A 72,089-nucleotide genomic window follows, 5' to 3' on the forward strand; every position below is an offset into this window, starting at 1 on the left:
ACAAAATAAACATAAATAGACTACAAGAATATTTTGAGAGAATACGCAAAAACTCAGAAGAAAAGAATAAAAAGAAGAGAAGCATGAAGGACAGGAATATAAAATCTTATCAAAGTATAAATGTTGTTATCTCAGAGACAAAATAACAGAACAGAAGCCGTTTCTAAGACTTAAGACCCAAGTCCACAAAGTGAAACAGGCCACTGGAAAGCTAGAGAAAGAGGTACAATTTAGGGTTTTCTGGGTACTGAGTATCGTTTTTATTTCCTCCTAGATAATTAATTTGGTGTGATAATCAGCATGGTTTGATCTATACAGATTCCAGACAATACTCACTTTACCCTGGAGTCCTTAAGAATAAAAATCAATGAGCAATACACTAAAGACTCATATCAGAATAAGCCGCCATTATTTAAAGTCACAGGCCTCTACTCAATTCCCAGACTTTAGTCAGGTTATAGACCTATAATACCTTAGATGAAGGGAAGACCAAGTACTATTAAGAAAGGATCCCGTGCTTGAATATACTTGAATATACCAAGAACATTCTTCCTGGCATTTACCCAAAGGGTCTTGTGACTATTCACCTGAGTAAACAGGAAAAAAAAAAATACATAAGTCTTTCAGGAACAACACACTCTTTAGGTATAAAAAGCAAATGTAGCCAAAAGGACTCCTTTATTAAATGAATAGGGTATTAACCAAATAAGCCAAAGAAAGCCCAAAGGAATACGCATGGTCAGGTTACTCAAACTACCAGAAGCCTGCTCCTCCACACTGCTATCCCTCCCTCAAACAATATAAATGGCCTCATGGGGAGTTTCACAGAGGAAGGCGGTAAAAAAATCTGAGCCTGATTTGCACATGCTCTGGAAATCTGGAAGTTAGTGGCATTAACTTCCAGAAATAGACTGCTGAAGCACTGCATCCCAGGAAATATTCACAGTTGACAGGACTACCAATACATCTATTTTGCCTGAAAAAGACTGCTTCAGTTAAGAACTTATGCATATTAGTAGGCAATAGCTAATAGTTTCTGCAGGATGATTAGTAATTCTGAAGGAGCAAGACTGGAGAATTTGTTAACAAAACAAGTCTGAAGAAGAGGCATGTGTATTAGCCTCTCAGAATTGGCACATAAAGAAAATCTGTAGGTCTCACGTGATGCACACCAAAGGGCTCACTATGGAAAAGATTCTTAATCAGGTAGACAGAATAACCTATTCTGTGAATGTCAATCAACTTTCTTCACCTGCCTCTCCAATGCTTGCTCAAGAGAATCATGAAGAAGGTTCCCTGGGTCATGGATAAAGCTCCTACCCTTGTGTATCTGAAGATCAAACTATAACAACTCAGAGAAAATTAGGGAAAAAAAATAAACAGGAAATTTAAAACCAAACCAATTATTTTATACAAGGGACAATTATTTAATGATATAACTTAAATAAAGACGTTCTAGAGCCAAACTCTATTCAATATTATATTCCTTAGAATATTAACATATTCACAGAAAGTACTTACTCTGTGTACACAAGAGTAGGACATCAGGAAACTTGAGTTCTACTTGAGTAGAAGTAGTATTAATAGTATGAAATTTGGGGAACTGTTTTTTCTTAGAATCAGATTCTAAATCTGTAAAATGAGAGGGTTGAATTAAATTAGGGTTTTTCTAACCTTTTTTTTTTTTTGCAATAGGAGAAATCCTTCTTAATCTAACATAAGGTGCAAAAAGTTAACAGAAAACATAAAACATCTATAAATTAGATTCACAAGTGGTGTTCTAATAATTTCATAAATTTATACAATTTAACTACAAAGCCAGTAAATGAGAATAATAAAACCATTCTGATGAACACAGTCTGAAAGCAGCTCCATCATATAATCTGCCTTAATATTGTGTCTGGTAACAGTATTGGGAAAAAAATCAGGCTCAGACATACATAATAGTTCCACAATTATACATGATCAGATACAGATAAGTTCAAATAAAGACACAGTAGAGCCACAACTTAACAAATTAATCTGATGGCACTAATTAGTGCTCATCGCTGCTTTTAAGTTTAGTATATCATATTTAAATGTTTTATTTCTTCTTAAAAAAGCATACTATTTTAAAAAGTTAAATTCAAAATTCACAAACTCATGAATTAAATTTACATCAAAAATCCACAGCATCACAGTTCCCCTAAGGTTTGCAAAAATACAATCTATAAACACTATTAAAATTGATATGGAAAGCCCTTCCTATACTAAAATTCCCTGATTCTATAGAATACATATTATAGATGATGTCACTCTTACTGTTTTGGGATTTGTTTTCTATGAATTCACATCTAATAAGTCTAGACCAGTGGGGGGGGGGGGGGGGGGAGGTGTCCAAGAGAAATATAGTTGAGCCATATAAGTAATTTAAAATTTTTAATTTGTAAATTTTCTAAAAGGAATTTGGATTTCTTTCCTTATATTAAGAGCTCCTTATAATGCTTTACATTTTTTAAAAAGTTTCCAGTACATTAGTTTAGCTGATCTTTTCAATAAGATTTTCATTTTCAGATCAAAAAAGTGAAGATAAAGGAAATTTAGGAGTCTGAATTTATGTTTTCTGATTCAGTCCAGTTCTCCATGTACATTACTCCCACTGTTTCACACTGCTCTTTCAACTAACCCATGTAACCATGGACAAGAAATAAAAGGTAAAAGATACAAATCCAAAACCAAAAATACAAACAAAACAGGTAAAGCACCCTTACGGGATAGAATGAGCTTATTCTTCCTTTTTCAAAATTTAAGATAATTCCGGTCAAACTCTGACTAGTATTGTGGCAAGGTTACCATGTTCCAAAAGACTGGCTCAAGTTAAGCATCTGTGCCTTGGTTTTCCTCCTCCTATCTTCTCCATACATTCTAAATGGTTTCTAGATTCAGGTCTTTGATATTCTATCCTGAATATCAATATTCAGGATATTGATGCAGGAGAAATAAAACAGCATAGAGAACTTTTTAAATTATGTATTTCAAAATCAGGGCTTCAATTTTTTTTTTAACATTCTTTATTGAAGTAGTTACTTAACCAAGGACAATGTTGTCCCACAGGGAATATTTGGCAATGTCTGGAGATATATTTCCTTGTCATAACTGGACCTAGGTCAGAGCAGGCGTTCCCACTGGCATATAGTAGGTATATGCCAGAGATGCTGCTAAATATCCTACAATGCACAGAAGAACCTCCCACAAAAAACAATTATCCACACCAAAATGACAATAGTGCAGAGGTTGAGAAAATGCTTTACCAAAACCAAAAACAAATCCCAAGCAGATAAAGAACTAATTTTTTAAAACCATCTAAGAGAATTAGTAGAAAATAATCTAATCTTACATTAAAGCTTTCTTCAAAATCTAGAGGCTACAAAAAAAAATTAAAATTTTAAAAAATCACAGACAAAAAAAAATGAAGGTATAACAAAGTTGACATCAATTAAAAGTCAATATAACCTACCACATAAAAAAGATTTGCTCAGGCCAAATATCTTCAATCACCCTTGACTCCACTTCTTTGCATCCCACACACAATCCATCAGGAAATCCTATTAGGTTCATCTTCACAGCACAGAAAAATTCTGACACTTTCTTCCATCTCTGCTGTTACAACCCTGGCCCAAACTACCTTCCTGTCATCTGTAATACTGCGTTCCTAACTTGTCTTCCTGCTTCTATCCTTAACCCCACCCTACCCCCATTCATGACTATTCTCAACATTGTAACCAGAATGATCTTTTTTAAAATATAAGACCACAACATGCACTACTGGGCTCAAGAAATTCGGTAGCTCCTAAAAACTAAAACCATCACAATGGCTTATGAAGTCCTCTCCTTATGAGATCTAACTGCTATCACCACCACCAGGACCTCCCACGTTTTCTCTTACCTTATTCCTATTACACTCATCACACTGCAGCTACAGTATCTTGCCATTCCTTGAACTTCTTGCCCCTGGGTTCTGAGCCTCTTGTTCCCAAAGCACAGCTTGCTCCCTCACCTCCTTCAAGTTTTTGGTCAGAAATGTTTCCTTCCAGGTGAAGCACTCCCTGACCACTATTTAAAACAGCAAGCTTCCTCTAATTTAGTTGTCTCTAGCCACCCCCCAACCCCTCTTTCTCTAGCACCAAAAACAGTTCCATTAAACCAGTGGTTCTCAAATATTTGGCCTCAGGACCCTTTTATACACCTAAAGTTAACGAGGACCCTGTTATGGACTGAGGTTGTGTGTCCTCTCTCCCCAAATTCATATGTTGAAACTCTATCTCCCAATGTGAGGGGATAAGATGATGTCATGAGGATTGAGCCTTCGGGAATGTAATTAGTGTCCTTCACTAATTAGTGATTAGTGATAAGAGTCACAAGAGCTTGCTTCTCTCTGCTCTCTGCTGTGTGAGCATACAATGAAAACACAGGCATCTATAAACTAGGAAGCAGGCTCTCACCAGACATCAGATCTGCTAGCTCCTTGATGCTGGACTTCCCAGCCTGCAGAACTGTGAGAAACAGATTTCTCTTGTTCATAGGCCATTCAGTTTAAGGTATTTTGTTACAGCAGCCCCAGCTAGGACATAAATCAAAGAGCATTTATCTGGCTTCTGTCAACATTCACCACATTAGAAATAACAGAAAATTTTAAAATATTTAGGAACTCACTTTCAAATAACAATAAACCCATTAAATGTTAATATTTTCATGAAAGATTATTTTTCAGAACCAAAAAAAATTTAACGAGTAATATGGCTTTACAATTTTTGAAAATCTCAATGTCTGCTTAACAGAAAGTAGCTGTATTCTCACAGCTGCTTCTACATTCAGTATGTTGCAATAGGTTGTTCTGGGTAAAGTGTGTGAATAAAAGCTGGCCACACACAGATAATGTATTGGGTTGGCCAAAAAGTTTGTTCGGGTTTTCATCTTACAGAAAAACCCAAACAAAGTTTCTGGCCAACTCAAACAAGGGAGGAACGCTTTATTAGCTTTTTTATATAACTGAGGATAGTCTTTTTTTGATTTTCACAAAAACTCTATGAATGGTCATTTCTTAAAAATTATTTACAACATGGAATATTAAACCATATAAATAAACTTTTTGTACTGTTACCTTAAAATCCCTTAGTCTATCATGCATTTTGAATGGAATTTTTAAACATGAATGATTTTAAAAGATACTACATTGATTCATTTGAAAATACTGGTTCAGTTATACAGAACTTCCATATACTGACATAGCACATTACCCAACATCTCAAATCAAATTAATATCACCACCAACCTCATTAAAAAACTCAAATACTGGGAAGTCATCAAAGCTTGCAGTGACAGACACAAGTTTTCCACCTTTCCAATTTGGGCTTTAAAGCTTGAATTTTATCATTGACAAACACCATCAGTTGTTTTCCTTAAAGTGTCAAGCTCACTTTACTCATTTTCAAGAAAATGTCTGCAAAATACCCAAATCTGAATGACCAGTTTGTTCCTGAAGTAAAAATGGAACCATACGACTGTACGCCACACAATGGAAACTAATCAGCAATAAAAAGGAACAAAGTATTGATACACACCACAACACAGATGGATCTCAAAAATAATTATTCTGAGTGAAAGAAAGCTAAGGGAATATACACTGTATTCCATTTATGTAAAATTTCTAGAAAATGCAAACTAATCTATAGTGAGGGGGGCAGAAGAAACTCTTGGGGGTGATGGATATATTTATTATCCCGATTATAATAGTTTCATGGGCATATATACATTTGCAAATGTCAAATTGTACACTTCACGAGCAGTTTGTTGTACCTCACTTATACTTCAGTAAAGCTAAACACAACCTAAAGTTTATTAATGATGGAAGAGTAAAATAAATTTTACTCACACACACAACCTAAAGTTTATTAATGGTGGAAGAGTAAAATAAATTACGGAGCATCTCTTATTCTTTTGGTTACTACTGAAAAGCGGTAAATTACATCTATTTTTATTGGCTCTGATAAACAGGTCTTAGGAATCCTGTTAAGTTGGGGGGGGGCCTCAGAGTAAGGTATAGAAAATAAAAATGATATCCTACATATGTACAGGAATATGTGTCTCTCTGCAAACAGATGAAGGGATGAAGGATAAATCAGGAGCTGGAATTGGCAAAACGGGGGGGGGGGGGGGGGAGATGAACTTTACCTTCTGTTTAGCTGCTATACTGCAAAGGGCTGGCACGTTTTTCCCTAAATTCTAAATGGTAGAAAGGTTATTCTTGAATGTGTATTAAAGCATTACAACAATCAAGTGACTCAGCAAAACTCAGTTTCTTCAGAAGAGCACCTCCACACTCTGACTTGATGCCTTTTGACCTCCACAGTAAAAGCGCCCGGACAACACTATCAGCCATCACTGAGCCGACCCTGGGGGAATACACCCTCTCTGAAAATGGCATTTTTCAGGTCAACGATACCCGGCGCCCACGGGGAGCCGAGTAACGAACGCCGATATGAGGCAGGGATGTCGCGGAGCTGACGGGATCCCACAACAGACCGAGGGCTGACGGCCGGCCCCGCTCCTGAGACCAAAGCCACGACGGTTCAAGGAACAAAGGCGCAGAGGGGCTGCAGAGCGGACACCATCGAAAACAATACTGCCTACAGCAGGCTGACCATTAAAAAGTAGAGCGTGGACTTACAGAGAGACCCCAGCGCAGTTCAAGCGGCTCTGTCCGCAGCTCCAGGAAGACGGCCGCGGCCCAAGATGGCGGCACATTTGAAGCCTGTTCTCGGCCCGCGTTCGCCGCGGGGCGCATGCGCAGAGCGTGAAGGCCGCGGGCGCAGCGGGAGGCTCGCAGCTGCGCGTAGTTCCTCCAGCCCGAGGACAAGGGCTGCCTGGGTCCCGGGCAGCGCGGTGCCCAATCTGAGCTTCTAGCTCCAGGTGGGCACCCTCACAGCCTTGTCTCTCACGGCCCGTCTAAGGCCTGGGTTAGAGCCTTGTGGAACGTCTCTGGGCGGGGCTGGGGGGGTGTAAAGGCTGTAGATTGCCGCGTGGATGTGGCACGGGGCGGGGCGGTCACCCCACTTCTCTGTGCAGAGACTGCAGAGCGCGCAGACAGACCTCCGCAGTGGCTGCTCAAGAAAGAAGCCCAGGAGCTCCCAGTGAATTTACGGTCTGGTGAAAGTAACGGCCATTTATTGAGCACCTGTGAATCAGGTATTTATGTATGTTATTGCGTTTAGTTCTATTTCTCTATTTTGTAGAAACTGGAATTGGATCTATGAAATAGATAGTAGTCACTTATGATGTTAACTTCCTGATCCCAAAGGGTGTTTGGGGGTTATGTAGGAAAAAGCCCTTGCTTGTAGGAAATAGATACTGAAGTACTGGGAGTGATTGGGTATGATGTCAGCAGTTTACTTTCAAATTTGGGGGGTTTGGCGGGGAGGGGTATGTTCTTTCTACTCTTGTATCTTTCCTGTATGTTTGAAGTTATTTCAAAAGAAAAAGAAAAATTAATTTTAAAAATTACACTAACCTCCTAAGAAGAGCTGTGGTACAGTCACTGTTTCTCTGTATTCGGTAGCAATTTATATTACAAAGTAATTAACAGTTCCTTGAAAAAAAGAACAGCCACGAAGTCATCTAGGTGTGGGTGTTTTGGGGAAGACAAAACTCTGTGACTCCCATATAAATTCTTTCATGCCCACAGGTCTAGTGACGTTTTCTATTACTCAAATGAATTTTGTCATCTTATTTTCTCTCTAAGTGCATCCATTTCCCCTAGGTTTTCAACTTTATTAATGTATGGTTTTAATAATACAAGCATATTATTTTAAAATCTGTGCCTGACCATTTCCTCCTTTATTCTGTACTTTGTTCATTTATGGCTTCTCAATTTTTTCTTGACAAATCTTATTAATCTTTTCGATTGGTTTTTCTAGTTCTAATTGTTGTTCTCTTTTGTATTTCTTTTCTTATTTGTATTCTTTCCTTTTTAAAAAAATATTTTGAGTTTGTCCTACTAATTTTCAACTTCTTCTGTTGAGTGTTGACTGTCTTTATTTTTAACTTCTCCTTTCCTAAAAAGTGCAAGCTATTAATTTTCCTGTACTGCTTTAGATGTATCCTTTAGGTTTTTGTGGCATACTTTCATTATCATTCAGTTTTAAATTTTTCTAATTCCTATTGAGATTTCTTTTGTAGTCTATGGGTCAAAGACAATTTTTCTTAATTTCCAGATATGTGGAAGCTTTTTGATATTCATCTATAACTTACCTGCATTAACTGCATTATGGTCAGAGAACGTGGTCTGTATAATACCAATCACTTAAAATTTCTTCAGATTTCCTTCATACCCTAGTATCCGATCATTTTGTAAACATTAGATCAAGTAGTTAATTGTGTTCAAGTGTTCTATATCCTTACTGATGTTTTTGTCAGCTGTATCAGGTACAGAAAGTGATTTCTGTCAGCTTCTGTTAAGGCTGCCAATTTTCCATTTCTATATTTGGAATCCATTTTTATAAAGCATGTAAAGGTTTAAAATTTCTTCCTGATGATTTTCTCATTTTAACAATTTGTAATTGCCTTTTTCAAGTCCAGAAAATTTTTGCCTTGAAGTCTGTTTTTCCTGATATTGATTTAGCCATGCCAACTTTCATTTAGTTAGTATTTGCCTTGGCTTATCTTTTTCTATGTTTCACCTAGGAACCTCTGTGTCCTTATGTTTTAAGTGTGTCTCTTGTAAACAACATGTAGCTCAAGGTTTGCTCGCTTGCTTTTTGTGTGTTTATTTGATGTTTCTTTACTCAGCATTAGAAGCTTTTTTTGGTTCATTGACATTGATTGTGCTTTCTGGTATTTTGTGCTTCATTTCTACCACTTTAAGTGTTAAGCTTTTGTTGCGTTTTCTAGGTTTCTCCATTGATGCTTTCTCTGAGGTTGAATTTTTACTGAACCTATCCTTCCCTGCCTCACCCCCACTTCCATGTGCCATTTTCTTCTCTACTACATGGGAAGTTACTCACTCTGGTACTATCTTTTGGTGGTCACCCTACAATTTATAACACATATTTAATTGAACAAATTCTGAAGTTAATAAATACCTTTACCCTCCTCATGAACAATATAAGGACCTTGGGACATTTTAACTTCAATTATCACCTTACCCTTTCTAACTTATATGATTTTCCCCGAGATCTGCTGGAAGGAGTTTCTGTGAACATCTGATAGACCATCTGCTCCCTGTACTTAATTTACTCCTACTCATCCTTCATTTCTCAGCTTAAATGACACCTCCTCTGAGAAGACTTCCCTAGGCTCTGGGTGAGCAGTCATCAAACTGGATTACCATATACTTAGAAATGCCCAAAGACTTCCCAAGGGGGCACAGGCATAATAGCTTTAAAGGAGTTAATTTCCAGAGCCTCACCTTTTATGTGCACCCTTTCCTAATATTGAGAACCAAGCCACCCACAAGCCGAAGTGGGTGATTGGTTCTCCTTTTCTCCTTCCCTTTCACTATTGCCCTGTTCCCACTTTGTAAAATAAAAGTATGTCTCTAGCACCTCTATTTGTTACTATGCTTTCCCCTGGAGTGTAAATTCCTCTAGAAGACCAAACAAATAGGCAGCAGTTCAAAATATTAGCATCAGTGAAACTTCCCTGTGTGTCTTTCCCTATATTATTCATATTTCTCTGACAGGCAAAGCATTAATAATGGAGTATTTTGGTGCATGTTGGGTTGTTAATAGACATAATGTAAAGTCAAACCGGTAGGGTTGCCACATTTAGCAAGTAAAAATACAGAAACCCAGTTAAATTTGAATTTCAGATAACAAAAAAATGTTTTAATACAGGATGCCTCAGATATACTAGAACTCTGAAAAATTATTAGTTTCTGAAATTCAAACGTAGCTGGGCATTCTCTGTTTTATCTGGCAACCCTAGCAAAGTTAAGAACAGATTTCTTTTTTTTTTTTTTCCATCTCTTTGATGTTTTTAAAAAATACAATGTTCCGAAGAGAAAGTTCTATTAGATCAAACCCCAAAATGTAGGTAAGGCATTTTAAAGCAGAAGTACTTCATTTCATCCAGGCTACAAACTCACAGCAAGGGTCCTTTCCTTATTTACCAATCTATTTTCGAATTAGAATTCAGAAATAAGATGATCATCATAGAGATACTTAACTAAAATGTTGATTTGAAATGAAAGTCAGAATTGATCTGAAAGAAAACAAGTTAGATTTGGCTAAATGATTTGAAAATGAGAACTCACTTTGGCAATTAGGTTACATGCAGAAACTTTTAGAAATTAGGTTACATGCAGAAACTTTTTAGAAATTGAATTCACCAAATCTTCAACTCCAGGATTTATTGCTACCAGTGTCTTTATGTAAAAGTTGACTGATCTGTACGCTTAAGACAAGTATACTTTATGTTATACCTCAATGAAAAAAGAGAAAAACAAGCTTTGAAAAAAAATTGTGGAAATTAACAATATTTTTTCTGAGTATATCTGCTAAGTCAGTCGCATCTAAGTGAAAGAATAACACACGTAATTTGGTCATTTTTGATAAGGCCTTTTTATGAAACTTCCCAGAAACTAAGAAAGATGATTCAAGTCAAGTAGTCTCTAATTTTAGCACTAAAAAAAAAAAAAAATGAAGATTGAAGAATTTAGTCAAGTCCTCAATCAATCATTCAGTCATTAAAGACATGGGAGCATTAATGGTATGACAGCGAAAAAGTTGAAGAACCACTGAACTACTAAATTATATTTTCTCACAGCAACCTGGACTTTTTCCCTTACTGATTATAATCTGTAAATATATATTTATTGGTATGACTACTGATGTCTGTTTCTCCTACAACATCAAGTCTCATAGAAATAATACTGAATGTATTGTTTTTCCTCAGTGAATCTTTTTTTTTTTTTTTTTTTTTTTTTTAAATTTTTATTTTTAAACCCCATCTTCTCTGTGGCACTGGGGGTTAGAGGACACTAGAGGCTGCGACGGGGTGAGGGAGGGGATGAGAGACGGTGGAGTCCTGAATGCAGCTGCCAGGGTCGGGGTTGAGGACTCAGACAGCTGCCATGGAGGGTGGCGGGGCACTGGGTGCTCGGGAGTCCCTGGTGTTGGCAGGCCGGTTCTTCTCAATCACCTCTCGCAGCCCTTTGGCAAAGTGGAGGTCAGCCCCGATGGTGAGGAAACCCACGTGGTTTGTCACCACCTCGCGCACAAAGTCAATACCCTCAGGGAGTGGGATCTGCACCCCACGCCAGGTCCGCTCATTGAGCATGGGCATCACCCCGATCTGCAGCATGGTCTTCAGAGGGGCCTGCAGTGGGATCAGTGCCAGCGACTCTAATGCAGACTGGTTTGAGTAGATTCGGAACCTGCGCAGGTCCAGCTGTGTGCGCAGCACCTTCCCCCGGAGTGCCATCTTGGCGCTGAGACGGACATCCATGGTCATGCTGGACAGCTTGACCTCGGGCTGGTCGGGTGGGACCAGGGCGATGGTGACACTGGCAGTGACAGAGATGGTGGTGCCCGAGGGCTTGATGGTGCAGCGTGGTGGCGCTGTGACCCGCAGCTCCAGCTTCAGCGGAGAGTCGATCTCTGCCGGGCTCAGCAGGACGATGTTCCCAAAGTAGGTGGCCCTCAGCAGCATGTCCAGATCATGGGGCACCTTGGCCCCCACCAGCGACAGCTTCAGGGCCCCTGCCCGGAAGTAGCTCTCCATGGCAGAGTCGAAGAAGAACTCAGAGAAGGCCACGTATACCATCCGCTCTTCCTCGGGCAGCTGGGGCTCCACCGCCTGATTGCGCAGGCTCCAGTTGCCGTCGGCCAGGGGAAAGAAGGCCCCCCGGAATTCCATGTCCAGACTGCTGGCGGAGGCCACGGGATCCTTCAGGAGGGAGTAGTCAATGCCAACGAGCTCGTCCACAGCACTGCGCACAGGCACAGTGTCCAGCAGGGAGTTGAGAAGCACGGTCCCTGCATGGTAGAGCACGGGGCAGATCTGCTGGTTGAGGAGGAAGCGCATCCCCGAGGTGATGAACATGGAGAGGAATTCATACACCTTCTTGAAGGTTCCCCCAAAGGCTGCATGCATTCTGGAGACAGAGGCCTGGCAGGAGACGTTGGACACTTTGATCCGGCCAGTGGGATCCCGGGAGAGCTGCAGAGAGGTGTGGATGGACACACCCTCGGCGGAGGCGTTGATATATCCCCCATCGTAGAAGAACCAGTAGAGGAGCTGTCTCCGGAAGCGCAGCCCCAAGGAGCCATTGTTGATCTGTAGCATCAGCTCCTGCTCTGGCTGGAAATGGAGCTCAGAGGATGTCAGCTGCAGCTCCATGACCTTCACCTCAGAGATATTGTAGTAGAAGTGGCCCTCTCGGCCCCGCAGGTCCGGAATGGTGATGGTCTCCAGCTCTTGCTCCAGAAAGCGCAAACCCTCCTGCTTCACTGAAGCAGCAGTGAGACCCTTAGCTCCTGCACCCGCTGCCGGTGCCACTCCACCCACAGCCGCCCCGGCCCGCCCCCACGTCTTACCTCCTCAGTGAATCTTTAAGTGAAAGGTTGAATGAACAAATACGTTACTGTGCAGGTGGTATTTGCAGTCCTGGGAGTAGATGAGATTACCTGGAACACGTAAGCAGAGCAGAAAATGGAACTCTGGAAAACAGCAGTGGATTAACAGCTCCTATTAGGGCCACAACTGTGTCATTCGTTGTTGCACCTCTTTCCCTTTTCCTTTCCTCTTTTGTCCTTAATAGGGAACACAGTGTTTTGGACATAGGAAGCAAACAAAAGTAAGAATAACCCAGCTTCACCAAACCAGTCTAAGATCCAGAGTCCATAGCTACTATTAAGAGTGTTCTTTTCAGTGAAACAATTACTCTAGAAGACTGTGAACTGGGCAAGTCTCTTAAATTTGTGTGCCTCATTGCCTTCACCATCTTGTAGGAAAAGCAGATATAAAATCTATAAAATATAGTCGTTTCCATCACCCCCTTCATGGAAGCTCCACGTGATCCCTCCTCAGAACACGCCATTTGAACGTTAATTTTCTTTTATCATTAAGTTTAGTAAATCATCTCTGAGTGTATCATGCATGTCATGCCATGTGCTATACTGTAGGTAAGAATATTTTTCCCCTAGTTTTTCCAACATCCTAAAGTCAGGTCCATTTTTTCTGTGTTTCTGCCACCCACTTTCTAGAACTTCAGCGTTAAATAAATTAACTGACGACTTGTTCAGATAGTCTCCTTTCAGGTTAACTGGGTTTTCTGTCATGCTGGTTTGTTAGGTGCCACCAGGAGGCAGCACAGACTTGTTTGTGATCTCACTCTCTGTGCCTGTACAGCTGCAGTCATTCTGTCGCTTCCTAAGGTAAGATATCTTTTCTACTTAAGATGCAATTAAACCTGACCTCTTTTTTTTTTTTTTTCAAATACACAGTGTTAGTGAGGACGTCGGGGAGCAGGTACTGTCATAGACTTGTGGTAGAAGTGTTAACTGGAGCAATTCAAAAACTACATATCCAAAGCCTTAAAAGTGTTTATATCCTTTGCCCTGGCATTCCCCTTTCCCAGAACCACTCTCCCACCCCTAGTCATGTCCCTTAAAGAAATTATTGTGGCTGTGAGCAAAAATCTAGCTTAGTTCTAAGCGTCAGTGCCGGAGTTAGGAGTAGTGTCAGGGCCTTAGTTAGAGGCAGTGTCAGTGCCTCTGTTAAGAGTAGTGTCAAGGCCTTAGTTAGGGAGAGTGTCAGTGCTTGAATTAGGAGTAGTGTCACAGCCTTAGTTAGGGACATTGTAAGGCCCTGAGATAGGAGAAGTGTCACGGATTTTGTTAGACACAGTGTCAATGCCTGAGTTAGGAGTAGTGTTAGGGCCTGAGTTAGGAGTAGTGTGAAGGCCTTATTTAGGGGCAGTGTCAGTGCCTGTGTTAAGAGTAGTGTCAAGGCCTTAGTTAGGGAGAGTGTCAGGGACAGGGACATTCCATACAGCTTTGCTTATAATAATGTGAACTAGAAACAACGTAAAGGTTCAACAATAAGGAATTCAGATCATACAGCGGATTACTTTGTGGCTGTTAAACACGATATTGTTGAAATGTTTTCCCAAATACACTAGACAATTTTAAGTACTAAATAGAAGAGCACCATTTGCTTCCATTTCCTTATATCTGCTCTCAGGTCCCAGAAACACCATCCTGGTTCAGCGTGGCATCTTCCTGGATGACTAGAAGGCTAAGACTTCCCACATAAGCCCACACTCTTCTTTTCCCCAACCTCCCTCAGAGCTCCCTGTCCTGTTCCTTCTCCAAAACCCAGGCTTCATCCTGCCATCACAGCCCTAGCTTCCTTTCCTTTCCACCCAGCCCTTTGCCATTTGCCAACACAGCTCTCCTTCATTCTGGCATCCAGCTCCATCCTCATAGCCTTCAAGTCCCTTTTCATCATATTTCCTGAAAACTCCAATTCTTTTTCTCCTCCTAAACTCCAGGAGGTGACACTGAATTAAACCTTTAAGGATGAGGAGGAGTTGGCCAGGCAGAGACAGAGGACATGGTGGCATGTCAGGATAATACGGACCAAGGCAAAGAAGAGAAAAATAACATGAAATGCACAGAGAACTCAAATCAGTGATACGTGGTGGTAAATTGAGAAGCTTGTTCAGAGACACAGCCTAAGGGCAGCAGGGACCTGATTACAGAGGACAGAGCATGATGTTTTATAGAGAGTGAACTTCATCCTAGAATGGATGGATGAGCCAATTAAGTTTAAGGAGTGATGAAATCAAATCACAGAGTTTTATGGAAAAAATGGATTTGTGGGGAGAGAGGTTTTTGCAGTAACAGATGTGAGGCATGATAAGGGCTTGAGCCAGAGTGGAGGTAGGAAACAGAAGATGGATCAGATTCAAGATTATTTAGAACATAAGATTAACAGGACCTTGTGACTGTGGCCTATAGACCTAAGGTAAGTTAGATAAGGACCAGAATCACATCTATCTTACAGTGTATTGCACACAGGTACTCGATAGTTTTTAATGGAGGATTAATGTGTGAGTGAGCTAAGATGACATTACTGTATATGTAGCAAACTCACTTCTAAGACACCATCAATTTTAAGACACACTATTGAGTTCATTGATTTTCTGAGGGTGGGTAGGTACCAAAAGGGTTAAAATGCAAAATGACTGCAGATCTTACAACTGAATGGAAGAGTTTATTTCCCTTCCCTTTAAATTTGGGCTGGCCTTATGGTTTGATTTGCTTTAACCAACAGAATTTGTGATCAGAAGAATGAGAAGGAAACGAATCTCTTCTAATTAAGCAATTAGCATAAATTTAAATAATTGCTGATGCTATATCTGTGAAGTAATTGAAGATTCCTCAAAATAAAAGTGGAAACTAAACAAATTTAATGATTCTGTAGAATTAAAACTGTTGGCAGTGTAAACATAAAAGAAGAGGGGCATAAGTAAGAATGAAATTAAAATCTATTAAAATAATTATCTTTTTTTAATTTTAATCTTTTTCAATTTTTTATACATTTTTAAAGATTATTTTCCATTTACAGTTATTATATAATATTGGCTCAATTCCCCATGTTGTACAATACGTGGTTGAGCCTGTCTTACACCCAATATTTAGTACTTCCCACTCTCTCACCCCTATATTATCCCTCCCCCCACCCCCCCACACTGGTAACCACTAGTTTGTTCTCTATATCTGTGAGTCTCCTTCTCTTTTGTAATATTCACTAGTTTGTTGTATTTTTTAGAATCCACATGTGGTATCATTCAGTATTTGTCTTTCTATCTGACTTATTTCACTTAGCATAATGCCCTCCAAAGTCCATCCATGTGGCTACAAATGGCAAAATTTCATTCTTTTTTATGTCTGAGTAGTATTCCATTATATACATTACATCTTCTTTATCCATTACTCTGTTGATGGACACTTCAGTTGCTTCCATACCTTAGTAATTGCAAATAGTGCTGCTGTGAACATTGGGGTGCATGTATCTTTTCGAATTACTAGTGTTTTTGTTTTTTTCAGATATACACCTAAGAATGGAATTGCTGGGTCATATGGTAGTTCTAATTTTAGTTCTTGGAAAAATCTCCCTATTGTTTTTTACAGTGGCTGCACTAATTTACATCCCCACCAACAGTGTAAGGGAGTTCCGTTTTCTCCATTGCCTCACCAACGTTTGTTATTGGTGTTCTTTTTGATGATAGCTATTCTGACAGGTCTGAGGTGATAAAGATGCTCAACTAGTGATGTTGAGCATCTTTTCATGTGCTTGTTGGCCATCTGCACTTCCTCTTTGGAAAAATGTCTATTCAGTTCTTCTACCCATTTTTTGGTTGGGTGGTTTGGTTTGTTTGTTTGTTTGTTTTGATTTTGAGTTGTATGAGCTGTTTATATATGTTAGATATTAACCCCTTATCAGTCACATCATTTGCAAATATCTTCTCCCATTCAGTAGATTGTCTTTTTGTTTTGTTGATGGTTTCCTTAGCTGTGCAAAAACTTTTAAGTTTAATTAGGTCCCATTTGTTTATTTTTGCTTTTATTTCCTTTGCTTTATGAGACAGATGCAAAAAAGTATTGCTGTGATTTTTGTCAGAGTGTTCTATGTTTTCCTCTGGGAGTTTTATAGTATCCAGTCTTACATTTAGGTCTTTAATCCATTTTGAGTGTATTTTTGTATATGGTGTTAGAGAATGTTCTAATTTCACTCTTTTACAAGTAGCTATCCAGTTTTCCCAGCACCACTTATTCAAAAGACTGTCTTTTCTCCATTGTATATTCTTGCCTCCTTTGTTGTAGATTAATTGACCATAAGTGTGTGGGTTTATTTCTGGGATTTCTGTTCTGTTCCATTGATCTATGTGTCTGTGCCAGTACCACACTGTTTTGATTACTGTAGCTTCGTAGTATTGTCTGAAGTCTGTAGATTACCTTTGGTAGTATGGTCATTTTAATAATATTAATTCTTCCAGTCCAAGAGCATAGTACATCTTTGCATCTGTTTGTGTCACCTTCAGTTTCATCAGTGTCTTACAGTTTTCCAAGTATAGGTCTTTTACCTCCTTAGGTAGGTTTATTCCTAGGTATTTTATTCTTTTTGATGTGATGGTAAATGGGATTGTTTCCTTAATTTCTCATTCATTTTTAGTGTATAGAAATGCAACAGATTTCTGTATATTAATTTTATATCCAGCAACTTTACCAAATTCATTGATGAACTCTAGTAGTTTTCTGGTAGCAACTTTAGGATTTTCTATGTATAGTATCATGTCATCTGCAAATAAAATAAAAGATAAATTCCTGTCTTTGAAAAAATGAATATTATGAGCCAACCTCTTGCAGGACTGATCAAGAAAAAAAAGGAAAGGCAAATATAAAATATTATGGGGAAAAGAGACCTGAACTACAGATAAGGTTGAATGAATGTACTCCTGTCCAGTAGTGAAAATGAATGAACTGAATCTACATATACCTAAAAATCTTGAAAACATAACTTTGAATTAGAATAAGTTTCAAAAGGGTATGTACAATATTGTACATTTGTGTAAATGTTAAACAATCTGTATTCTTCATGCATGCATACATAGAAAAAAATCTGTAATTTAAATTTTATTATTTAATTAAAAATTTTATTTTTAATTCTTATTTAGAATTAGAATTCTCGTAAGTATTAGAATGCTAATTTATCAACTTTAAGACACTAGTTTTCCCTGGGAGAAAAGAAGCCTAAAGGAATTGGGCGGGGTGTGGGGGATGGGTGCAAAGGGGATTTTAGCTATATCTTTAATGTTTTATTTCATTTGTGTCCCAGAGAAAATGACAGAGATGGAACTGAAGGCAAAAAAAGAAAAATATTATTATCTTTTAGGTGTTATGGGGAGTACCTGTAGGTGCCTGTTATATTATTTTCTATACTTTTGATATGTTTGAAATGTTTTATAATTTAAAATTATTTTGAGGTTGGATTAAGTCAGTCATGCTATAAACATCACCCAACAAAGTGTGCTGTATAGTGATCATATTCCGGAATAACCTCACACATGATGTAGCTACCAGATTTACAGACAACAGTCAATACCTATTAGTTGTATCACACAACTTCCTCAAAGGTATTAAACTGAGGATCATGTCAGTGGTTTCTTAGTTACAGTTGTTAACTCATTCCTTGGAGGATGCCAGAGTTAACACTAGTGATCCACTAGATGATTGCAACGTGTTACTAAATAGCTGCTGCTGAACTCAATGTCATGGTTAAATTATTGCTAAGGGTGAGTGCGTGCCCTATGATACTGGCCTTGCAAATGAAGTCAGAGAAATGCCAGTGCTTAGAAAGGAGGATTCAGTGTGATAGAAATCCAGCCAGTAATTAATTACACCATGTCCTTCCCCTGCGTTAACACTGATCACTTTGAATCATCATTGCTGGTCTGTATGGTTGGCTCGCCATGGGCACGCAATAAATTGTTGACTGACTGATTAGTCTCCAGGAAATGAAATTCTGTGAATAAAGGGATTGCACCTACTTAGCCCCAGTTCCTAATATGGTGGACCTAGCATGAGGTAGCGCCAGCTAACATTTATTGAATGAGTGAAGATGCTGCTACTTCCATGAAAATTTCCCAGATCTCTCAGGATCTCTTCCTCTCAAATTTGTACCCGCTCAAAATAATTTAACATCTTTTTTTCTTACAGATACTCGTGTTTATGTCTCATTTTCCGCTACTACCTTTTAAGTTTCTTAAGAGCAGGGACTGTTCCCTTTTTGTAATTTATTTCAGACTGATGAAAAATGGAAAGGAAAAAATGCCTTAAAGCTAAAATTAATTCATTTTCACACTGTTCTAAGTTCAGAAGAATTATATTGACCTTAAAGTATGCAACTTTAAACCACTTAAAATGAATTTCACTTCCATGTGTTTAGTTGGTAGCAAAGGAATGGATAATAATATGCTGTGCCATACTACCTATAGGGCTGGCGTGCTTGTTTGCTCAGCTGTTTCTCATCAAACACCAATGAACACAGAGAGCTGCCAAACATTTTCTAGGTCATTTGTTCTGTTTGTAAACAGAAAGTGTACAATAATTAACAAGAGGTAATCATTTGCAAACTGGATTTATGCAGAATGAAAGAATTTTTTTTTTAAAGAGGAGGGACATTAATGCAGGTCTTGAGTGCTTAATGACCCCATTAATTGAGAAATAGGTAATTGGAGCAATTAAACAGAAGAGGTAATGGCCTTGGAGCCATTACTCTATTCTGGACGTACTGCTAATGTTTACCAGGTGATTTTCCTCTGAATTAAGAGCCCAGAGTCAGTCTGCTTTCACACAATAGTTCTTAATCTTGCCAACCATAAGAATCTCTTGGAAAGCTTTTGAACAACGCAGGTTCCTGGATTCTCTTCAGACTTCCTTAACCAGAATCTTAGGGGTGGGACTCAGGCATATGAATTTTTACAAAGCTGACCAGGTGATTCTTTTGATTTTTTGATAAAAAGCTAGCCAGGTTTGGACATCATTGCTTTAGAACAGGGTTTCTCAACCTTGGAACTTTTGACGTTCTGGGGTAGCTAATCATTGTGGAGGCGGCCCTGCACATCACAGAATGTTCTGCAGCATCCCTGGCCTCTACCCACTAGATACAGCAGCACCCTCCCTTCCCCAAGGTGAAAAAAACAAAATGTCTCCAGACATTGCCAGACTTCTTGAGGGGAGTGGAGGGAGGTGGGGGGGTGGGGGGTTGGGGGCTGGAGGGTGGGATCAAATCACCACCATTTGAGAAGCTCTGCTTTACAGCAATCCTGTCTGATAGAACTTTATGCAATGAGGGAAATGCCCAATACCGTAGCCACGAGCCCCATGCGGCTCTTGAGCCCTTGCAGTGTGGCTAGTACAACTGAGGACCTAAATTTTAAATGTTATTTTGTTTTAATTAACTTAATTGCAAAAGCCAATTTAACTAATAACACGTAACTAATGGCCATCATACTTGACAGCACAACTTTATAAGATCCAGATCTGACTCTAGACAGTGAAATCTACACAATTCCTCCTGAAGTACTTCTGAGACATGTCATGTAGAAATAATTTACAAGAATAGAAAATCTACCTACCTTCCTGTCTGAATCAGAAAAAATCTTGGGATGGTAGGACTACTGGAAAGTTTACTTGCAGTTTTGCTTTCTGTGTTGCCTAGGAAATATTTTTTGTTACTACCTTTGATACCCAGATTATCAGACTTAGAGCAGTCTGGCTGAGGATAGCCCCTTTCAGTCCCAACCTTGATCTCCTTTTATTGCCAGTCCTTAACATTTTCTTAGGAAAAACTCCCATTGTTGTCTGGTTTTCTCAATTCCTAACAGGTTAAACGTAGAGTTACCATATGACCCAGCAATTCTACTCCTAGATATATACCCAAGAGAGGTGAAAACATACGTCCGTGCAAACACTTGAACGTGAATGTTCATAGCTGCATTTTTTCCAGTTTTATTGAGATATAATTAACATACTGCATTATGTAAGTTTAAGGTACACAGCATAATGATTTGACTTACATTGTGAAATGATTACCACAATAATTTAGGTAACATCCATCATCTCATATAGATACCAAAAAAAAAAGAAAAAGAGAAAAAAAATTTTTTTTCCTTGTGATGAGAACTCTTAGGATTTACTCTCTTAACTTTTATACATACCATGTAGCAGTGTTAACTATAGTCATGTTAAACATTACATCCCTAGTACTTACTTATCTTATAACTGGAAGTTTGTACCTTTTGACCCCCTTTATCCAATCCACCCCCCACACACACCTCTGGTAACCACAAATCTGATCTCTTTTTCTATGAGTTTTTTTGTTTGTTTGTTTTAGATTCTACATATAAGTTAGATCGTATGGTATTTGTCTGCCTTATTTCACTTAGCATGATGCCCTCAAGGTCCATCCATGTTGTCACATTGGTAGGATTTCCTCCTTTTTTATGGCTAAATGATATTCCACTGTATGTATATGTGCCACATCTTCTTTATCTAGTCATCTGTTGATAGACACTTAGATTGTTTCCATGTCTTAGCTATTGTAAATAATGAGGCATAGTCTCATTATTCATAATAGCCAAAAAGTAGAAATAATACAAATGCCAACCACTGATGAATCAATAAAACAAAGAGTGGTGTTTTCACACAGTGGAATATTTTTTGGCAATAACAAAGAATGAAGCCCTGTTAGATGCCACAACAGGATGAACCTTGAAAACATTATGATAAATGAAAGAAGCCAGTCATGAAATACCATATATTATATGACTCTATTTATATGAAATGTCTATAATAGGCAAATCTATAGAGACAGACAGTAGATTAGTGGTTGCTTAGGCCTGAGAGGGAAATGGGGACATTGGATGGTGATGGCTAATGGATAACAGGGTTTCTCTTTGGTGTGATGAAAATATTCTAAAATTAGATTGTGGTGATGGCTGCACAATTATGTGACTGTTCTAAAAACTGTTGTCTGCTTTAATTGGGTGAATTGTATGGTATGCGAGTTATATCTCAACAGAGCTGTTAAAAACTCTGTCCATTTAATTCACTACATTAGCAGATCTAATGAGAAAAATCTGCATGTTCTATCAATTGGTGCATATTTATCTTAGAACTGGAAGTGGCTTTGGATAATGTTACTGTCTTATTCCAAAATAGCCTCTCCACTGGCTACCACCACTCTCATTTCCAAGGTAATTAACGTGACCCTGCATTGTGTCCAAACTCAGGATAAAATCCTTGAGTATGGCCCTTACTGAACAACAAATCATTCCACTCTTAGAGACCCACCATAAGACAGAGAGTGCATCCGGAGGACACCCATGGCGTAATCCCAGCCTGCAACTGAAAGGGCCCAGCCGTTGTCATTCCTGAGCTCCTTTGGCCTCTCTAGTCCAGAGGAATAATGGACACATGAATATTGCCAGTGAGAAAAGAGAAAAGGATACGAAGTTTCCAATATGCAGCCTAATTTTGTCACGATTCAGGCTGGTCAGACCCTGTCCTGGATGTAAAGTACTAAGCCAGGAATGATAAACAGCTTTGTCAGGCAGTTAGAAGACGACATTCACTTTTAGGGCCTTGAGCTCTCCGGGCAGCCCAGATAGAGCCCATTCTCCAATTTTCAGCTCACCTGACTCAGATAACTTTACAGGAAATGGAAATGTTTCTAGGTATTTAGTTATAAACAGAGACCTGATACTGAAAATAACTCCTAGGCTTATGCTGCTTGGGCACGGACTATTCAGGAGACCTCCTGGAAGTATGCAGAAGATGGGGAAGGGAAAATAGCAAATATCAAGTGAGATGAAGTCTTGCATAATGTAAACTAAAAAAAAATTTGTCTAAGGCAATTATGCTTTTATCTTCCAGAATAAATAAGGTCACATGAAGTTAAATAGTTTGTCCAAGTGGTTAGGTAGAGATTTGTTAAAAATCATGTAAAGAGAAGTAGGCACTCAGATTGGAAGACATGAAAGAACAGGATTTTTAAAGAAAAGCACGTAGGGAGGAATATTAATTCAATAACTCAGTTGACAAGGCTGTGGACCATAGGTTAAAAAGCAGTAGCACTGGCCTATGTCTAAACATTGACACATTTCTGACCTTTCTTCCGTTCACCAAGGATGCAGATGAATAAATACATACAGCTTTTATGAGAAGAGCTAAGTCCTCTGGCATGGTTCTGGGGAGAGTCTGATTTACTTGGAGGACAAGTGTCATCTTCAAGACAAGACATATCAAATGTACTCTGAATTTCTTATAACTAGACAGAGTGACAGCCTTCCCTGGCCCTTACCATCTGGCTGGATGAGGTGTCCTTCTTGTGTGTCTGACAGCACCCTGGACCTACCCTTACTATTACACTTGAATTATTTTCTAAGCTTTTTATTTTTTTATCTGCTTTCCCCACTAGACAAGGAACTTCTCAGAAACTAAAACATTGTTGGCCATTGTGTGGTTTTCCGTTTTTGAGAGCCTCTTATCAGAGTTACTAAGGCATGCATACTTTCCCATCTCTGGTAGTGTTTCAATTTCAGGAGTTCTGTAAGCCAGCTGGCTCCTTCCCAGATTAGGTGATTCAGAGGTTAACACCATACCTGGACTCTGCCGTAAGACCTTGTGGTAAGTCAGATTGTCGTACAATACTGAGTTTCACTAATGTCTGGGCTGGGCTCCAAGATGGATGCCTTTTACAGAATTGCTCACTCAAGTGGGTTTAGTGTCATTGCTTTGGCTTCAAGTCACATGTTTTTCAGATGGCATTGTCACATGGACTTTGGACATCAGAAATGCACTCCCCCCAGTTGGGCTCCCACATGAGCTTTATCTGTTATTTCAGCCATGTTTATTTGAGACACTTAAGAAACGAATTACTCAGTGACACCCATAGGACCTGAAAGAATTCAAGCACCTCCCTATTGCCTCTCTTCATGGGAGAGGTGGGTGGGGGCAGGGTAATATAGCCATCGAAAATTCTGATTTCTCCCCCAGGTATGGAATCAGAAATTTTATTTCCTTCCTTGTATGTTTCAGACCTTATCAAACCTAATCCCAGATCTTGTCCTCTTTTGTTTGTTTGAACTCATTCTCTTTCTCTGAATGGAAATCTCACCAAATCTTTGGGTGATGATCTTTTCATTTACACCACTTAAGTAAAAGTTACAATAGACACAGTTTCTCTTTTCTAGGCTGCCTCTGTCAGCGCAGACACTATGTCCATTTGAATAAAGAATAAATAAAGTCCATGAGTGCCCCTACGCAGCGTCAGCCTGTGTGAGCCAGTATTTTATCTCCAGAGTTATAGGAGCTCCTTCTGCCTCTGCTGCTGAGGCTCCTAGGATAAGAGACCGGCAGACAGACATGCAGCATTCTGTATTTCAGGGAAAACACATAGATGGACTTTGGAGTGAAGAAATGGTATTTGTGGAAACCTTTGCCCAGAGTTGTACATCTGTGTGCCACGTGGCAGGGATTTCTCTGACTCTGGAACAGAGAACAAAGAGCATTTTCGTTAGTCACACTGACGAAAACACCAAAGAAGCAGAACTCACAGGTGTGTGAACAACAATAACGTACTCCCAGTCCCCACCCCTCCTGGAGGACCACCTGTCTTGTCTTCAGCTCCTCAAGTAGAGATTTCTTGAAGCATTCCAGCTCCAAATCTGTTTTTTTTCTTTTAATCTAGTTTTGGCTGCGTTAGGTCTTCGTTGCTGCGCCTGGGCTTTCCCTAGTTGCGGCAAGTGGGGGGCTACTCTTCGTTGCGGTGCGCGGGCTTCTCATCGCGGTGGCTTCTCTCATTGCGGAGCACGGGCTGTAGGCACGCGGGCTTCAGTAATTGTGGCACGCGGGCTCAGTAGTTGTGGCTCGTGGGCTCTAGAACGCAGGCTCAGTAGTTGTGGTGCACTGGCTCAGTGGCTCCGCGGCATGTGGGATCTTCCCGGACCAGGGCTCGAACCTGTGTTCCCTGCATTGGCAGGCGGATTCTTACCCACTGCGCCACCAGGGAAGTCCCAAATCTGGGGTTTTAGAACAGTAAAACTATTATAATATCAAAATCATCCTCCAGGCCCTAGTGATCCTTTTTTTTTTTTTAATTTATTATTTATGGCTGTGTTGGGTCTTCGTTTCTGTGCGAGGGCTTTCTCTAGTTGCAGCAAGTGGGGGCCACTCTTCATCGCGGTGCACGGGCCTCTCATTATCGCGGCCTCTCTTGTTGCAGAGCACAGGCTGCAGACGCGCATGCTCAGTAATTGTGGCTCACGGGCCTAGTCGCTCCGCGGCATATGGGATCCTCCCAGACCAGGGCTCGAACTCGTGTCCCCTGCATTGGCAGGCAGATTCTCAACCACTGCGCCACCAGGGTAGCCCCCTAGTGATCCATTTTCAATGATGACGAGCTTAGCGCTTTCATGGAATCATAAAATCTCAAGGTAGCCAAAAACCTGGAAGTCAGTGTTTCCCACCGTGGTGGGGCTGAGGGGGTGCCTAAGATCCAGTGTCACAAAGCCTCTCGGAGGCCCAACAAGCCCCACGACACCTGGAGGGCGTCTTTAAAACACATGGGTTATAAATATAATAAATTTTCTGGGTAGAAAGATTTTAAATTATATAAAAGTATTAAGACATTTTCATAATCCCACAACAGCACATTTTGTTCACCATGCTCTTTTGTGATTAAAGATATAATTGACACGTTAAATCTTACAGAATAAAACAGAAAAATGTGGATTTGTACTTTTGATGTTTAAATCCTGGATTTTGCCACTTATTTCATAAAACATCAAAGCATGCTTGGACAGGGACCTTCTTTGAGATAAGCCGTATATTACAATAGGCTGTAAAAAAATTGCGAAATCAAGCCAGCTCCATGAGAGTGTGCACAGCATGACATTCTCTGAAGACGCTGGCAGGGCCAAGAAAATCCTGCACTCCTAATTGCCTAAATCCTACTTTCGTCACTTGCCGGGCACAGTCCATAATCAGTGGAAGGATTCTGGAGGTGTGTGATATTACCCCTGAGTTCTTATCACAGACACTAAAATTCAGACAATTAAATTTGAGAGAAAGCAATCTCGAAGAGGTGAAAACAGAGTGATTGAGGTTTGTGGATTTGTGCTGATCCTGCACTGATTAGAGCTGCCAACAGAAGCCTCCAGCTGCCCTGAAGAGGTAAAGAGGCAGATCTTTGGAGGGCAGTTTCTAATCTTATTTGAAGTGATCTGGGCTTAGAAGGGAGTTCTGCCAAGAATGAGGATCAGCTAAGCGCTAAGCTAAGTTCTCTTGGCCTTAACTCCATGTATTTATTGAGACGATGCCTGCTTTGGAGGGATCTTTAGTTGTTCTGTAAACTCTGCAGACCCAGTGGACCATCTGAAGGCAGGTCTACTTGCAAATAAGCACCCCCTGGGTATGAGATAAATGGGTATACCCTTGCCTTCTTTTTACCTTGCTTTTCATTGCATTCTTCAATTTCCAGCTCTGAAATGTAAAAGAGAAAAAAAATCAGCACCTGTCCTGGCTTCAGTTTTGTTATCTGAACAATTACAGGGTTGGTTGGATGGGCTCATCACTGAGTACCCTCCCCGGTTCTGCGTTCTCTGGTCTGTGGTTCTAAAAACTAAATGTCCTGCACTAGGCAGGAGCAGTGTGATCTCTACTTGGGTCAACAGTGCTGGCCTTATGGAAAAGCTGGGCTGTTTGCTAAAGCAGTGCTTCAGTGACTGCCCCTCTAAACCCAGTTCTTCGCTTATCAATTACAGTGTAGGAAGTAAGGGCCCCCAGCAAGGGGGCTTCAAAGAATAGGAAAGGAAAGAAAGAGGATGTGGGTGAGAGGCAGTACTTTTGCTTTTTAAAAAAATAATAATTTTCTCTTATTTTTATCTTTTTGAGTTTCAAATGCACATTACTTATTAACTGATTACCACTTTTGTTTGCTTATGGTGCATTACCTTAATTTTTTAGGAAGCATTTTGTTAAATGACTTCTACAATAGTTTTTCCTTAATTTCAACATTCTCCTGAAAGGGTCTTTAAAGTACTTGGAATGCATGCTACCTTTCAGAAAGCTTCATTGCTTAGTTCTCTAACAACTGTGAGGTGGGAAGTTTTGATTCTTTCTTTTGAATAAAGAGGAAACTAAAACACGTAGATATTAAGCACATCAGGGAAGCAGAATTAGTCTTGCTTATAGGATCATTGAAAGTTGTACAATTTACAGTTCTGTCGGAGAGGGAAGGGACTTTCAACCATGAGTAAAATCACATGCATGTCTAAATACCCTACAGACTGCTGCTCTAAGGCAGATAGATGACTGCGGCAGCATCTAGACAAATACCCAGATAATTTTATTTTCCCCACTAGGTATCTTTCTTCTAGGCTTACTGTCTTCAGCCAGCTACCTTGTCCCTTCTTTATGCTTCAGCACTGACGACCCATAAAGGTTGGAAATTGAAGCTGTCCCCTTTCATCTCAGGCCAAAATTGCAACTCCTTCAGATCTCCCTGGGGAGCAAAGTGAAATCAAATCAACAGTGGTATAGAAAGCTAACTGCCCAAGATGTAGCTTAGGACCCCAGGTGAGTTAGGTCATCTCTGAGCTCTCCCCTGAGGACTTGGTTAACTCTGAGGATATGAAATGGAACTGAGTGAGGCCTTCTCCAGAGATCAAAGATGAGGGGGTGAAGAAAAAAAGACCCATTCCCAAAAACCAGAGAACAACTTTCTTGAGTAGTACAAATCCATTCAGTAGAATCTTTGTTATTAGAATCAGAGAATGGAAGAAACTCTGTGAAGTCATCCAATTTATCCCCTGCTTTCAAATAATTAACAAGGATTCATTGAATTACTCCCTGCACCTGTAGGCATCTACCGGGATGGACTCCAACCCATAGCACTTTTCAAGACGGGAATTATCTCAAAGTATCCTTTGGTAATCTTTTCCAGTGTCTCGCCAGCATCAGCCACCCAGTTAATATCTAACCTAAATCACTCCTGCTACTTATTTAAGCCTTTATTTTTTTTTGATACCTTAGGAGATGTGGGAAAACAGCAAGTATCCTTTCCTGGAAACTTCTCAATGCTGTGATTCAGAGTGAACAGAGCATGCAAGGGAGAATCTCAAAGAACGTAGACTGTTTAATTTTCCCAATAAGAAAAGAGTCAGGAGTAAAGTTATGTATTTGACTTTTCCATTTATTAGCTCTGTGGTCTTGGACAAGTAATGTAACACCCTTAAGCTTCAATTTCTTCTTTCATAATAAAAATATAATACTTAAACCGAAGCTTATTATAATGGTTTAAAGGGGTAATATATGCAAAAAAAATTTGTCAACTGTGAAGTGTAATACAGATGCCAGATACAGTAAAATTTTTCATTTGTTATGAGGATTAAGTCAGAAGAATGATGGTAAAATAAGTGTTGGGAGGATGTAGAGAAATTGGAACCCTTGTTCATTGCTCATTGGAATGTAAAACAGTGCAGTACTGTGGAAAGTAGTAGAGTGGTTCCTCAAAACACACACACACACACACACACACACACACACACACACAGAAATACCATATGATCCAACAATTCTACTACTGGGTATATACCCCCAAAATTTGAGAAGGATTCAAACAGACATTTTTATACAAGCATTCATAGCAACACTATTCACAATAGCCAAAATGAAGAAACAACCCAAATATCCATCCATGGATGAATGAACAGGCAAAATGTGGTATATACACACAATGGAATATCATTCAGTCTAAAAAAGAAATGAAGTTCTGACACACACTACAACATGGAAGAACCTTGACAACATGATGCTAAGTGAAATAAGCCAGACACAAAAGAACAAAGATTGTATGATCAATTCCAGTTATATAAGGATAGTCAGACTCATAGAAACAGAAAGTCAAATGGTTATTGCCAGGGGTTAGGGAGGAGGGGAGAAGAGGAAGTTATGGTTTAATGGGTACAGAGTTTCAGTTTGGGATGATGAAAAATTTCTGGAGATGGATGGTGGTGATAGTTGCACAGTAGTGTGAGTGTGCTTAATGCCACAGAACTGTACACTTAAAAATGGTTAAAATGGGGCTTCCCTGGTGGCGCAGTGGTTGAGGGTCTGCCTGCTAATGCAGGGGACACGGGTTCGTGCCCTGGTCTGGGAGGATCCCACATGCCGCGGAGCAGCTGGGCCCGTGAGCCACAATTGCTGAGCCTGCGCGTCTGGAGCCTGTGCCCCGCAACGGGAGGGGCCGCGATAGAGAAAGGCCTGCGCACCGCGATGAAGAGCGGTCCCCGCACCGCGATGAAGAGCGGTCCCCGCACCGCGATGAAGAGTGGCCCCCGCTTGCCGCAACTGGAGAAAGCCCTCGCACGAACCGAAGACCCAACACAGCCAAAAATAAATAAATAAATAAATAAATAAAACATTAAAAAAAAAAAAATGGTTAAAATGGTGAAGTTTATGTCAGGTATATTTTATCACAATGTGAAAAAGAAGATCATGGTCACTACATGGTCCCCACTTGGCAAAGGATATGGGGGATACGAATACAAAAGAAAACATATGGAAGTTACCATTTTGTTAGAGAAACTGGACAATACATAAAACAGTCCAGACTAATAGGCACCACTCTGTGATTCGAAGCTTCTCAAGAGATGCAAGGAGGCAGTAGTGAGCACGCTGGATCGGCGTGACTAGAGAAGTGACTGGCTCCATGGATGTGCAGACCTCGACTGGACATAGGCCTTTGAATGAGCACAGTCAAAACTTTATTTCCAGGCTTAGGAAGCATCTTCCCAGCAACTAGCCCTCTTGCCTGCACCTCAGAAAGCAGCCATTTTCCTCCCATTCTAATTTGAACGCCAGGAATCCAGTGCAATAACTGATTCGTTGGCATTTTATATTGTGTAGCGCCTTCATTCCAAGAGACTGCCCAGAGAACTAGAGACAGGCATTCAGCATTATTTTTTTTAATTGAATCATAGTTGATTTACAATATTGTGTTAGTTTCATGTGTACAGCAAAGTGATTCAAAGTTATATATATTTTTTCAGGTTATTTTCTATTATAGGTTATTATAAGATATTGAATATAGTTCCCTGTGCTATATAGCAAATCCTTATTGCTTATATATTTTATGTTTCTATCAGTTAATCCCATACTCCTAATTTGTCCATCCCTCCTCCCTTTTAACAGTTTCTATCTGTTAATCCCATACTCCTAATTTGTCCATCCCTCCTCCCTTTCCCCTTTGATAACCATAAGTTTTGTATATCTGTGAGTCTGTTTCTGTTTTGTATGTAGATTCATTTTTGTATTAATTTTTAGAGTCCACATATAAGCAATATATATGTATTTGTCTGTCTGTCTGATTTACTTACTATGATAATCTCTAAGTCCATCCATGTTGCTACAAATGGCAATATTTCATTCCTTTTATGGCTGAGTAATATTCCATTGTATAGGTATATACCATATCTTCTTAAACCAATCATCTGTTGATGGGCACTTATGTTGTTTCCATGTCTTGGCTATTGTAAATAGTGCTGCTATGAACGTTGGGGTACGTGTATCTTTTCGAAGTAGAGTTTTCATCTTTTCCAGATATATGCCCAGGAGTGGGATTGCTGGATCACACGGTAGCTCTATTTTTAGTTTTTTAAGGACGCTCCATACTGTTCTCCGTAGTAGCTGCACCAACTTATAGTTCCTCCAACAGTGTAGGAGGGTTTCCTTCTCTCCACACCTTCTCCAGCATTTATTATTTGTAGACTTTTTGATGATGGCCATTCTGACCAGTGTAAGGTGATACCTCATTGTGGTTTTGATTTGCATTTCTCTAATAATTAGTGATGTTGGACATCTTTTCATGTGGCTGTCGGCCATCTGTATGTCTTCTTTGGAGAAATGTCTACTTAATTCTTATATGCCCATTTTTTGATTGGGTTGTTTGTTTTTTGATATTGAGTTATATGAGGTGTTTGTATGTTTTGTATATTAACCCCTCGTTGGTTGCATCATTTGCAAGCATTTTCTCCCATTCCATAGAATGTGTTTTCATTTTGTCGGTAGTTTCCTTTGCTGTGAGAAAGCTCATAAGTTTGCTTAGGTCCCACTTGTTTGTTTTTGCTTTTGTTTCTTTTGCCTTGAGAAACTGATCTAAGAAAATATTGGTATGATTTATGTCCGAGAATGTTTTGCCTATATGTTCTCTTCTAGGAGTTTTATGGTGTAATGTCTTATATTTAGGTCTTTAAACCATTTTGAGTTTATTTTTGTGTGTGGTGTGAGGGAGTGTTCTAATTTCATTGATTTACATGTAGCTGTCCAGCTTTCTCAGCACCACTTGTTGAAGAGACTGTCTTTTCTCTATTGTATATTCTTGCTGCCTTTGTTGAAGATTAACTGACCTTAGGTGTGTGGGTTTATTTCTGGGTTCTCTGTTCTGTTCCATTGATCTATATGTCTGTTTTTGTGCCAGTACCATGCTGTTTTGATTACTGTAGCTTTTAGTGTTGTCTGAAGTACAGAGAGGCATTCTTAAATGCCTATTTGAAACTGGAAACTGAGAGGCGTGGCATAGAGTAAACCAAAAGGCTGAGTATTGATTGACACATTATCTGGGTTAAGCTGAGGGAATCAGGAGTTAATCATTAATGTCATCAGATACCTACAGTTTAATGCCAGTACAGAGGTACTACATTGTTGCTATAAGTACAATCTTTTCAGTCTACCAGAAAAAAAAAATTTGCTCTGGTTTGGTGATAACAGAAAGAGGTGATTGTAGTGAATTTTACAGAGAATGGGGGCATCAGGCTGAGTAATGTAATGGAAAGAGCAAGACTTTGGTGTCAGACGGACCTGGATTTGGATCCCAGTTCTGCCACTTACCACCTTGTGAATTTGAAAAGTTATTTCACTTTTCTTAGTTTCTCATATGGAGCATAATAATACCTACATCACTAGGTTTAAGATAAGATTATGACAATTTTGTATAATGTCCCTTAAACATAAAGGGCACTCTAATAATGAGAAGAAAATCAGCAGAAAAGTTTTCAGTAGAGATACCTGTGGTTGCTTCTAGATTATAATAAAAATAGCTAACTTTCACAGTACTAATATTTTCCCCAGGAATGTTCTAATAACTTTACATTTTGAACTCTTAACCCTTGGGAAAATCCTATCAGGTAGGTAGCATAGTTATCCTCACTTTACATTTGAGGAAGTTGGAGCACAGAGAGGTTAAGATACTTGCCAGATGTCACAGAGCCAATAAAAGTTGGCACCGAAGTCCATGTTCTGAACTGTGATAATATAGACCAGAGGTGATATTAGATAGCCTCCTAATGAATGAATTCACTGTGCATAAAAATATGTAACTTTGGTTTTAATAATAAGATGATTAGGAAAAAACAAAATAAAATGCATCTTTAAATCTCCGTAGCAAATCATATAATGGTTATTTTATGGTCATATTAAGTTTCTATTCAGCAGCTAATTCCAAAGATACAGATAATCAAGAAACATAAATCACCATGTCATATTAATAAGATATGTCTTTCTCACATATAGACACTAAAACATTTAAAGACAGAAGTGTGCCAGTTTTTATTGCTTAAGTTCTCATATTTGTGATAATTTTAGAATTCAAAAGTTTTAATATAGATAAGTTCAATATGTACATTTTTCCAATTAGTATTAAAAAAAAGAAATAGATTATCTCTAAGGATTCAGGTTCCTTTTTATTCACAGTAAGACTAAAATTCTAAAAGATTTACATGGGTAAAATTATACATCAAGAATACCAAACAGGGCTTCCCTGGTGGCGCAGTGGTTGAGAATCTGCCTGCTAATGCAGGGGACACGGGTTCGAGCCCTGGTCTGGGAAGATCCCACATGCCACGGAGCAGCTGGGCCCGTGAGCCACAATTGCTGAGCCTGCGCGTCTGGAGCCTGTGCCCCGCGACGGGAGGGGCCGCGATAGAGAAAGGCCCGCGCACCGCGATGAGGAGTGGCCCCCGCTTGCCGCAACTGGAGAAAGCCCTCGCACGAACCGAAGACCCAACACAGCCAAAAATAAATAAATAAATAAATAAATAAGAAAATCCTTTAAAAAAAAAAAAAAAAAGACTTGTTTAAAAAAAAAAAAAAAAAGAATACCAAACTTATTATGGAGGAATGTGGGCTTGCCTTGGTTGCTTACTCACTTACTTGATATAAGTTAGAAAAATTATGGCCCAGAAAACTCCAGAATGGAAAGATGTTTCACTTGTAAGTAATTGAGTAGACCAGTAACTGTAGAGGAAGTTAGAACTGTAGTAAAAAACGTATTTCTCAAAAAGACACTAGGCCCCAGTGACTCATGATACATAAGTTGTTCAAAAACCAGAGAAAAAGCTGAAAAGCTTGTCAATTTGTATCTGGTATAAACTCAGTGCCAAAAGTGGACAAAGATAGGATAAAAAAAGAAAACTATAAGCCAATCAAGAATTTGGAGACTTTTAATGTATCAGTTGTAATTTATTACATTTTGAGATTTAAGGATAAGATTTCTATGATACCCTTGATAGATGTCAAAAATGTTTTAGTAAAATTTAACACCCATTCCTGATTAAAACAAGGAAGTCTCTTGGTAAAATGGGAATGGAAGGAAACTTCCCTAACTGGATATGGCATATCTAGTAGAAACCTAAATCTCCTTAGTTTGGGCAAATACCAAAGAAGCTTATTTCTCACTTAAGTAATAGTCCAAGGTGAGTGTTTCTAGTTAGCAAGCCCTACACACAGTCTTTCAGGTACTCAGAATCCTCGCATCTCGTGGCCCCATCTCCTAAAACCTCATCCTCTATATCCAGCCTCAGAAAGCAGGATGGAGGAGTGCAAGGGAGAGTTTTTCATGGGCCTGGCACGAATACCGTTCACATTACCCTGGGGAGAACTTAGTCCCATGTCTGTACCCAACTGTGAGGGAGGCAGGGAAATGGATTCTAGCTGTGTGCTCAAAGGGAAAACTAGAAAGTGGTTTCTGTGGACAGTTAGTGCTCTCTGCCCCAGTCAGCTTCTCTGGCTACCTGTATCTACATACCCTTCTTCACACTCATTTCCTCCCCGAGAGAGATGACCCCAAATCTTATGCAGTCACTGCATTCATCTCAAAGTTTAAGAACTCTGACTGCTGTGCAGTCCATTCCATCAAATACTTCAAATCAAATATGTAGTTCTTTACGGTTTGGTGACCTATGAACTAAAAGATGTTAACTGCTCCTGCACACCCACACACCAGCACAAGTTAGTGGAGCAGAAAAGGACAACAGCAATAAAAAGTTCCACTTGGAAAGGGGAGAATAGGATACATACCAAATCTCAGACCAAAGACAAAATTAAAATCCTGTTGGATCTGTATCTAAACATGAAATATCTAATCACAAAAGACTGAACTATGAAATAGTAAAAGGCACTGTATAGTAAAATAGGTTTTAATTATGGATTAGGAAGACCTCTTGAGCATAACACAACATCCAGAAATCTTAAAGTAAAAAATGGACAGATTTGACCTCATAAAAATGTAAAATTTCTGTATATCAGAAGGTACCTTAAACAAAATTAAAAGACGTATGTAACAAATATTTACAACACAGCTGAAAGTTGGTTAATATCTCTAATAATCAATAAGAAAAAGACAAACAACCCAAAGTAAAAATGGAGGCTTTTGCCTTCCAGATGGGAAACTAATTGCACACAGCAATGTTCTCTCCTTCCCCAATCCCATCTATCCTTCTACTCTAAGCCTTGGATTTCTTTTTTGAGTATGGGAATATATACCTTGTTCTGTAAATTCAAAGAGAAAATTTTGGCTAATGAAAATTATGAGAAATTCCTGAGAGTAAACGAACAAAGGATAAGTTTGAAGAGGGTAATCGCAGCCTGGAATTTGTGCTGGATCCCTTTGGAAAGTACTACACAGAACATGGGAGAATCACCAGGAATTCCTCCTGCCTACAGGTGGAAGAAGCCAGGAGTAGAGAAGAGTGGTTCAATGCAAATGACAGGAAAATGAGTTGGGGTACCCACAGTGTGTCGTGTGCATCCCACCCTCCTCTCCATCCATTCGGATCTGTCTTTGGGCAGGAGCCATGCTGAAGGAGAGGCAGGGCCTGACAATGCCCAGAGATAATGACCGAGCCCAGAATACCAGCCTCTAAGATATTCCATCCAGAATACATCCCACCTTTTCCCCATTCTCACTGAAAACAATGGGGAGCACAAACCTCAGTAGCTATTTGTCCACCTCCCCCAAGGCTGGCTGAAAGACTAGAAGTATAAAGGATCCAGCATGGGATCCAAACCACAAAGATGAGCCCACAGTCAAAAATCACCAACATCTGGCACGCAGCCACCGTGAAAAATAGGTAACAATCCAACAGAATTACAACTATGCAAAAGTTAATAGAGCGATAAGAAAAGGACTTTAAAACAAGTGTGATTAGTGTCTTCAGATATAGGATGATGTCGCAATAATGAATCAGGAACTGTCTGTTATAAAACAAACCAAAGACAAACCTTGGAAGTAAAAAATATAATTATTGGAATTAAAAATGCACTAGATAGAAGAATAGGCATAGCTAAAAAAGAAACTAGATATCTGGAAGACAGCCTAGGGATGAAGTACAAGGCGAGAAAAAGATAAAAACTTAAGACATGGAAGAAAGTTCTGCAAGTCGTAGGATCTACCCAATAGAGAATAATGAGAATAGAAGAGAGGTAAAATCTGAAGAAATAATAGGATGGAATTTCTTATAGTTGAAGAAATATATAAATCTGAGGATTGAAATGGTCCACCAACTACAGAATAGGATAAACACACAACAAAAATAAAAGGCAATGTACAAAAGTAATGCAAGTTCAGAACTTTCATTAGTCAATATAGTCAATATGCTAAAAGCTGTAAGGATAAAGACAAACTGCTGCAGCCTCCAGAGAGGGTGAGAAAAAGACTGTTCAAAGTAATTCTAATCAGATTTGGCATTAGATGTGTCATCAACAATATTGGATGAAAAAAGACATTGGACTATATTTTTAGTTTGGTAAAGGAAAAAAAGTTCAAATCTAAATTTCTGTGTTCAGCCATGATATCGTTGAAATGTGAGAATGAAATAAGATTCTTTCAAATATCCAAGAATTCAAATTTTAACAACCCAGCAGATTCTCTCTGAAAGCTGAAAGAACTACTAGAGAATATACCCCCCAAAAAAGTCAATCCGGAACTTAACAATGAACTGCAATAGTTAGCAAAAAAAGTAATAAAGCCATTCTATAGATATGATTATAAAATTACTTTTAAAAAACAATACTGTGCCAAGATTTCAGATTATGTCAGCATGGGATGTGGGAAGATGGGGGCAAGGGTGCTGATGAAGAATTTAGGAAAATAAAAGCATTCTAAGATTCATCAAAAGGAATCGATGGGTAGCAATTAACTTCATACACTATTAGAAAAATATAAATCTAACCACTTATGATAAAAGCTTAAGTGTAACTACTAGAAAAATAAAAATAGAATATGTATGATTTTCAAACCAGTAAATGAAAAGAGGAACAAAGAAAATTCCACTAATCCATGAAAAGGCTGGGAAGAAGAAATGCAAGCATGAGAAAAAGGATGGTAAATTGAAAACACAAAATAAGGCAGCAGGAATAGGTCTAAGTGTATCAAATGTAACAGTAAATATGAATTGCCTATGTTTGTTTCATTAAAGGGAAAATAGTTTGGACTTTTAAGAATCCAGCTATGTGCAGGTTACTAGAGAAAGCCAAAACTGTGATAACTCAAAGTTTGAAAACATATCCCTAGCAAGTACTAACAGAAAGGTGGCAATAGCACCATCAATACCAGACAAGGTAGAATTGAAAGTCAAAAACATTAAAAGTTTAATAAAGGACATTTCGCATGGTTAAATAATTCACCAAGAAGCAATAATAATCATAAACTTAAATGCCCCAACATCATTTGGAAATACAAGGAAAATTGATAAAATCACAGATGGAAATTAGAAAATCCACATCATAGAGGTATGTTAAAGTCTCCCACTATGATGGACTATGAATAAAACTATAGAATATTTAAATAATGTAATTAATAAGTTCATGCTAATATATATGAACAGAATTCACATCCAATAGAGAATATGCAACTTGTTCATTTACTCAGTCAACATTTACAAAAATTGGTCGTACAGAATGTCACAAAGAAATTACAGTTAGGGAAAAAAATGAAATATAGAGATATATAGACCACTTAACCAACCCCAGTATATTATAGTTTTTTTTAATTTTTTTTTAAACATCTTTATTGAAGTATAATTACCTTACAATGGTGTGTTAGCTTCTGCTTTATAACAAAGTGAATCAGTTATACATATACAATATGTTCCCATTTCTCTTCCCTCTTGCATCTCCCTCCCTCCCACCCTCCCCATCCCACCCCTCTAGGTGGTCACAAAGCACCGAGCTGATCTCCCTGTGCTATGCGGCTGCTTCCCACTAGTTATCTATTTTACATTTGGTAGTGTATATATGTCCATGACACTCTCTTACCCTGTCACATCTCACCCCACCCCCTCCCCATATCCTCAAGTCCATTCTCTAGTAGGTCTGTGTCTTTATTCCCGTCTTGCCACTAGGTTCTTCATGGCCTTTTTTTTTTTTTTTTCCCTTAGATTCCGTATTAATTTTTTAAAAAGTTAATCCAGGCATCTAGATATTTTAAGTCACTTCTAAATAATTTATTGGTTAAAGAGAATGTGAAAATTGTAGTTTAAAATTATTTATAAATTCATGAAAATGAAAGCACTCCATATCAGAACTTATATGTTTTTTCATGGCTTCAAAAGCATTACACACTAACCTAAGAAGCTAGGAAATAAATAACCCAAACAAGCCCATAGAAAGAAGAAATAAAAATAATTAAAGCAGAAACGGATGAAATAGCAAATAGATAAGTCCATTTCCTCTTCCTCCTACCTCATTTCTCCTGTCTCCTGTAGCAAAATTCTTCAAAATAATTGCTTATTCTCACTGTCTCCAGTCGTTCTCCATTTAAAAAAAAAAGAAGAAGAAGAAAAAAAAACCTAATCAGGCTTCTGTCTTCAGCACTTCACCAAAACATATCTTGTAAAGACCACCATGTGTATATTTCAACTTTAATTTTATTTGAACCATCAGTGGGTTGATCATGTAACTTATTTTACAATCTTGGACACTTAGTAAAAGAGAGTAAGAGAGCACTGTTAATTATTACAGCTGAAAATAGACATAAATTGGGTCATGTGGTCACCCCACCAATCAGCAACATTTAGCCATAGATCAGTGCCTGGCATAGAGTGCATAATACATATATATTGAATGGATGGAGTTTATCAGCCCCACAGAATTTCCCCATTTTTTATTTTTGTTGTTAACTGGATAAAATAAAACCTTTGGCAAGATTGACCAAGGAACAAAAAGAGATCACAAAAAAACATGAGGAATGAGTGAAAGGTCATAGACACAAATATGTGAAAGATAAAAGAAAATTATGAGAATACTATAACAACTTTGTACTAATCCACCTGAAAACATAGATGAAATGGATACATTTCCTACAATACAAATGATTAAAGTTGACCTAAGATGGAGTAGAAAATCTGAATAAATGAGTCAATGTTAAAAAAAAAAATTGGGGCTTCCCTGGTGGCGCAGTGGTTAAGCATCTGCCTGCCAATGCTGGGAACACCGGTTCGAGCCCTGGTCCGGGAAGATCCCACATGCCGCAGAGCAACTAAGCCCATGCGTCACAACTACTGAGCCTGCACTCTAGAGCCCGTGAGCCACAACTACTGAGCCCACGTGCCACAACTACTGAAGCCTGCGTGCCTAGAACCTGTGCTCCACAACAAGAGAAACCACCACAATGAGAAGCCTGTGCACCGCAACGAAGAGTAGCCCCTGCTTGCCGCAACTAGAGAAAGCCCGCACGCAGCAACGAAGACCCAACGCAGCCAAAAAAAAAAAAAAAAAAAAAAATTGGAAAAAGCATTTATCAGCTGTGCTGTGGAGAAATAAGAAAGTGGTCTGGATACCTGCTTGGGCTAGTATAACAGGGCAGGAAGAAACCACTTAGGGGAAAGTGGATTTCAGGGCTGAAAGTCAGAGTTCTGTGCTCCAGCTACCCCATCTGTGTGGAGATTTGCAAACTTATTTTTTGAAAGAAACTGATGGATTTCATTGTAGATGCATTACTTTTCACCATAGTTCCATTCCTACTCAGAACTACTGAGTCCTCTCCTACTTTGTGGGAAGACTGGACAAAATTATGAAAGAAACTAAGGAGTTAAGCTACAAGTTAGAAGAAAATATATCCTCCCTTCAGCTAGCTACATATTACAGGGTCCAGGCAAGCACGTAGCCTTATGGCCTAGATTTTTTTTTTGCACACCATATGAGAAGGATACCATTAGCCCGTTTATCTTGTAGATTTGTTTTTGAGGGTGAAAAGAGAATGAACATCTGGTAATGGATAAAGAGGGACATAAGTGAGAGATTTAGCATTAGTTTGAAGGGTATGTGTGGAACAAAAATGAAAAAACATGAAGACACTCCAGTTATGATGCATTTACAACAACTTTTCCATCTCCAGGCCAGCAACCCACTTGTGTCCCGCCATCCTAAATATGCCCTGAACATGTCTTCTTGTACTTAGGTCCTACACAGAGTGAGTGTAGTAGCATCTCCAGCAATTTGTTCAGTGTATGCTCAATAAATTATTCTGAAATAAAAGGAAAAGGTCAAGGATAACCTTTAATCATAAAGAAAATACTGAGCTCTGTTCATTATTCTCTGAGGAGGATGTCCTCACTATAGAAAGATTTTCTTTAAAACGATAAAGTGAATAAAAATGTTGGTGTTGAAAAGAATGACTATAGAGAAAGCAGCTCTGTAGGGTAACACCATTGAGAAGAGTAGGGAGTTTAGAATTTGATATATATTTTCATAAAACTTGGCAATGACTGATTTTATTCAAGTATTTCAAATGGTTTTGGAAAAAGAAATAATAAAGTAATTAAGATTGTAAAAAAGTTAAATTTAGTGATAAACTCCCAACATAAAAGCAATGTGCTGTACAAAAAGTCTTTGAAATAAAAGAAGGTGGAGAGAAGGTAATTCTAATGAAATTTTATCTCTAGGGGCATATATCATCAAACCCCTCCAGCATAAATGCTATTTTATTATATTCTTATGTCTTACTCATTTGTGTGTATTCAGAGTATTTTATTCTAAGATTACATATTTGGCTGAATAAACTTCTTGATGTCTGTAGATGTTATGTTTTAGTGGAATATTTGTATATAAATGTTTTCAACAAATTACCAAATCAGTGACAATTTCTGGAACATGAAGAGCTGAATTAGTAAATTCATTTGAAGAGAAGAAAAACATTTCATTGCTCTTGAGCTCCTAAGTGTTGAATTTTATTTTTTCTGAGGTGGTATAAAAATGTATTTCTAACAGTGAAAATATATGAACATATGAAAGAATAAAGACTGGTTTATATTGAGTTAGAGAAGATGAGGCTTGGAAGGTAATTTGAAGCCATATGGTATACGGTCTTGAAAAGTTTGGCTTGGGTGGGACCTCAGAGATCATCTGGTGTTTAATTAACCTGTTAATCTTATTTTCAGAGAAATTAGGTCCCAAGAATCCCTCCAATTTCTTTTTTTTTTTTCTTATTTATTTTATTTTTGGCTGCGTTGGGTCTTCATTGCTGTGCGTGGGCTTTTCTCTAGTTGTGGAGAGCGGGGGCTACTCTTCATTGCAGTGTGCAGGCTTCTCACTGCAGTGGCTTCTCTTGTTGCAGAGCACGGGCTCCAGGCTCACGGACTTCAGTAGTTGTGGTGCGCGGGCTTCAGTAGTTGTGGCATGCGGGCTCAGTGGTTGTGGCTCATGGGCTCTAGAGCGCAGGCTCTGTAGTTGTGGCGCACAGGCTCAGTTGCTCCGTGGCATGTGGGATCTTCCTGGACCAGGGCTCAAACCCGTGTCCCCTGCATTGGCAGGCAGATTCTTAACCACTGTGCCACCAGGGAAGCCCTCAAATTTCTTTTTATAATTAAAGTAATTGATCTTCAATGTTTTGTTAGACTCAGGTATATAGCAAAGTGATTCAGTTGTGTGTGTGTGCGTGTGTGTGTGTATTCTTTTTCAGGTTCTTTTCCATTATAGGTTACTATTGATACATGATACTGAATATAGTTCCCTGTGCTATGCAGTAGGTCCTTGTTGTTTATCTATTTTGTATACAGTAGTGTGTATCTGTTAATCCCAAACTCCTAATTTATTCCTCCTCCCCCTTTCCCCTTTGGTAACCAGAAGTTTGTTTTCTATGTCTGTGAGTCTATTTCTGTTCTATAAATAAGTTCATTTGTATAATTTTTAGATACCATATAAATGTGATATCATGTGATGTTTATCTTTCTCTGTCTGTCTTATTTCACTTGGTATGATAATCTCTAGGTCCATCCATGTTGTTGCAGATGGCATTATTTCATTCTTTTTTATGGCTGAGTAATATTCCATTGTGTGTATATATATATATATATATATATATATATATATATATATATATATATGGCACATCTTTATCCATTCGTCTGTCGGCGGACATTTAGGTTGTTTCCATGTCTTGGCTATTGTAAATAGTGCTGCTATGACGATGGCCATTATGACCGATGTGAGGTGCTACCTCATTGTAGTTTTGATTTGCATTTCTCTAATAATTAGTGGTGTTGAGCATCTTTTCATATGCCTGTTCACCATCTGTATGTCTTCTTTGGAGACATGTCTATTTAGGGCTTCTGCCCATTTTTTGATTGGGTTGTTTGCTTTTTTTTGATAATGAGCTGTATAAGCTGTTTGTGTATTTTGGAAATTAAGCCCTTGTTGGTGGCATCATTTTCAAATATTTTCTACCATTCCATAGGTTGTCTTTTCATTTTGTTAATGGTTTCCTTTGCTGTGCAGAAGCTTTAAAGTTTAAATAGGTCCTATGTGTTTATTTTTGCTTTTGTTTCCGTTACTCTAAGAGGCAGATACAAGAAAATATTGCTGCGATTTATGTCAAAGAGTGTTCTGCCTACGTTTTCCTCTAGGAGTTTTATAGTATTCGGTCTTACATTTAGGTCTTTAATCCATTTTGAGTTTATTTTTGTATGTGGTATTAGAAAATTTTCTAATTTCTTTCTTTTACAGGTAACTGTCCAGTTTTCCCAGCATCACTTATTGGACAGACTGTCTTTTCTCCATTGTATATTCTAGCCTCCTTTGTCATAAATTAATTGACCATAAGTGTGTGGGTTTATTTCTGGGCTTTCTATCCTGTTCATGGATCTGTGTGAACTGGTTTTGTGCCAGTACCATACTGGTTTGATTACAGTAGCTTTATAGTATAGTCTGAAGCCAGAAGGCATGATTCCTCCAGCTCCATTCTTCTTTCTCAAGGTTGTTTTGGGTATTTGAGGTCTTCTGTGTTTCCATACAAATTTTAGAATTTTTTTTTCTAGTTCTGTGAGGAATGCCATTGGTAAATTGATAGGGATTGCACTGAATCTGTAGATTGCCTTGGGCAGTATGGTCATTTTAACAGTATTGATTGTTCCAATCCAAGAACACAATATATCTTTCCATCTGTTTGTGTCAACTTCCATTTCTTTCATCAGCATCTTATAGTCTTCAGAGTACAGGTCTTTTGCCTCCTTAGGTAGGTTTATTCCTAGGTATCTTATTCTTTTTTATGTGATGGTAAATGGGATTGTTTCCTTAATTTCTCTTTCTGATACTTCATTGTTAGTGTATAAAACTGCAACAGATTTCTTTATATTAATTATGTATCCTGCTACTTTACCAAATTCACTGATGAGCTCTAGTAGTTTTCTGATGGCATCTTTAGGATTTTCTATGTGTAATGTTATGTCATCAGCAAATAGTAACAGTTGTACTTCTTCCTTTCCAATTTGGATTCCTTTTATTTTTTTTATTCTCTGATTGCTGTGGCTAGTACTTCCAAAACTATGCTGAATAAAAGTGGTGACAGTGGGCATCCTTGTCTTGTTCCTGATCTTAGAGGGAATGCTTTCAGCTTTTCACTATTGAGTATGATGTTAGCTGTGGGGTTGTCATTTATGGCCTTCATTATATTGAGGTATGTTCCCTCTATGCCCACTTTCTGGAGATTTTTTATCATAAATGGATGTTGAATTTTATCAGAAGCTTTTTCTGCATCTATTGAGATGATCATATGGTTTTTATTCTTCAGTTTGTTAACATGGTCTATCACATTGATTGATTTGTGGATATTGAAAATTATCCCTAGGACAAATCTCACTAGGTCATGGTGTATGATCCTTTTAATGTATTGTTGAAGCTGGCTTACTAGTATTTTGTTGAGGATTTTTGCATCTATGTTCATTGAAATTGTGATATTGGCCTGTAATTTTCTTTTTTTTGTGGTATTTTTGTCTGGTTTTGGTATCAGGATGATGGTGACCTCATTGAGTTCAGAAGTGTGCCTTCCCCTGCATTTTTGGAGTAGTTTGAGAAGGATAGGTGTTAACTCACTCCAGTTTCCTATGAACTTTTCCCAGGCACACAAACTAGCATTCATAATGAGGGATTTGGCTGATGGACAGTGGGTAACCATTGGAGATTTTGAGTTGAATCAAAAGAATAGCACAATCATAATTGTTTTGGTGAGATCTCTTATAGTGATTCAGTATCAGTTAGGCTGAGGACACCCTTAAGGACAGTCTTAAGAGATCCTTAGAAGTCTCTTGTAATGTGTTGGATCTGAGGTAATAAAAGTCAAGACAAAAGTGATGTCTAAGGAAATGGGGGTGAAAAGGGACAGAAGTGGAAATATGGCTTGGAGTCTCTTGATTTATACTGTGGTATCCTTGCCTCTGCTACTGACTGTGGCTTTACTTCCCTCATGTTTCATCATCTGAAAAATGGAGTTGAATTAGATGATCACTAATCACTCTGACGTCTGTGACTGAAAAGAACACCTGGAAGTAGAAGGTGAAGGCTAGAGATACAGTGCAGTTCATATGCCTGATCCAGCTATGTAATCTAATTCTCTCTCTTAAGAATCACAGAGATTGGGAATTTGTAGTTGAGTTGTATTAGTGGTAGAATGTTAAACAAAAAGTCTATACATTCTTGCCATTGAGATCCCAAAATTCCTAAGGACTAATTATTTAAGTTTGCTCTGTATTCTTCCAGAAAGTTCTCCTTTGTAACTTAAACTAGCCTAACTTGATTGCTTATGCTTTCAAACAGAAGATTTTAACTAAACATTACTTGATAGACTAGACAGTAGAAATTTTCTGACCGTCCTTGATGAGCATGTTCCATCAGAGAAATGTTGCCCACTGTGCATCTCTCTCTCTGTCTCTCTCTCTCTCTCTCTCTCACACACACACACACACACACACACACACACACACACACACCAGAAAGTCTATAATTAGGTTACCAAACTTTTGACTCACTTGTCAGCAAAGCACATTTATCCAGAATAGTGAAAATGTCAGGCAACAAGAAAAGGCAACAAAAGCAAAAATTAAAAAGTGGGACTGCATCAAACTAAAAAGCTTCTTCACAGCAAAGGAAACAGTCAACAAAATGAAAAGGCAACCTCTGAAATGGGAGAAAATATTTTCAAATCATATGTCCCATAAAGGGTTAATATCCAAAATATGTAAATAACTCATACAACTCAAAAGCAAAAACAAATGATCTGACTTTAAAATGGGCAGAGGAACTGAATAGACGTTTCTCCAAAGAAGTTATACAAATGGTCAACAGATACATGAAAAGGTGCTCAACATCTGTAATCAACAGTGAAATGCAAATCAAAACCACAATAAATCATCTCACAATTGTTAGAATGGCTATCCTCATAAAGACAAGAGTTAAGGTTGGTAAGGATGTGTAGAAACGGGAATCCTTGTGCACTCTTGATGGGAATGTAAATTGTGCAGCCACTATGGAAAACAGTATGGGGGTTCTTCAAAAATTAAAAATAGAACTACCATGTGATCCAGCAATCCTACTTCTGGGTATATATCCAAAGAAAATGAAAATAAGATACCAAAGAGATATCTGCACCCTCATGTTCTTTGCAGCATTATTCACAATAGCAAATATATGGAAACAGCCTAAGTGTTCATCAGCAGATGAATGAATAAAGAAGGTGTGAGATATATACATATATATAAATGAACTGGAATATTATCCCGCCATGAAAAAGGGAAATCCTGCCTTTTGTATCAACATGAATGGAACTTGAGGGCATAATACTAAGTGAAATAAGTTAGAGAAAGACAAATACTGCATGGTATCACAAGTGGAATCTTTAAAAAAGTTCAAATTCATAGAAAAAAAAAGTAGAAAAGGGGTTACTAGGGGCTGGGGAAGGTGGGGGGATAAGTAGACATTGGTACAAGGGTACAAACTTTCAGCTATAAAATGAATAAGGATCTAATTAATGTACAACATGGTGACTGTAGTTGACAACACTATACTGTATAATTAAAATTTGCTAAGAGAGTAGAATTTAAATGTTCTCACCAGGTATAGATAGATAGATAGATAGATAGATAGATTTTAACATATAAAAATATATGAGGTGATGGATGTGTTAATTAACTATGTGGAAATCCTTTTACAATATATACCTATATCAAATCATCATGTTGTACACTTTAAATATCTTACAATTTTGTCAGTTATGACTCAAGAAAATTGGGGAAAAAAGAAAAAAAAGACCAGGTTCAGATACAGGCTTGGCCACTTCCCAGTTGTGTAAACTTGATATTTTACCTATTTTAGTGGAAGCTACCCATCCAAGACAGCCTTCAGCATTATGATGATACCCACTGCCTCAGGCTGATACTACTACTTTCCTTACTGGGAAAGCAAGAGGGAAAGGATGATTCGGGGTGGGGTCCTAGCTTCAGCTTTCCTTCAGTTGTATTTTTATTTGTTTTGTGTGTTTTGAGGCCCCTATTTTGTGAGGCTCTAAGTACGTTAAGTTTCTCACCCAGTAGGCAGACTTCAGTCAAAATTTACAGTGTATTAGGGACACATAACTAAATTCCAAAGCAATTTCAGCTCCCCTGATCTCACCTATGAGCTCAGAACGCCCTTAGAATAAGGTAGACAATAAAACTGGGTAAAACTAGAGTCTTCCTCTCTGCAGCTCTCTCCTAGATGTTGTTTTTTCATATCTTTGCTTTCCAAGGCACCGTTTCCCATCTGTACCAGTACCCAGCAACCTTCTGTTTCCCCAAGAATCTTCATGTAGAGTGTATATGTTGATAAGGAAGCATCAAAGCCAATATTTTACCAGTTTTAGAAGCTATCCCCATTTTCAACCATTAGCTCAAAAAAGGAAGTAATGAGATCAGGACCTTACAGTGAGACAGAGCTATCAAGGATTTTAAAGGCTTGGTGGTTATTTATCAAGGTTGGTAGGTATATGGGGATTGTTAGTGAGAGAATAAATTGATGCAGCATCCTTGGAGTAGGGGGCAATTTCATAATATCTACCATCACTTAGTAGCTGTGTGATGCTGGGTTTTCTTTTCCTCCCTGGAAAAGTGGAGATACTAATGCCTACCTCCTAGTTTTGTTTCAAAGAGTAAATGTGACACAATGCCTAGCATATAGTTAGTACTTACTAAATATTACCTCCTGTTTTAGTCATCTTGGGCTGCCATAACAAAATACCATAGTCTGGGTGGCTTAAACAAATTTATTTCTCACAGTTCTGGAGCCTGGAAAGCCCCAGATAAAGGTGCCAGCAAGGTAGCTTCATTATAAGGCCTCTTCTCCTGGCTTGTAGGCAGCCAGCATTTCACTGTGTGCTCACATGACCTCTTCTTTGTGTGTCCAGGGGAAGGAGGTGCTCTTTGGTATCTCTTCTTATAAGGTCACTAATCCCATCATGGGGGCCCCACCCTCCTGACCTCATCTAACACTAATTACCTCCAAAAAGCCTCACCTCCAAATACCATTGAATTGGGGTGTTAGGGCTCCAACTTATGAATTTGGAGAGACACAAACATTCAGTCCACAGACCCTCCACATACCTAGGCACAATTTTGAGGAAGGAAAAAATACTCCGACTGTGGTTTCTATTGAAACAGATGTTAAGAAATCTATTCCAGGATTTCATGTTTAAGCTGAAATTTCATTTTTAACTTGGAGAACATATTTCAGGGTTTTCTTTTTAAGCCCTGAGGCAAGAGCAGGATCATACTACCAAGTACAGAGCAGGTTTTCTATCCCTCTCAGAGGTATGGAAAGGAACCCTTTCCTCACTGATTCATTTCAGAGACGGTAAAGAGTTTAGAAGGGGAAGGGGTGATGGGGACACAAAGCCAAGTGGGCTTTGGCCACAGGATAGTTCCTACAGTACATAACTAAATACGTCTTGGCTTTCTTGGCAAACTATCCAGGAGGTGGAAATACACCACGATTCTTTTACACATCTGCCTTCATTCTGGTCTGAATTCAGTCACCTTTGGTAATCATGAGAATTTTCTATTAGAATGACTTGCTTTAATACCCAAATTCTAACTTTAAACCTTGTTATGATGAGCAAAAGAAGCCAGACACAAAAGAATACCAACTGTGTTTCCATTAAAATGAAGTTCTAAAATAGACAAACTAATCTGTGATGATAGAAATCAGCACTGTGGTTGCAGCAAGTAGGGCAGGAATTGAGTGGGAAGGGTCACCAGGGAACTTTCTAGAGTAATGGAAATATTCTATAGCCTGATAAAGGTGAGGGCTTATGCATTTGTCAAAACTCACCAAACTGTGCATTTAAGATCTGTTCATGTCACTGTAAATAACACCTGTTATAAAAATGAATGTATGCATTTATGCTATTTCATATCAAAATAAACAAAATTATGAAAAATATGTGTGTTTTTCCTTGGAAAGATCTCTCAGAAATCTAGATTCATGTCTGTATATAGTCATAAGTAGCAAGCACAGGAGTATGAATAGGATAAAAGCCATATGCTCCTCAGGAATTCTTCCTAGATTTCTGTAGCCATCCTTAAAGCAGCAGTTCTCACTGGGAAGAGAAGAACAGTGGGAAATAACACCTCCTGATGGTTGTATCGGAACAACCAGGCTGAGTTTTCTAATACAGATATGGGCTGCCTCCCTGCTTCATCCCAAATATTCCCTCAGGATGCTTCCCCACCTTAAGAACCATCCCAGAATGAGCCACTATGATTACGGAGAGCTTTGTAACCCTCGGGTATGTTCAGTGCAAGCTCTTGATTCCCTAAGGTAAGATGGGTTTACCAACCTCTGCCTCACTTTATTACTGTCATCTACCAACTTCCCAGATACTCCCCTTCGTTAACTGGCAAATACAGGACCTGGATCTTTCTTTCTACCCCAGTTGCTGTCATTAATTCTGGGTGACATCAAGGTCATGTAGATGAGCCATCCAGAAACGTACACTCGGACTTTCTTAATTCCAGTGGCTTTCACATCCACTCTACTTTAGCCAAGTCACACCTAGAATCTTATCATCACCTGGAACTGCACCACATCCAAAATTCTGATCTGTACTATCCCTCTATGAGTCTTAATGTCTTATCCTTTTACTTCTCTTGTGCCTTCACTCCCACTGTACCTACTTTCAACTTCAGAGCGACCTCCAGTTCTTTGACCCCATAATTTTTTTCCTAGTCTGTGAGGACTCTCTAAGGCTTCCTTGCCAACGTAAACTGTTATAACATGATTGGTTGTCTTAGTTATTTTTTTTACCAGTATCTTTGATGTGTTTTTGTTAGTCTACCTTCACCACAACAGCACCTGGACAGTAAATCTCCAGCCCAAGATCAGTACAACATTACTGCTTACTATTATCTTTATTCTTGTGCACACATGACTAGAGAAATCCTACAAATCAACCTGACAACCATTTTTGTAATTTAGCCTCAGTTGGTCCCTTAACACCTATTAACCCTTTCATCTGCCCTTGGTCAGACTGCTCTCCAAGCTCCTGAACAGTTGTCCCGGACCTTCGCCATTCTCCCTCAGATCCCTCCCCCAGGAGATCACCTGAGCACCTATGTCATGGAGAAATTGAAATCATCAAGCATACTCTCTATCATGTCTTGTTTTTATTCAGCAGTTTTAATGTAAATTCTAGCCAATATTCTCATTCATATCATATCTCAAAGTCTAAGAAAACAAGGTCAACCTTAAGTCCACCCCCTTCTGACTTCTTTGACACTTTCTGTGTCAGTCATCTCCTTCTTTTTCCAAATAAACTCTTCCCACTTGCTCCTTCTCTTCAGCCTGTAAACATGCTTATGTCAGGCCCATAATAAATACAAGCCCTCTGGACTGCATGACTCATTCTAACTACTGTTTATCATCACCATCTTATTAAGAGTGTGCTTTCTTAGTATAACAGTGGTTCTAATTGATAAGTCTTATGGGCATTTTTAATCCCAGTTTCACTGAACTATAGAGAAATTATAACTGATCATCCTAAAAGAAATACTCCAACATCATAAGAACTAATAAACAAGGTCAGCAAGGTTTGCAGGATATGAAGTCAACATGCAAAAATCAATTATCTTAATACCTTAGCAATGAACAATCCAAAAATGAAACTTAGGAAAAACAATTCCAATTATAATAGCATTAAAAGAATAAAATAGTCAGGAATAAATGTAACAAAAGTGTAATATTTGTACACCTAAAATCATTGAGAGAAGGAAGACCTACATAAATGGAAAGACATCCCATATTTAAGAACTGGAAGACTTAATATTGTTAAGATAGCAAAACTTTCCAAATTGATCTAAAGATTCAATGCAATTTATTTCAAAATCCCAGGTGGGTTCTTTGCACAAAATGACAAGCTAATTCTAAAATTCATATGGAAATGCAAGGGAACTGGAATAACCAAAACAATCTTGAAAAAGAATAATGGATTTGGAGGACTCACACTTCCCAATTTCAAAACTTACTACAAAGCTACTGTAATCAAGACAGTGTCATACGGTCATAAAAGTAGACATATGGATCGATTGAGAACAGAATTGAAAGTCCAGAAGTAAACTCCCACATTTATGGTCAAAGGATTTGTGACGAGGATGCCAAAAGATTCAATGAGGAAAGAATAGTCTTTTCAACAAATGGTGCTGGTATAACTGCATATCCAAATGTAAAACATGAAGTTGGATCTTTAGGTTTCAGCCCTACATGTAAAACACTCACAATCTTACCCCAAAAAAGTGGGGAAAAAAAACCCCTAACAATCAGTGACTTTTCTTGGACTCATGAAGCTGAGGTAGCAGGGCAAACAACCACCCCAAAATCTGGACAGACAGTAGAGTCAGAGAGTCATTGAGGTCTTCTTACCTGGAGTGGAAATCACTGGAGCCCTACATTGATAGGAACACTTTTGCGGTAACTTTGACAAATTGCTGGAGCTGAGTGTGGACTAGTAAGAGAGTGACAGAGTCCTGGAGTCTGTGACCTTAGGGGTCACTCACGCTTTCATGGGCTTTACCTCCAGGAAACCCACCAGGTCCTCACAGTGAAGAACCAAGAAAGATAACCTCATGGCTCTGACAGGTGGAGGAGTTTTCTTCTTTTGAAATAAATCTAGATGTTTTCCATAACAAAGCCCTAATCTCCAGGGGCAAGATTTTTCCAGAGCCTTGTTCAGCTTGGGAGAAGTACACCGCCCTGCCTCCAGCCCCTAACGGGGTGGGGTCTATGAAACACTTGTGAAGGTCGCATACCAGGGACCCAAGCACACTAAAACACTGAGATTTAACTATAAAACTGTAGAATGCTTTCCCGCCCAGACACCTCACCACCACACAAACAGGGCTCTAATATAGCAGTGGATTACAGCTGAAACCGCTGCAAAATACAGACTCTACCTAAGGAGGACTTATTAGGGTATGCCGTGGACAGCAGGGGAGACAAAAACAAAGGCACTATAGAGATTTGAAGCCTCTGGTACCTGCAGCTACAGCAAACATTACACACAGCCCAGCTCATAGTAGACCCGCTTGGCTTCATTTATTTTAGTCATTCATAAATGTACTAACTTATCATAAACTCTTTTACTGGACTTCTGATTGGTTATATAACAAAAGATGACTAACCTCTCTAATACTTTTCATATTATATAAATGTTAGTATTATTGTATCACTTTATTTCTGCCTATTTTGTTGCTCCAATTTCAATTGAAGTCTTTTAAGGACAAAGACTGTGTTTTACTTTTCTGTACCTTCCATGGATAGCTTAACTCAGCGATGCGTGAGTGAGTGAGTGAATGAAAGAATGAATGAACCAGAATGAATGAGTGAATGAAAGAATGAATGCGTGAGTGAGTGAGTGAATGAAAGAATGAATGAACTTAAGATTGTCATTAGATTGACAAGGGAGCCCTTGAAGGAGGTACGGCAGTTCTAGCTGTTATTATTGTTCTGATAGTACTTTCTTGGTCCTGGACATCCTCCTCCAGAGAAAGAGTGTGTACAGTGGAGAATGGTTTAGAATCAGGAAGTCGGGTTTCTAGTCCTGAATGTACCGCTAGGTAGCTGTGTGGCCTTTTTACATTTCTGTAAAATAAACATTCCTTTCAGATCTATCATTCCAAGATTCTTAAAACCACTGGCCCTTATTAAAATGAGGAAAAAACCTACCAAAATAAATTGCAAATTTAGCAAATGAATATTTCTTTTTTTATATCCTATTAATACCTAGGACTTAATGAATGCCTGCTATATTCAGGCGCTGTTTTAAGTGCATCACCTGTATTAACTTATTTATTCCTATGAAATAAAACTATTTCATTTCACTTTCACATATGAGATATAGAAATGTGTAACTTACATAGCTTGTGGCAGAAACAATTTCAGATCCAGGCAGTCTGGCTCCCATAGCTGTACTCTTGATCTTAATGTTTCTCCCAGGCACTAGGTTAGTACCAGCCTTCCCTTCTGCCCTCAGAACCACTGGCTTCTTCTGTGGTCATATACTTCATTTGAAAGATTAAACTCTTAACTCAATGCAAAGTGATAATTCAGAAAGATGTTGTGAGAGAACAGAATTCCCAGGGGAGCAAAAAGATATTTGCTAATGACTTCATTTGGGACAAAGGATTTTGTTTTATTTGACATTACAGATCCTGTATTGAGAAATCAATGTGTGGATAAGCTTTTGACCTGACTTTTGAACAGAATATCGTTCTTTCCCCCAAACGTTATCAATCATGAGGTTGAAAGGTGAGTCTTGTCATTGCAACATCACCTATTTTTCTCCTACTGAGAGGGTTCCACTTGATTTAATATTAGGAAAGGTTTCTTTGGCATGAACTGGATTTAGGAAGCCACCTTGACGCTGCTTTCTCCCACTCCTTACCTCAGCTCACAAGTATATCAGCTGTAAGAAACATATTGAGATGGTTAGACAGCCTTTTAAAGCTGGATCAGGAAGAATAAGTAAACAAGGGAACTTTCCATCGTATGAAATGTGTACTTTGAGTCCAACAAAGTATACAGAGTAGCAAGTAAGATAAAGATGATTCTAGAACTAACAAAGATGTGATCAACATTCAGTGTTGCTGGGCCTTCTTCCTGCAATTCCAGCCACGTTTTCCTCGCATTCTTTTTTCCCATTCCTACCTTCCCTTTTCTCCTCTCAACTCTTTTCTCCCCCATCCTTTCCTATCCAGATACCCCCAGGACTGTTATTGTCACATTTCCTGCTCCTAGGACATTGAGGAAATGAGTTTTATATGAGAACATGTAAAAAATCCTGAATATCCACCTATGTATAGCATATGTTCACACTTTGATTTTTTCATCCATACTCATTCATTTATTCAACAGACAATTACTTAGTGAATGTTCAGTCTTAACAGTTCTTATGCCTCCCCATACACATATGTATATACCTTAGGACAGATGTTATGTTTGTGTTTCCCTAAGGACATTGGATTTTAGCTGGAAAGCCCCAAAGTAGCAGCAAATTGGGGCATATTCTTGATAGTTTACCATTTATCATGGGTTCGGGGTCTGGTAGAAGCTAGGCCTACATATTACAGCCTGAGGAAAACCAGCTGTTTGGGAAAACTAGCAGAAACAAAGACTTTGCTTTCTGTTGCTTTTATTGGCCTTTCTGGAATTTTCTCTTTGAACTCTGGGGAAAGCTCAAGCACAGGTAGGAAACAAACAGTGTCCCTCTCTCATCCCCACCTACCTGTTCACTGAAAAAGCCCTACAAGCTTGGGAAACTTTTCCAGTGCAATCCATTGACACATAGAGTATCATAGATATGATACTATCCATGAAATATAATCATACCTTTTACAAGGTATGATTATAAAGCATTATAAAAGGTTTTGGCACAAAAATGCCCAGAATACAATGTCAAAACCAGAACGTGGCTTTTGACCAACCTGTTTACCATTGATCACCTCTGGGGCAGCCAGCATGGTGTTAGGTACATTCCTGGTCCTTTGGGCACTTACAACCAAGTTGGGGCGGTTAGACAGGCACAAATCAGATCATGAGTACAACATGATAAAGTGGAAATAGCCCTCGATTTGGGATCTTAAGACTGGCTGTGGCTCTAAATTCCACCACTTGTTAGCTGTGAAACACGGTGAAACCTATTTAAGAAATGTTTGTAAATTATGCATGAATAGAAAATATTTTTATGGTTTTTAGTGACGAGTGCAAAGCAGAGCAGGGTTCTTTGTCAGGTTTAATATAATCCCATGAGGTAAGCCAATGTTTTGCAAACAACAAGTTGGCACCCATTGGTGGATCATAAAATCTGTTTAATGGGTGGTGACCAGTTTTTTTCTTTTTTTTTTTATTGAAATGGAACAGAATAGAAAAAATCAGAGTATATCACATGTAGTAAGGGTAAGTTTCAGGTAACTTTTGTCTCGTGTGTGTGTGTGCATGTACTGTGTTAGAATGGGAAAGTAATTTCTTACTATAGGTCACTTTCAAAAAGTGTGAAAAATGCTGAGGAGACTGCATGCCCTCTCCACTTGAATGTTTATAAAATTATTTGGACTCAGCCTTGTTTCTTCTTTAATAATTCAATAGTTAGATTCTTAACTCACTCAAGCCAGTATTTCTTGATTTCTACACCTGCTCAGCCCCATGGGGGCGGTGCCTACAGACATCTTACTCTCGAGGACCTAATCAGGAAAGGAGAATGACCAAAAGTAACTAGAGAGTATTGAGAATATTTAAATGTCACACCAGGTAATAATTACTCTTCAGTAACAGAATGTCACAGGATGGGGGTGGAACTGAGATTTTCGGGAAGATTTCTGGTAAGTCCACTGAGAGCAAACCCTAGAGACAGGGACTTACAGGGGCGGCACCGTGCAAATAGGGTCGACATCTTGGCCAGTCTCCTGTGCCCATGAGCTCCTGCCTGCCTGGCTGACCCCAGCTACCAGCTCTCAGCAAGCAGAGCCTGGCTTTCTCTCCCCTTGCATCATCTTCCCTCAGCCCTAACCCTGGCCAGTCACTATGCACAGCAACTATAGGCCAGGAAAGGCAAGAGACAGGCAGCAGAGCAACCTGTAATCTGAGACTTGCCACATTTGTATTCGTGAGCCACTGCGCTTGAAGTGAGCCTTTGCCACCAGGGCGTTCTCACAGAAACTTGACCTCCGCACTGATGAGCTATCAGGGACATCCTGCCCTGCACGACTGGGTGTGGTTCCACCATTAAGGCACCGTTACGGCACAGCGGGCCTCCGGCACAGCGGGCCTCCGGGACAGCGCCGAAGGCTCAGGATCAGGAGTTAACGTCGTGTCGCAGGTCACATGGACTTTAGGAAGGTTAGCCTCGAAACATCCCTGGAAGCACAGATTGAGCCCACAGCTTTGGGACTTCCTTCTCTGTCCTCTCTCTCTCTCTCTCCCTCTCCCCCGCCCCCCCCCCACCACGCATACATGGCAACACCCTGAGGAAAACCCGATTCTAAGGCTGGAGCATGGACTACATTTGAAGCCATTTGCTGCCTTCTTTCCGTAGCACACATTTTCCCTATCAAGACAATTGGTTCTGGACCTGTGACTCAGTGCACTCATTGTCTGGCTCCCTCCAGGGTTTCTTGATGACACAGGAGCAGTTAACTGTACTATTTATTGAAGGATAGTGTTATTCTAGCATCTAATATCATGGGCCAAAGAACCAAAAACCCGGGTCATCCTGACAGCAGTGACCACACACTCATGACTTGCCCAGTGTGTTCAGGTTGGGGTCGCTACTGCCGGCATGTGGGTGTCCCCGACACCCAGCACTCACCGTGCTGCCCAGCCTTCTTGAAATCCTCTCTCCTGAACGCCCAGTGGCTGCAGTGGGCTGGGGGTGGGGGGGCGGGGTGGGACTAGACCTTTGGAGATGCTGGCACTAGAGCACCGAGTTTCTCGGAGGTTTCCTACTGGTGCTCTGGAGCTCCCTGTGGCTGAGAGCACCAACTCCAACCCCTGATAAATTGTTCATTCCCAAAGACTCTGAAATCCTACTCCAGGCTGGTCACTGTGCTGGGAAGTTTAAAGTTACAGAGATGGATGAAGTATGAACATGGTTAGTTGTCGCATTAAGCAGCTTAACTAAGGAGTTGTTGGGGGCCATGGATGGATTCCAGGGGCTTCACAATGTCTTGAAGTTCTGTGCAAAACTTGCTGGTCATTTGTAGATATTTATAGTAAGAGGATGCTAGCTTTTATCAGATCATCAAAGGGCAGGGTTCTGTGGCCCACCAAATTTTTAAGAACGATTAGTTTTCTCAAGTATAATTTTTATATATTCTCATATTAAGAAGAGTAGTTCCATAACCCTGGATGAAAAGGAGAGAAAAGGCCTTGTGAGTAACAGAAGCTGGCTTCTATCTGATTTACTGCCCCAGCATTTACTTAGTAAGTGGTCAGGGTCTTACTGCCTCAGTGGGAATGTGGACCCTTAGAAGATCGGTTAGAAGCACTTTGACCAAATCTAAAGGCTGACCCTCAACTCCTTAAAATGTAGTGTCGTATGTCACGAATCCCTATACCATTTGTGCAAGCATTTGTTTCTATCCTACTGTAGCAGCATGTTCAAAAGCAAGTAAATTGAAGAGAGTCGATTTGTTATGCAATACAGCCAATCCCACTGTTTCCGTCATCAGCGTGAAGGGTATAGATTACCCCGTGGTGGATTCTGTCCCTCTGATTGCTGCTGTTGAAAATATGGAGAGAATAGACAATGTTGACTCTGCTGTATCCAGCTAAGCCATGAAGTTTCTTACTGAGTTGTCTTATTGCAATTCAGAGTCCCATTTGCTAATTGTTATTTGACCACATTGTGTATATACAGTCTGATTTTTTAAATTTTGAATCTAAGCAAATCTAAAATTTATTCTTTGAAATTGGGATGTTTCTCTTCTCTTCTCTTGTGGGAGAGGCATTCCTGTCTTTATTGCTGAAGATCTGAGAAAAAAGTTTACCTGATGTCCTCTAAATGACTAAATAACTTTTACACAGTTGTGTAATCTAAATGAAGGTGTTTTTATCAGAAGATTAACTGTGGCCTAATTTCACAGCTTGTAGCTTTCCTGAGTTCAAAGAAGGTTAATCCCATACCTAAACTGGAGTTGCTTCTTTCTCTTTGTATGAAGATACCTAATTATTTAAGTATTACATTTCTTACAGATAATTAACATCAGCAAAATTAATTCATTCACTTTTAAAAGCAGTGGTCTGAGAACAAGTGAAAAATTCAGGCTGTAGAAAATGTAAGTTATCCTCTCTTCGTTCTTTCCAATAGTCTGTTGATAAATCAATAACTGTTTCTATCATAACTGAGTCATTACTGATGGAATAATGAAAAGTAGGGAAAGTTAACAGTTAACTATACCATGTGACTTTAGTTATGTAATGTTGATTTTAGAGAGTTGCATAAAATAAGCTCTAGTTGGCTGCTGAAATAATAGAAAATAATATCAAGCAGCTTTATGACCAGTGGAAATCTAACATGACAATTTTAAAATATCCATTTAGTTTATGATGCTGTATTTCAAATATACATTTAAATGGTAATGGGAAAGATGATTAAAGTTGGCCCAGTGACATTTTTCAGATAGCTGAGAAATGAGAAATATATTCTTCCCTTCACAGCTTTATGTTTCATTGGTATGAATTGATAGGTTCTTTTGCTGAAGAAGTGAGCCAGTGGTCCATGTACCAGAGCATTTATATTTTCAATTCTAAACCACTTCATTCTTCTAAACCCCAAAGAATTTTACTAGAGTGGAAGTTATATCTCATTACATACAAATCATACAAAAAGAATTAAAAAGTAGGCTCTGTTCTTTTGCTCAGAGTAGAACAGTGTTTTATAAAGTGTAGAGCTAGAAGGAATTTAACATGACACAAAGGAGGAATATTTTCTCACTCTGACCAAACAGATAGTAGAAATTGCTAAAAACCATCTATTGCACTAAGACAATGTGAGTTGAGTTTTTTCCTTGTTTATTCACTAAACGTTTTGAGGTTTGTGAACTTTTGCAAATGGTTGTGCAATAGAAATTATCTTTCTTAATCTTTTAAAATGCATGCCAGGTAAAAAAGGAAACTTCTTGAAACACCAATGTCCTGTTCAAATCCAACTGTGCATCTAGGAAGCATTCCTATTAACAGTGTGCTTTAATTCAAACAATGATCTTTCCATGAACAATGGAAACTTCATTGGAGGTTTAAAAGTCTTATTTGTCACACTGTATAGGAAACTGAGGCTTGAGAAGGGAACAAGTTGTTAATGATAGATGAGAACTAATAGGTATGAATCTCCATCAATCAAGACATATGATTAAATATTTGCCACCAAAGGTGATGAAAATGCCCCCACTTAAGATACAGAAGGTGAAAAGATGTGTTCAACAAATTTATTCATTCAACAAACATGTCGTGCTTGAAATGTTTGTGGGATATCCAAGTGGAGATGTTTTGATGTGCCTGGCATTGAGACGACAAAAATGAAAACACAGGACCTCTGCCCTTAAAATGCTCAGAGTAATGAAGAGATGGGCGGACAAATGTTCAGTTACAATACAATCAGATATTACTATAATGGGAATACATACAAAGCACACAGGTAGCATTAAGAGCAGCAACTAAATTTCTTGGGGACATCAGGGAAGGCTGCAGAGAGGACTTTAAGTTTGTTTGTCAAACTAATGGGAGGAGAACATTCCAAGCAGAGAGAGTGGCATCTTCAAGGACTCAGAGAAATGAAAGACCTTGAAATATTCAGGGAACTACATGTTGAATTGTGTGGCTGTAACTAGGGTGCAAGAAGGCTATTGCAGTAGTACAGGCAAGACATGTCCAGATCAGTGGCAGCAGAGAATGGCAGGAGAAACAAGTGATGGAGATATTTAGAAAGTAGACTTGCCTAGGTTTTGTGAAGAGGGAGGAGGCTCTAATGACTCCTAGGGTTCTGGTTTGCACGCACGGAGGACACCGTTTACTAACATAGGGAATGTACGTGGCGAAGAGATTTAGATTCAAGGATGGGTGAGGTAATGTATTCATTTTTGAATATGTTGTATTTGAGATGCCTGCAGGACATCCAATTGGATGGCAATTATATATGTAGGTGAGGATCCCAAATAAGAAAACTGGGCTGAAAATACAAATGAGAAGCCATCAGCATATAGATGGAGGTTGAAGCCACAGGACAGGTGAGATAGAGAGTAATAAGAACAGAGCCCGAGAGAAGACAGACACTTAAAGAACAGATAAAGCAATAGTTGGGTAAAGTAGGTTGCAAAGATTATACGCAGGATAGGAGGAGAGCTAGCAGATTGTAATGACACGAAACTCATCAGGAGAGTAGGACTTCAAGAAAGAGGCAACACATATCAATATGGAAAGCTGAAGTTAAGTCAAGCAGAATAATGATTGAGATGCTGACACCGGATGTGTTAAATAAGTTTTGGCACCCTTAATAAAGCAGTTTTCATGGGTTTTAGTGGTGGAGAGGGTCTCCACCAGATTGCGTTGAGCTGAGACGTGAATTGGAAGTGAGAAAATGGAGGCAATGTTTATGTGAACTGCATTTTGGAAAAGCTGTGGGAAAATCAAGGAGGAATAGAGGGTGGTAGTTAGTGATTCAGTATCAAAAACATTTTTTAAGATAGTCAGGATTTGACAAGTTTTATATATGCAAACAACATAGCATGTTTTATATGCAGTTTTAATCATTTTAGATATGCATTCTTGGTTAATTCTCAGAATAATTCTGAGATGGTAACAATAATATTTAACATTTATTGAGTGCTTCCTATGTTCCAATGTAGGATATGGACACTTTACATGTATTACCTCATTTAATCCTCATAACAACTCTTATGAGGTAACTGGTATTATCACCCCCATTTTGCAGATGAGAAAATTGAAGGACAGAGAAGTAATGTATAGCTCCAGGCATACAGTTACAAAACAGCAAAGTCAAAATTGAACCAGAAGTCTAATCCCAAAGTCTGTGAAGTAATAAGATAGTTCTTATCACCCTTTTAAAGATGAGAATACTGAGTCTAAGAGGTTAAACAGTTTGCCTACTGTTAGGTCAATCGATGAGTTTCAAAGCAGGATGGGCACAGGATGCCTGATTCCAAAGCTTGGAACAACCATGTTGCTGATGGAGCAGAGTCTGGAGATAAGAGAGAGAGGGCACAACACGTGGAATAATTCTGACCCGGCGCAGCCAAATAAATAAATAAATATTAAAAAAAAAAAGAACCTCGAAAAGCGGAAGAGGATAACAACACAGGTGAAGCAATTAGTCTGTTACCTGCAACATGTGAACAAATCCAGGAATGTACAAATCACAGGATTGGAAAGAAACTCTTTGAGGCCAACCCTGCTGCTTTCTTAATACACCACAAGCAAAGCCAGACAGGCAGATGTATTGCTTGCCCAGGGAAGAAGGTCAAACACTTCTCTGTAGGCTCTCAAGGCACCAGCATAATACTTACTCCAGCATCCTCTTGGACATTTATCTCAGGGAAATGAAAACTTATGTTCCTGCAAAAACCCATACACAGTGCTTATAGCAGTTTTTTTCTTAATAACCAAAAACCTGGAAACCACCCAGATGTCCTGCAAAGGGTGAGTGGTTAAACATACTCTGATAAATCTTCACCATGGAATACTACGCAGCCATAAAAAGGAAAAATTATTGATACACACAATTTCTATAGATCTGTAGCTAATCATGAGGAGTGAAAAAAGAAACAATCTCAAAAGTGTGTATACTGTCTTATTCCATTTATATAACATTCTTGAAATGACAAAATTATAGAAATGGAGAACAGATTAGTGGTTGCCAAGGGTTAAGGAGCGGGGGACTGAGCAGGAAGTAGTTGCAGTGATTAAAGGGTGCAAAGGAGTCTGTGAGGGAACAGATTTGTGTCTTGCCTGCGGGGGGTGCTCACACAAATCTACATACGTAATAAAATTGCACAGAACTATCTGCACACACACCACACACAAATGCGTGCAAAACTGGTGAAAGCTGTACATCAGCAGATTGTAGCAATGTCATTTTCCTGGTTGTGATACTGTGCTATAGTTTTAAAAAATGTTCCTATTGGAATCCAGGTGAAGGGTGCACAAGACCTCTCTGTATTATTTCTTACAACTGCATGTGAATATGCAATTATCTCAAAAATTGTTTAAAGCTACGTAAGTAAAAGCCTTAGAGACTGCTACGTAGGCTGTCTCTTTTTTTACTTGGATCACTCCAGAATAGGTCCTGGGGAAAAACTGTGTGGTACACTAACATAGGAATATAAAGTTATTTGGACTTTCTTAAAACTAAGACAAATACATGTTGATCCGTGTTTGTTGAATAAATGCAGGATGAATGAATAAAGACAGGACAAGTTTCTTTTTTCATTTCCTGCCAACTTTTTAATAATGTTGGTTTCTAAATCAGTGACTCACCCATACTCTAGACTCAAAGTTCTGTAATCATCTCAACTCCAATGACCTTCACCTATATTCCATCAACCCACATCCATGGTCACACTCCAAACCGTCTCTCCCTCCAGAACCCCAGAATGATTCTCCTTCTGAAATCTTAAACTCAGAAAGCCAACATCTGACCCTAACTTCCAGTAAGCTCTCTTTTTACCCTCATCAAATCTTCAATCCCTTCACCCCCTTTCTAATCTGTCCATGCTTCACTATCTTTATGCCCTCTCATCTCTAGATTCCAGCTCATAGTGAATCCCTCCAAAGACTACCCTACCCCCCTTGGTTACCTGACTTTTTTGTTCTTCTTCACATCCCTCAGTCAATCCCAAATCCTGGCTTACTCTGGCTGTCCAGTATCTGTGTTTCAAGGCTGTGTATCTCTGCTGGAGAAAATTCCCACTGAGTTCTCAGGGTCATTTCAAACATTATTTCCAACTTCAATTAGACACTCAACTCTCCTTGAGAGTTTATCATCCTATTCTCAGTTTCTTTTCCCCACTGAGATATCTATTTTCAACCTTTACCACATCCCCTTCCCCCTCATTTCCCAACTCCTTTGGGAAAATACTCCGTCAGTTATTCTTTTTATACCATCGACTTTCTCCTTCATAACCTCAGAACATATCCATGTTTCCATCTTGCCAAAATAAATTCTTCTCTGTTGCTCTTCTCTTCAGATCACCCTTTTTTCCCTATAACCAAACTTTTCAAAAGAGTCTCCTCCTTTTTATCTCCCATTTACTTCCCAACTTGCTGTGATCTGGCTTTAGGCCTCACACTTTTTCCAAAAAACAAGATTTCAAATAATTTCCTAATTTCCACAACCAATGGACATTTTCCATCCTTTGATCCCATTGGACCTCTCTTTGAAGCATTGGACCCTCCTTAAAATCCTCACTTCTCTTGGCTTCTGTGAGGCCACTTGTCATAACATGGAAGATTAGGAGCTTTCTAGGACCTCAGCCCCAGGATAATGTGGAGGGGGGCATTGAGGAGCCAAGAGTAGGCAGTGCCAGGACTTGAGGAGCTGACAGGGATATAGAGCCAGTCTCCAGAAAGGTCAAGATCGTAATTCACAATGTTAAGTGGTGGTTGTCTGACAAACAGATTTTATGCCAAGAGTGCTGCTTATTTTAGGTCAAACCATATGAAATTTTCAATATTCAGTTATTTGTGACCTACAAAAATGGCATGTCATACGTGGTTCAAACTAATAGTTAGATGCTAATGTTTTAATAGGTGCTAGTATTTGATTTCCAGAGAAATTCCATCCTGGTTGAAGCAACAGAAGAGGGCAACAGAAGAGGGACTGGCAAGGACTAGGCAGGGCATCTGCTGTGTAGTTTCCAGTAAGTGGAGATCCAGTGCAAACCGTGGTTTTGGCACACATAATAATTGTAACAATATATAAAGCTAATATTTGTATCATACTGCTGCCTACTTTTGTCAGATGCTGTTTACCTATCTTAATACATTTAATCCTTATAACAACAGCAACCTTATAAGGTAGGGCTGTGGTTAACGCCATTTTCATAGTAAGGAAACCAAAGCATAAGAAACTCAGGTGACTTGTTTAAGGTCGTACAACTGATAAAGTGCCAGAGTATGGTTCAAACTGGGCAAGCTAGCCTTGAATGCCACATGCTTAACCACTGTGCTACACTGCTGCTCTGACACAGAGGTGTAGCTTAGGGCATGGGTTCCAGGGGCACAGTGGAACCAGGACAGCAAGACCCGCTTCTAACTTGATCGACTAGTGGGGAGGAGGCGCCTCCTGGGCAGGTCACATGAGCGCTGGGCCAGATGAAGCAGAGCCTGCACATGAGCCTGCAGTGCCCACATTTACCTGCGTAGGGTGTGAGCAGGCAGGGGCAGGCACCTCTGCTCTCTTCTGTGTCTCTTCTTACTCCTCTGAGCTCTTTTTTCTCTGTTTCTTTTTCCCTGTTCATTCTTTAAATGTTCTTGTTTCTGCTGGATCCATATCTATATGTAAAATCCCTCACTGAATCTTCTCTGTTTTATAGGGAGTCTAGAACCTTTAGCCTATCTTACAAAAGCCTTGGCAGTCAACAAATACATGTCAAAAAGCATATATGTAGGTTGAAATGAGTCCCTGTAATGGACATTTTTTAAATGATGTATTAGTGTGGGTTTGAAAAGGTAGTGACTTTCAAAAAATAATTGACATAAAATTACACAGGATGAGAGCAGAGGGAATAAATAACCATAGAATAAGATTATTTAGTTAAACTCCTGTGATTTGGGGATGAGGTAAGAAGAAGATCCTTAGAGACTCAGAGACTTGGGCAAGGTCTGAAAGTCCGTTTTTCTTTTCTTTTTTTCTTCATGGCTGTATCTGGGAGAGTCACAGCCTTAAGCAGCTTTGGAACAACCGATTAGATTAGTGGAGAGTTAGATGCATTTTATCCTCTAGTACTAACCTTCATGAAACTAAAATTTTGGAAAATATCTCTCTACGTAACAAATCACAAAATTACGAATCCCAATTCTGAATTCTTCAACATAAGAATATCCCTTATCAGACTTCAGTGCGAGGGTTTACTTTCCACCCCTGACTGGAGACCAGAGACCTGGGTAGCCCATCCACTCCCACCCTGTTCAGAAGGTTCTAAGACAACTTTCAGCCTAACCATGGATATTTTAATTGTGTTACAAACTTTATAATGATACTTACGATGATATTTTTACAAATTGTGTGGGAAAAGAATTACTTGTTTTTCATAAATGTTAAAGCTAGATGAAGGAACTGCCTACCCAAAAATAATTTGAGAGTTTCCAGATTTCTGAGAATCTCCACTAAAAGTATAAAGATACCAAATAAGAAGCTGAAACTCAGTTTACAAAATGAGAAGTTAAGTGTTGCTCCTTCAAATGAAAAGATAAATCCCACCTAATAAAGAAAATACCATGGCCATATTTAGTAAAACATAAATATCACAAAAAAGTCAGTTGGCCATTCAGCTGGCATCCAAAGGAACTTATTGCAAAATTCCTCAAAGGTTTGGAACTTTCATCATAGCACTTTATCTCCCTTAACCACCTCCTGTGACCCCAGCGGTTGCTCCACCTCTTCTAGGGCAATAATATTTGGTCTCATAGTCTGGCTATTCTTGTAGGTCTTACTTCCTCTATAAGAGTGTAAACTAGCAGAAAAACTTTTTATTCATCTTGGGAAAATATCTGAAGTAGACGTTATGTGTGCACATCAGTAGATCACAGACAGTTGGGAGAAGAAAGGGAACTGAATGTGAAAGGATATGTTGACAGACCGATGACAGTAACTGATATTTATGGACTATTTACCATGCACAAGAACTGTGCCTAGTACCTTATCGGTATTAACTCATTTAATAATTGTAAAACCTTATCAGGTAGGAACAGTCTATTATGTATTATGATCCCCTTTTTACAGATAAGGAAACAGAGGCACAAGAGATTAAATAACATGCCCCCAGTCACATAACCCATAAGTGACAGAGCTGTAGTGTAAGCCCAGACCTCTGGCTTCAGAATGTGTGCTCTTAACCATTCTGCTAATGCACTTCCTAAAAAGAAGAGATACATGAGCAAAGGAAGCATCCAGTCCCCAGCTCTGAAAAAAATGGTGGGTTTCTGGGTCTGCTGGAATCAGCTTGTTCTACAAGAAAAAGTTGCTCAGTAGATCATCCAACCTGGAAGCCCAGCTTCCTTGTTGTTGGTTATCTAGAACAAAGTCTGGCTAACCAGATGAATTAATTGAACACATAAAGATCTTTATAAAGGGAAGTTACAAATACTTCAGCATGTCATCATGAGCCCATACAAACTGATTTCATACATGATGCAAATACCCAGTTTTCTTAACTAGATCCATATCTTCTTTCTTTCACCACCCAGTATAGGATTGAGAGTGCTGAAAATAATCAATAAATGCTCTTTTGCTGATTAATTGATTTACTGACTGACTGATAGGAGGAAGCCTTATTCTTTTTGTTTTTGAGTCCCAGCTTCATTTATAGTCAGGTGCTTCAACACCCCACTCTCAGCAGCTCATAGAACCAATAAACAAAATCAGCAAGAATATAGAAGAACTCATCAACCAACAGGATCTAATTAACATTTATAGAAAACTACAGCCAACTCAGTAGAATACACATTTTTTCAAATGATCATTGAAACATTCACTGATATAGACCATATTCTGGGACATAAACCTCAACAAATTTAAAATAATTGAAATCCTACAGAGTACATTCTCTGACCATAAGGAAATCCAATTTCCTTTGGGTTCAGTCAAGCTACTCAACTAAATAATATAATGCTATTTTTGCCTTATTTTTGTCATGTTAACCAAATATACTATTACTGTGCCTTTCTTCACAGGCTGGTTGATGTTAGTGGTGTCACTTTAAAAATCTCATAAATATTTCTTCCAGCATTTTTTTGAGAAGCCTGGCATTTCACATAAATGAGTCTTTTCTAATTTGTAGATTTTTGCACCTATCTTTTCCTTGCAAGAGACACTTTTATTTCTCCATTCTCCACCCAAAGCATTCGCAGTATTAAAGCATTAATCTGCCCTACCTAATCAGACCAAGGTCGCTGGCTGCACTGCTCCTGAGCTAAGGGGATTGCTGGCCCACAGGTACAAGGGACTGCATAGTTCTTTGGGAGTATGTCTTTAATCCCCTAGAGATGAGTTTATTCTGCTAGGGGAAAAATAGCCCCTAAAGAACAAAAGTCAATAAGCTTTATTACTCTTCTTCTGAATTATTTTGCTGCTGTTGATAGGCTGTCTAAATTTCCCAGACCAATTGTTTTCTGGATTTGTCCTACCCTTGGAATTACCACAGGATTTCCTGGCTGCCCAAAGGTATGTTCTAGAGGCATTATTATCCAGCGATATCCTTCTACTGCAGTAATCACATGGCCAAAAGCCATCTCAGGACTCTGAGGAAGCCATTAACTCAGTGAGGCAGTTCCAAGGCCATGTGGACCATAGTCCCTAGTTGGCTACTCAGCTAACTGGGTCTTCTTGAAGCTTTCCAGAGTCCTTCTCAGGAATCACAAGGGTCCATATCACTGTCAATTGTAAGGAAATCATGTACTTTTGTTTACAGAACCCATTCAGACTATTATGGACTCAAGTGTATCCCCCCAAAATTCATATGTTGCTATGAACAAAATTGTGTTCCCCCCAAATTCATATGTTGAAGCCCTAATCCCCATTGTGATAGTATTTGGAAATAGGGCTTTTGGAGGTAATAGGTTTAGACAAGGTCATGAAGGTAGGGCCTTCATGATGGGATTAGTTCCCTTATAAGAAGAGACACCAAAGAGCTACCCCCTTCTCTCTTTCACTCTTGCTCTCGCTCTTGTTTTTTTTCCCTTTCTGTCTCCCCCCCCTACCTCCTACTCCCGCTCCCCTGCCATGTGAGGACACAGGGAGCAGGCAACCATCTGCAATCCAGGAAGAAAGCTCTCACCAGAACCCGACCGTGCGGGCACTCTGATCTCAGACTTCCAGCTTCCAGACTGTGAGAAAATTAATTTCTATTGTTTAAGCACCCCAGTCTATGGTATTTTGCTACAGCGATCTGAGCAGACTAAAGCATACTTTGAAGTCCTAACTTCCAGTATCTCAGAACATGACTGTATTTGGAGATAGGGCTCTTCAAGGGGTTATTAAGTAAAATGAGACCATTAGGGTAAGCCCTAATCCACTAGGACTGGTGTCCTTATAAATAAGAAGAGGAAATTAGGACACAGACAGGCACAGAGGAAAAACCATGTGAAGACACAGGGAAGAGGAGGTGACTGTCCACAAGCCAAGGAGCGAGGCCTCAAAAGAAACCAACCTTGCCAGCACCTTGATCTTGGACTTCTAGCCTCCAGAGCTGTGAGAAAATTAATTTCTGTTGTTGTAAGTCACCCAGCCTGTGGTACTGTGTTATGGTAGCCCGAGCAAACTAATACACAGGCTATATTGGGAGTCATTACAGCATATTCACGTATATGCCAGCATCTCAGTCCATAAAGTAACTCAAAATATAAATCAGTTCAGAGATAATGAGGTACTAAAATGGTGGCGAAGATAAAGCACACATGAAAGAGGAGGAAGAATAGGACAGACAACCTTCAGAGAGAAAATGGAGATTAGGGCTGAGGTTTGGTGACCAGGGCAGGAGAGAGAGTTCACTGAGGGAGTGAGAGCAGGAGTGAGAAGGAGCAAAGTGAGGTGAGGGGGTGGGAGGAGAAGCAGGTCACATACAGAAGCGCTTCCTCTCCCTCTGTGGGAGGATTTTAGGGAGGGGCGTATTAGAGGGGGGAAAGCAGGGCAGCTGCTGCTCTGCCCTAAAGGTGGTGGTGTGCTCATCCATGGGGTGGCCTTGGAAGCTGCTTGTGTTATCTGACTCTTCCACCCCTGTACCTCCCTCCTTTCAGGAAGGTTCTAGCTTCTGTGCGCAGTAAGGGTGCACATAGCTCCTCTGCCCTCTAACAAGGAGACACAGTTCTGTTATTAATGAAGTGAGAATGAAGTAATTATCTGGATAATTCAGACATCCATCACCGTATTCAACTAAGAAGTCCAGGTAAAAAAGGTGTAAGAGTCAAGAGAAATACTATTGATTTGAATTAATTGCCTCAATTTACCATTTTGTATAGGACTTGTCCAAATTAAGTTACATCGATGGCCTTTAGCTTTGCCTGTGGGTCAGCCAGTGATAGAGAATGCTGTCAGCCAGTGTTCTGCCAGGGGCTCCAGTCCCAAGAGCTGGTCCGGAGTAAGAAGACAGACATATCATTTCATACTGACTCATTCTCAGAAATATTTTCTGGATGTGATAACAGTGTCTCACATTCCAGAGTGTTAATCCATAGGAATAATCGTGCAAGGCCATTATGTGCAAGATAAGTATGGAAAAAGAACTGAGGTGTCTGAGCCAGCTTCTTGTTTACCTACTCAGTAAAAATGCATGAAGGCATTTAGAAGGGGAAAATTGCAATAAACAGTATTTACATTAAGAACACATCCAAGGAGCAGCGACCACAGGTGTTTCACCACGTCTTTGCTTCTTCCCTAAGTACATTTCATCAGAAATCAGAATGTTATCAAAGGCAGCCCCTCGGAAATGCCGCCAAGCCCCATCTCCTTCTCTGGCAGTGGTTTGCTCCGGTGTTTTCTATGTTGCCTCTCTGAGTGTCCTCTCTGGGAGCCAGCTAAGGCTTAGAACCTCCATGCCTATTTCTCTACCAAATTCCCTAAAAAGTCCTGGGTTCCCTAATCCTCTCATTAAGATTCAGGATGGTGGAGTATGAGCTCCTTGGGATATGAAATCAGAACACCTGATCTTGAGTTCTAGCTCAGCTAGTTACATGCCAGGTGATCCCAGAAAGTCATTTAACTCCAAGGAGCCTCAGGTTCCTCACCTGTGATATCTAATATAAAACTCACAGGGTTATTAGAAAGATGAAAAGAAATAATGGATACCAAAGCCTTTAACAAACCTTAAAGCAACATGCAATTGCAGCTCTTGTTAATGAGACACTAGCTTATTTCCCCAGATGAAGGGCAACTTAAGTGTATGTGCCCGGGGTCACTGAGATGAACCTTATGCTGCTCATTTGATCCTCTTATACATTCATAGTTGCCTCTTCTAGGGATCACAAGGAAGACATTGCATAACTTATGTAGACTTTAGCCCTTGCTTCCTTATTTGTAGGAATGAGGGTTAAAAATACCTATTTTGCAGGTTTTATCTTTTGAATATTAAATCAGATAATTTATGAAAGTTAACTGTAACAATGATTGGTACATTTTGAGTTCTTGATAAATGTTAATGTTTTTTAACATTTATAATGATAGGACTGTTGTTCTGTTACCACTCAGGAGGGGACATGACTATCTCCCCTCCTCAGCATCTGGCACACTGTTACAGGTCTACAGGAGCCCCTGTCTCAGTTGGTTGGTTTATTTGTTTACTTTCCATCCTAACTCCCCATCCCCACCCTCCAACTCCTGATCTTCTCCCCTTCCTCCCCAAAGCAACCATTCCAATGTGTTTGATGTCACTTTATTTTATTTATTTGTTTGTTTGTTTCTAGTTCTGTATATTTCCTTGTAAAACATGTGAGCTGTTTTGGGTGCAGAAAAGCCTCATTTCTCTAACCACTGGATACTTTCTGAAGGAAAAAGGAAGCATGGTTATCAGAGGATCGTGGACTTGAAAAGGAGCTTTTGGGATTTTAGCTTCAGAGACCAAAAACATCATTTGTCCTTCTGAGAAGACAAGGGCTCAGGGCCTGTCCCCTCGGTGACTGTGGCTCTCGGTCACTGGTGACTGGTCACTGCCTGGAAAGCACCAGGGAGGAGCAGCGCCCAATAAGGGACTGATCCGCTCATTGAGCAAGAGGACTGACATCATCCTCATCAGGAACGGGTCACGCCCTGTTAGCAGAGAGGTGGGAGAGGTTACTCAGAGTCAGGTACAGGCTCACAGAACCTAGAAACTTCCAAGAGCAAGGCTTAGAAGGTAACTTCTATATACAAAATTTAACTCTAAATAGATCAGAGACATAAATATAGCACCTAATACTATAAACCTCCTTGAAGAAAATATAGAAGTAAATTTTCTTGACCTTGTTTTAGGAAGTGTTTCTTAGATATGACACCAAAAGAACACGTAACAAAAATAAATAAACAAAGCGGACTTTATCAAAGGAGATGTGGGGATATATGTATATGTATAGCTGATTCACTTTGTTATAAAGCAGAAACTAACACACCATTGTAAAGCAATTATACTCCAATAAAGATGTTAAAAATAAATAAATAAATAATGAAAAAAGATTAAAAATGTACTTCAAAGGACATCATCAAAAAAGTGAAAAGACAACCCACAGAATGAGAGAAAATATTTGCAAATCCTATATCTAATAAAAGGCTTGTATCTAGAATATGTAAAGAACTCTTACAACTTAATAATATAAAGTCAAAATAACTCAATTAAAAAGTTTAAAACCCAAAGGATTTGAATAGACATTTCTCCAAAGGAGATATACAAATTTCCAATAAGAGCACAAAAATATGCTCGATATCCTAGCCATCATAGAAGTGCCAATCAAAACCACAGTGAGATACTGCTTCACACCCACTAGGATGGCTGTAATCAAAAAAACATACAATAACAAGTGTTGGCCAGGATACAGAGAGATTGCACTACTGATGGGAACATAAAATAGTGCAGGCACTTTGGAAAAGTCTGGCTGTTCCTCAAATGACTAAACATAGAATTACCATATGACTCAGCAATTTCACTCTTAGGGCATATACTTAGGAGAGATGGAAACATATGTCCACACAAAAACTTGTACACAAATGTTCATAGCAGCATTATTCATAATAGCCACTAAGTGGAAGCAACACAAATATCCATCAGTTGATGAATAGATAAATAAAATAAACTGGTAAATCCAAACAATGGAATATTATTTGGCAATAAAAAAGAATGAAATGCTACAGCCTGGGTGACCCTTGAAAATGTTACGCTAGGTAAAAAAAACCTGTCACAAAACACCACACATTGTATGATCCCATTATATGAAATGTCTAGAATAGGCAATTTGTGGCTGCCTAGGGATGAGGGAATGGGGAATTTAGGGGGTGCTGGCTAATTGGCACAGGATTTCTTTTTGAGGTGTTAAAATTTTTCTAAAAATCTGTTGTGGTAATGGTTGTACAATTCTCTGAATACACGAAGAAACATTGAATTATATACTTGAAATGGGTGTATTTTATGGTATGAATTGTATCTCAATAAAGCTGATAAAAAAGAAGTCCTTTTCCAAGGTAGATCTCAAAACAGCTGAAGGTGGCCATTATTTTTTAAAATAACTATTAAAAGCTAAGTGCCACTATTAAAAAGAAGACAGAGATACTAAACAGCACGTTTCTATCCACTTTCTGCTTTGAATACCAAGACACCAAACCAGATTGGGTTCTGGGGATGGCCTGACTCCTCCCCCCATGCTAATAGGAAAGAAAGGATGTACAGATGAAAATAACATCAGCCAATCTGGCAGTTATTTGCTCTTGACTTCAAAATACAGATAAAGACAGTATCCGAGAAACTTCCATCCCCAAACTGGCACCTTTCTCAGCTTTCCCTGTGATGGATGGTCTGACCTGGACAGAGGACAGAAATAGAATAAACCTGAGATATGACCACAAGGCATTGCTGTCCGTACACAGGATCCATCTGGTCCTCTGCAGATAAACAGGCTGGAGGAGTGTCCCTTTTAAGGACTTTTAATTGCTATGCTGACTAGAGCATCGTGTAATTTCACAAAATTCCACCATTTAGGCAGCTTGCTAATGGGTGCCCAGGTATTCTCAGTCTGATGAGATCCCCGTATTAGGAGATGAGTTGGATGCAGTGACCTTAATGGCCCTTTGAAACCCTGAATCTCTGCGATTCTATGTAATTAGTAACATAACAATGTTTATTCTGAATACAAACCCACAAAAAAATCAATTAAGTTTTTCACTTTTAATGAGCAATAGATTATAAGGAAATACACTGATATCAAAGATTCATTTTCAGTAAAGCAATCTCCAAGCAATTTTATGTAGTCAACATAGATTTAGTGCAATTGGAGTATAATGAATATTCTAAATTATAAACTAGGGGACCCAAGTTCTTGCCCTACATTTGCCCTTGTTTGGGAAAAACAACAAGAACAAAAAAGAACCTCAGGGTGTCGAGACCTCAGTTTCTCTGTCCATAAAGTAAGAATATTGTCTAGAGTCTGCCTCTAAGACCTTCAGTATGGGACTTCCCTGGTAGCACAGTGGTTGAGAATCCGCCTGCCAATGCAGGGAATACGGGTTCTATCCCTGGTCCGGGAAGATCCCACATGCCGTGGAGCAACTAAGCCTGTGCGCCACAACTACTGAGCCTGCACTCTAGAGCTTGTGCTCCGCAACAAGAAAAGCTACCGCAATGAGAAGCCCGTGCACCACAACTACTGAGCCTGCACTCCAGAACTTGTGCTCCGCAACAAGAAAAGCTACTGCCAATGAGAAGCCCGTGCACCACAACGAAGAGTAGCCCCTGCTCGCTGCAACTACAGAAAGCCCGTGTGCAGCAACAAAGACCCAACGCAGCCAATTAATTAATTATTTTTAAAAAGACCTTCTGTTTGTCTGACACTCTGGGAATCCCTGTTCCTCCATTTCCCTTCACAGCTCTGGACAAGGAGAATCCAGCCCAATAATCATAGCCTTGTATACTAGCTAGAGTTTCAATGCCATATGTTCCCTATTTAATGCCAAAT

At 39.2% G+C, this 72,089-nt stretch overlaps 1 protein-coding gene and 1 long non-coding RNA gene across 2 annotated transcripts; both read right to left on the bottom strand.

The window, feature by feature from the left end:
* Positions 1-10,978: 10,978 nt before the first annotated feature.
* On the bottom strand, positions 10,979-12,481 carry LOC103008266 (phospholipid transfer protein-like). Its single transcript, XM_057558301.1, has one exon. It carries the CDS (start codon positions 12,373-12,375, stop codon positions 11,095-11,097), a length of 1,281 nt encoding a protein of 426 aa, XP_057414284.1. The 5' UTR covers positions 12,376-12,481; the 3' UTR covers positions 10,979-11,094.
* Positions 12,482-20,539: 8,058 nt separating this feature from the next.
* LOC103008555 (uncharacterized) lies at positions 20,540-51,718 on the bottom strand. The gene is made up of 3 exons (XR_451104.2): positions 51,592-51,718; positions 26,058-26,090; positions 20,540-24,095 (listed from the first exon to the last, which is right to left on the bottom strand). It is a non-coding gene; the product is annotated as an uncharacterized LOC103008555 (long non-coding RNA).
* Between the last annotated feature and the right edge of the window lie 20,371 nt (positions 51,719-72,089).

Source organism: Balaenoptera acutorostrata, chromosome 12, assembly GCF_949987535.1.
Source record: "Balaenoptera acutorostrata chromosome 12, mBalAcu1.1, whole genome shotgun sequence".
In the NCBI taxonomy this organism is placed as follows: domain Eukaryota; kingdom Metazoa; phylum Chordata; class Mammalia; order Artiodactyla; family Balaenopteridae; genus Balaenoptera; species Balaenoptera acutorostrata.

Excerpts from the sequence above, each read along its gene's own strand:
- LOC103008266 (XM_057558301.1), bottom strand. The coding sequence starts at position 12,375 with ATGGAGCTGCAGCTGACATCCTCTGAGCTCCATTTCCAGCCAGAGCAG.